The sequence below is a fragment of the Nicotiana sylvestris genome, chromosome 2, assembly GCF_000393655.2.
Source record: "Nicotiana sylvestris chromosome 2, ASM39365v2, whole genome shotgun sequence".
Lineage (NCBI taxonomy): Eukaryota > Viridiplantae > Streptophyta > Magnoliopsida > Solanales > Solanaceae > Nicotiana > Nicotiana sylvestris.
In genome coordinates, this window is record NC_091058.1 from 177,633,062 (window position 1) to 177,705,150 (window position 72,089).

A 72,089-nucleotide genomic window follows, 5' to 3' on the forward strand; every position below is an offset into this window, starting at 1 on the left:
CAACTCAAGCTATATAAATCAATTCCATATGAAACTGCTAAGTTTGTAAAGTCAACTCAAAAAGTCAATTCCGAGCCCACATCTCGGAATCCAACAAAAGTTACAAAATTCGGACACCCATTCAACTACGAGTCCAACCATACCAAATTTACTAAATTCCAACACAAATCGTCACTTATATCCCCAAATCTTACTCTTCAATGCCTAGCCCAAAACTCCGAAAATTCTACCTTAAAAACATATAAACTAGGTGGAAAAATCAATGGGTCATCAATATTATTAAACAAAAATGATCAAAAGTGGCTTACCTCAAGAATTATCGTGAAACCCCTCTCAGAAAACTTCCCCAACCGACCTTGCAAAGTCTAAAAATGATAAAAATCCCGAAAACCCTTCGAATATAATCTGCCCATGGCCTTTCGTACATGCGCTCCACTTAACCGTATCTGCGGTCTCGCTTTTGTGGATTCCTCATCGCTTCTGCGATCCACAGCCTCCAGCCCACTTCCACATCTGCGATCGCTCATGCGCAGATGCGCATCCGCATTTGCGGATATCCTTCTGCACATGCTCCCCAAGCTCCTTTTCCAGACTTCGCACCTGCGACCTTTCTCCATATCTGCGACCTCGCAGGTGTGGACAAACCCTCACCCTACGACTACTGCCCAACTTCGCCCAAACCGTACCTGCAACCATTTCTTCGCTTCTGCGGTTACGCACCTGCGACCAAAACTCCGCAAGTGCGATGACACCAGACATCAACAACCTAGAAATTTCTCCCAAGCCCAAAATTCAATCTGATTCCCGTCCGAATCATTCCTGAGGCCCCCGAGACCTCCACCAAATATATCAACAAGTACAAAAATACGATATGAAATTAGTCGAGGCCTCAAATCACATCAAACAACATCAAAAATATGAATCGCACCCCAATTCAAGCCTAATGAAAACTAATGAATTCCAACTTCTACAATTGATGCCGAACCTATCAAATCAACTCCGATTGACCTCAAAATTTGCACACAAGTCTTAAATGACACAACAGACCTATCCTAATTCCGAAACCAAAATTCGAGCCCGGTAACTATAGAATCAACTCTCAGTCAAACTTCTCAACTCTCCAAACTTCTAATTTTTCAACTTTCGCCATTTCAAGCCAAACTCACCTACAGACCTCCAAATCAATATCTGGACACATTCCTAAGTCCAAAATTATCGTACGAAGCTATCAGAACCATTAAAACTCCATTCCGGAATCGTTTACACATAAGTAAACATCCGGTCAACTCTTTCCAACTTAAGCTTCTAACCTTGGGACTAAGTATCCCAATTCTTTCCGAAATATTTCCGGAACCAAACCAACTACCCCGACAAGTAATGTAACAACAATTGAGCATAAAATAAGTAGTAATTGGGGGACAGAGCTACAACACTCAAAACAACCGGCCGAGTGGTTACATAATGGTATACAACAATGTGATGGCATACAATAATGAGAATAGTTAGATCACACTAGTGTATATCATCATGGTATATAATATGTGAATTGAAGTATTCAATTCACATATTGTATCTATATATATATATATATATATATATATATATATATATATATGATGTTAGTATAAACTAATATATATAAAAAAATATTTACCGACAATTATTTTGAGGCTAATATATTGTGTAGATTTTTAAATATTTTTTTCTATATAGTTATGTGATGTAATATTTCTTAAAATGGGTATTTTTAGCAAATGTTTTTTACTGTTTTGACACACAATATAAAAAAGCAAAAATAAAAAATAAAAGGGCCAAATATACCTTTCTATTATCGAAAATTGTTTAAACTTAGCATTACACATTCGTTCAGAATTGGCCTTAATTTGGACGAAAGGAAATGTGATAACTCTGGATTAAATAGATCCACCCCTATTTTAAATTACTCGAATCCTTTAAAACTCACCCATAACCAGACCCAGCTTCCTCTCACCCTTAAAATAAGGAGAATTTTACAAAAATGTCCAAAATAAATTTAAACTTACCAACCTCTTGCCATTAATTATAGACTTATCAAAACTAGCCAAACACATATAAAAATTAATAATCCAGATAAATACGAATTTTTTCTCTCCAAGAATCACACACAAAGATCTCCTTCTATATTTTTAAGTGTGATCAGCAACATTAGATGCAAGACGGAAAGGAAATTTCATGGATGAGGTAGCAAACAAAGTGATGAAACACAAAGATAAAAATGAGTATTATTGAAGTTCATTGAAAACATATAGAAGTTTCAATATACAAAAATTAAGAAAGATTGGAGGTGATTTCAACTAGTTTTGAGTCAAAATTCGTAATTGAAATTGAGTTTAAAAAGTCTTCTGCGACACATGTATCACGCGTGTATCTCACACACAAGTATATATGAATATACATGTGATACATATTTGATACACATATCATCTTTTTCATGTTCATCTTCTATTTCGAATTTTCAATTTCAACTACCTCAAAACTCTATCAAATCATCCCAAACTTAGACAAACTTCTTAAGACGTACCCAATCTATTCCGACAATACCCACTCAAAAAAGTGAAAATTTGATATTTTTTTGCTATAAATAGCTATTTGGCTAATATTGTTAGCAATTAACTAATATTGGTAATATTTTATGAAACTAATTTTTATACTAATTTGCTTATGGGCCGACATAATCGGTAGTTTCTCAAATAAGCCCTAAACGAATGAAACCCTCATTTCACCCTCACCCTTTTCAACATCTTCCTCCGGTCAAACATTGTCAACATATTCATCATATACAATATTCCTTCCATTCCAATGGGACACTGTAACATAGATAGATAGTCATAAAAATCAGAGTCGTAATTTTAGTTTATTTGGGTAGAAGTGGGTAATGGTAATGAAGAGAAATTCAGAATAATTGGAATACTACACAATTGTATGATATAAGAAGTTTTCTTCTTTCATTCGCAGTTACGCACCTGCAATAGATCCACTGTGAACATCTACATACTTGAATGCATTTAATTATGTTTTACAATAGGTTCAGTTTTGTTTGCTGGGTGTGCTTACAATTACTCTGAATTTTAGGTCGTGAGGGTCAAATGAGAGTTTCATTCTTTAATGGATTTATGTAATTTAAATTGGGTAGATTAAGAGTGAGTTTTAATGGATTTATGTAATTTAAATTGGGTTGATTCTATTTAATCTAGAGCTGTGACGTGACACTCAGTCTAAATTTGATATAAATGGTAAGTTTAAATAGTTTACGATACTAAAAGATATTCGGCGCTTTTCCGAAGGAAAAAGAAATGAAAACTAAAAACAAAAGTAAGTTAATGTCCCATATGATACTTTCAGGAAAAGCCCCTTCCCTTCCTAGCCTTGGCTCTCACTTTCAAATTCCCGACCTCTTTCTAGCGCCGAAATTACCAGCACGCAGAGCAAGGACACCATTAGCCGTTCGGCCACTGACCCAAATGGAAATCGGCGGATTAGACTCCGATGGCCGTGAATTTAGAAACGCGGACGAGATGTGGAGAGAAGAAGTAGGAGATGGTGACCACCAAAAGAAGTCTCAATGGTATAACAAAGGCATCAATTACTGGGAAGTAAGTTCCCTTTTTTTGCTTTATGTAATTTATACGCGTTCTGTTGTTGGTTTTTGTCTGTATAGAGATTTGTATGTTAGTAGAAAATATAAAGAACTAGCACATGACGGTGGTGCCTAATGGTCAATGAAGTAGAACCATGAAGTGTGAGGTTCATCCAAGTGGAGATAAAACACATTAGGTGATTTCTCCCGGTCTGCCTAAGTGTTTGTGAGTTACGCGACGTGCGTGCCTGTGGGAGTAGCAGGTACCTGATGAAATAGTTGAGTTACGCGCAAGGTGATCCGGACACCGACACTAGCATCATAAAAAAAATAACTATAGGGCATAGAACACAAAATATTGAATATTGGAACTAAATGGATATTGAGGATTTATGCGGCTAAACCTGACTAGCTTGGAATTGAGGCAAAAGTATTATTGTATGTAATTTCTATGTGTTTACTTGATTTATCTCTGTTGGTATGTGAAGGGTGTGGAAGCCACAGTGGATGGTGTGCTGGGCGGATATGGGCATGTGAATGAGGCTGATATAAAGGCAAGTGAGGAATTTCTCAACACCATTTTGCCAGAAAGGTTCCCTGATGCTGGAAGAGGCCGCCATCTTGTAGCTCTGGGTAGTCCATCCATTCGCTTTTATCCTTGGATCTTTTTCTGAAACAATGGAACATATTGGTAACTCAGTATTACATGTTAGCATACAAGATTAAATGTATTCCTTAAAAAAAGCTCCCCAAATTATTTGGATTTTTAGTAAAATATTTTCTAGGAATATGGTTTTTAGTGTTTATGCAACACATGATATGTGGGTTTAGCGCAAGTCATGCGTTCGAACTCAGATGCAGATAGAAGTATGATATTTAAGTGGAGAAGGGTAGAAGGCGACCCTATTATCCGCCGAGTTCCACCAGTGCGCTATTGTCCTATTCAATCTTACTCGTTTTAATCAGCATTTGGATGATGTCGTCAACATTTAATATCTAGAAATATTATCAAAACATTGCTCTCATACCCTTTATACACCTTCTACAATGACCACACATGAGGTACTTTTGTATCCAATATAACATTTAAAAATGATTCAAAAAATTATTTCATAAGGGATAAAAAATTTCATAGATTTTTTTTTCCATGGAAGACATTTTCCTCCACCCTAAACGCCACCCAAGACTAGAACTTTATACCATTGCTATCTTTACACTATTTGCTACAGGGCTAAGGTGAAGCTGCCTCTGTGAGTTAAAATGTTTTGACAAATTTCTTACTCCATTTGTTTCATTTTATATGTAGTTGTTTACTTTTCAGACCGTTTAAAAAAGAATAACACCTTTCTATATTTGAAAACTCTTTAGCTTTCAATATCTCATTTTACCCTTAGTGACATGTTCTTATAGTAAATTGCCATGGTATGTTTATGACTACAAGTTCTAAGGGTACTTTTGATATGTGCCAATTTTTTTTTTTTAAACTCCGAGTCCAAGTAAACATTGCAATATAATAATGAAATGGAGGAGTATTAGACAAATTTATTTACTAGAGGCAACTCTTAAACTAACGGGTTACTTGGGTGGATGACCCCTTTTAAGTCTTCAATTGAGTAAATACTTTTCAAATAGGTGATGATGTTATGAAGGATAGGGCAGCCCACTTTGTTGAAATTGCCATGGTGGTTGATGAGTTGGATATTACAGGTGGCACAAGGAAAAGCTCGAAGCTGCGTACAACTAATAGAATGTTAAGGGATTATTTGTGGGACCTTCCCTGGGAATTCTGTTAGAGGTCAGAGTGTGCGTGAGAGTTTTAAATTGTGTGTGATGGGACCATTATGGATTATGCTATTGTGAACCTCCTTCCTCCCTTATCTGCTTCTTCTCTATCTTTCTTCTTCTCTGCCTATTCTCCTCTTCTTCCTCCTCCTCTCTACTCTGACTGTTCTTCTGGTTCTATTTCTAAGTTTAACTTCGTTTATTGTATTTTCATTCCCTAAGATTACTGTAATTGTTCAGTGAATTTGATCAATAGAAGTCGTATTGTTGTTGGGTTGATTGTGAATTAGTAGCAACTGCTAACATTGGTACTTTCTTTGATTTAGCCTCACAATGTGACACTCGTTTACAGAAGTTAGATGACTCCATGAAGGAGGTTAGGGAAACTCAGCTCGAATTCAAGCACGAGATTCGTGAAGTTACTGCTTTGATGGCCAATCTTGATGCTAAGGTCGATGGCCATCAATGGAAAGTTCAGGAGATCATCACTCATATCACTGCCTTGGGTAATCAGATCACTTCTTTCTTTGCTGAATCTAGTCGTTCTCATCCTATTCAGGTTGATGTGATTCCGCTGTGGCGGCGGTCGACCACCCAACTCTGCGCTATAAACCGGCATCAGTGGAATTTGGTCGTTTTTCGGGGATAATCCAGAGGCTTAGGTCTTTCAAGCTAATCGCTATTTCGATTTCTACAGTATTGAAGCTGACCATCGACTCACCATTGCTTCATTTTATTTGGACGGTGAGGCTATTGCGTGGTATTGCTGGCGTTTTCGTAATAAGTAGTTAAGTGACTGGTCGGTTTTCTTTGAGAAATTAATCTCTCGCTTCAAAAAGCGGTACCTATAGGAACTGGAAGGACATTTGGCCAAACTCCAACAAGTGATGACGATGGCCGCTTATCGGGCGAGTTTGAGGCAATCGTTACTGAAGTTGTAGCCCTTCCAAATGCTATGATTGTGCATAGGTTCACGTTGGGCCTTAAACCTGAGATGAAGGATGATGTGCTAATTGCAAAGCCCAAAATATTAGATGAGTCGGTCCACTTTGCCCAATTGTATGAACATAAGCTGCAACGTGACCATGGGCCTTCTCGATCCAGTTGGCCCAAATCACAACCCCTTTTGCCTACTCCTATATCCGCATTATCCACTTCATCTTCCCCCTTTTCAACCGTCTCTAGTCCTGCTTTAGCCATGCCTAAATTTCTTATCAAACGACTCTCTACATTAGAGCTTCGTGAACGCTGCGAGAAGGGCTTGTGTTTTTCCCGTGACAAAAAGTTTACCCTGGCCACAAATGCAAACCTTTTTCTCATCTTTTATTGATATCCAATGAGCATTTGGAGACATCAGGCGTTTTCACCCCAACTATTTTTGATGAGGCTCTGGCCGAGCATCTTCAAGCCTTAGAAATGGAAGTTCACTCCACCATTTCCTTTCATACCCTTGTTGGTGCTTATTCCGCGACCACGGTACGCTTCTGGGGCCATATTCAAGGATCTCCTGTACAGGTTCTCTTGGATGGGGCTAGTACCCATAATTTTGTGCAGACTCGAGTTGCTAAATTTCTTCAATTACCAGTGGAGTCAACAAAGAGTTTTTCAGTTGTAGTCGGCAACGGACAACGCCTTCGCTCTGAGGGTATTGTTCGATCTATTCCTCTGACCATTCAAGGCCTTGAGCTCCTCCTCGATTTCTATGTTTTGCCTATGCACAGAGTTGATTTGGTCTTGTGTGTATCATCGTTGGCTACTATAGGCCCCGTTCTGACGACTATGCGCAGCACATATTCAAATTTCACCATGATGGTCCATGCATCCACTTGGACAGGGAAGCCTCCCCTGTCCTTCAACCAGTACAACTTCAAAGTCTTCGCTGTTTGTATAACTCTGATTCCGTGGCATCTTATGCTCACCTTGCTTTGGTGTCTCATGACCCAGATAGTCTGCTTGCTTATCCATGAGATCCTAAGGAGCTTCTCGATGGATTTTCTGACATTTTTTAAAATCTATGTTCACGCCCACAGGATCACTCTATCCATTTGTTTCCAAACTCGGGGCCTATTACTGTCAAACCTTACAGGTACCCGTATTTTCAGAAGCGTGAAATAGAGCGCTTAGTGGATGAGATGTTGAAGGATGGTATAATCCATCCTAGTACCAGTCCGTATTCTTCACCTGTCTTGTTGTTTCGCAAAAATGATGGCACTTGGGCATTTTTGTGTGGATTATCGGGCTGTCAATGCTATTACAGTCCGAGATCGTTTTCCCATTTCCTACTATAGATAAATTATTTGATGAACTTCATGGCTTGCAGTTCTTCTCTAAGTTGGCAGGTTACTACCAAATCCGTATCAAGGCTACCGATGCGGAAAAGATAGCCTTCCGCACACATGATGATCACTATGAATTTTTGGTAATGCCTTGTGGTCTGTCGAATGCCCCTTCAACCTTACAGGCCTTAAGGAATAAAGTATTCTGGCCTTATCTTCGCAAGTTCGTTTTGGTGTTTTTGATGATATCCTGGTATATAGTCCGTCATGGGAGCGTCATTTGGAGCATCTTTCTTTGGTGTTGCAGTTGCTTTGTCACCACAAGTTGGTGGCTAAACTATCCAAGTATATCTTTGGCCAGTCTCATGTCGACTACTTGGGGCATGTTTTATCTCCACAAGGATTCTCTGTGGATCCAGACAAGGTACTTGTAATTCAGCGATGGCTGCCCCCTCGGAATGTAAAGGAACTCCGGAGCTTCCTTGGATTAACTGGCTACTATAAGTGTTTTATTTGCCACTATGCTCAAGTGTCTAGCCCCCTGACATATTTGTTGCGAAAGGACTTCTTTGCTTGGACCTCTGATGTCCAAGCTGCCTTTGATAAATTGAAGGAACTATTGAGTTCTACACCTGTTCTTGTGTTACGTGATTTTTCCCTACCATTCCAGGTTGAAACAGACGCTTTGGATACTGGTATTGGGGCTGTTTTAACACACGCCGGCAACCCCATTACTTTCTATAGCCAAAAACTGTGTCCTCGTATGCAAAAGGCCTCAACTTACCACCGTGAGATGTATGCTATCACTCAAGCAGTCAGCAAATTATGTCATGATTTGTTAGGACATCGTTTTACCATTTTGACGGATCAGCAGTCTCTCGAGAACTTAACTGAGCATGTCATTCAAACTCCGGAGCAACAGAACTGTCTGTGTAAACCTGTGGGGTATGATTTCACTATTCTCTACTGTCCAGGCCGTCAAAATTTAGCAGCAGATGTTCTGTCTCGCACCCGGCTTCCTTTTTAGCTTTATCCACTAGGACCTTTGATTTCATCACTACACTACAAGAGGCTAATCTGTCCCATGCGGTATTATTAGATTGGCAAGCAGCACTGCAGCAAGCTTTAGCTACTGTTGCAGAGTTTTCCTTTCGTGACGGTTTACTGTTCCACAAGAATAGACTGGTGATCCCATATGATTCTGCACTTGGTCCGAGAGTTCCATTCATCATTATTGGGTGGTTATGCTGGGGAGGCAAGAACATTTCATAGGTTGTCTTCTAATTTCTTTTGGAAAGGAATGAGAAAAGATGTCAAGACTTGCGTTGCCTCTTGCCAAATTTGTCACCCGATGAAGGACTCGTCTCAATTACCTGCGGGCTTGTTGCAGCCCCTTCCAATCCCAGCTATGGTATTCGAAGAAGTAGCCATGAACTTCATTACTTTCCTTCTTCGAAAGGCAAGGCGACCATCATGACGGTAATTGACCGCTTGACCAAATATGGACACTTTGTGGCTTACCTTCTAGTTTTTCAGCACAACCAGTGGCTACTGCTTAGAGTGATTATCTCTGATCGTGATCCAAGGTTCCTACATTCCTTTTGGAAAGAGATTCACAGACTTCAGGGTACCACTCTTGCTACCAGTATGCTTGTCACCCTCAAACCGACGGCCAGTCAGAAGCTTTGAATACATGCATCAAAATGTACCCTTGTTGCTTTGTTGCGGATACACCCCATGATTGGGTTTCCATGTTACCATGGGCAGAATTTTGGTACAACACCTCCTATCAATCAGCTGGTATGACTCCTTTCCAAGCTCTATATGGTAGAGAACCTCCTGGTATGGTTCAATATGTCTTGGGTGGCAGCTCAGATGATTTGGTGGAGAAATATATGACCCGCAGAGATGAGGTCTTGGGCATTTTGAAACTTAACTCAGGAGGCACAAACGAGGATGAAAGAGGTAGTAGATTGCAAGAGGCGAGATGATCACTTTTCCGAGTGTAATTGGGTATTTGTTAAGTTGAAACCTTATAGACAATACTCAGCTCGTCAACAACTTCATCACAAATTGGGTCATCGATTCTTTGGCCCCTTCCAAGTACTAAAGCGAGTTGGTCAGGTCGCTTATAAATTGGACCTCCCTGCCAGTGCACGCATTCACCCTGTTTTCCACATATCCATGCTTAAGCGATGTATTGGCAAGCCGGAGAACCAGATTGCTTCTCTTCAATTGCTTGATACCTCAACGAACCTTGAGGACAAGGTTCCTTTTGCCGAAGGGGTAATGTTATGAAGGATAGGGCAGCCCAGTCTATTGAAATTGCCACGGTGGTTGATGAGTTGGATATTTCAGGTGGCACAAAGAAAAGCTTGAGGCTGCGTACAACTAACAGAATGTTAAGGGATTATTCATGGGACTCTCCTTGAGAATTCTATTAGAGGTCAGGGTGTGCCTAAGAGTTTTAAAGTTTGTGTGATGGGACCATTATGGATTTTGCTGATTGTGAACCTCCTTCCTCCCTTATCTGCTTCTTCTCTGTCTTTCTTCTTCTCTGCCTATTCTCTTCTTCTTCTTCCTCTCTACTCTGACTGTTCTTCTGGTTCTACTTTCTAAGTTGTAACTCCGTTTATTGTACTTTCACTCCCTAAGATTACTGTAATTATTCAGTGAATTTGATCAATCGAAGTTGTATTGTTGTTAGGTTGATTATGAGCTAGTAGCAGCTGCTAACAGATGACCCTTTTATTACATTAAAGAATTAAAAGAATATCAATTTTTCTTCTGTTGCTGTTTCAATTAAATTGAGCTGTCATTGTTAATCAACCTCCTTCTTTAGTCGATTATCCCCTAGTGTCTATATTCAACCCTCTTTATTGGTGGTTTAGTTTATCAACCTCCTTCTTGGTTGATTATCAACCTATTGTCGATAATCGACCCTCCTTTTGGTATCACCTTCGTGGTTAATCATTAACCTATAGTCAATAAAACGACCTCCTTAGTGGTCGATCATCAAACTATTGTTGATAATCAACCTTCTTGGTTGTCTATCAACTCGTTGTTGCTACTCAACCCCCTTCTGTTGCCACCTCCTTGGTGAAAAAAATGGCTAAGTAGCAGGGACATCAACCTATGGTCGATAATCGACCTCCTTCTTGGTCGATTAAGGGCATTCCCTTAATTTTAAACTTCCGCGAAGAGAAAGAAAAAAGAAACTGAATGTCTTTTAATTAATTCAAGACTTACAGAGGGCGCATACACCACATCTTCTCTAACTTGTGCAGCCTGTCTACACCTTAATACACAGTTTCCGAAGAACTTGAGCATTACTATTTTCCTGAATGACTTACCAAAAAGCAATGACCTCCTAAATGCTGATTTTAAGTGCAGTGTATCATTTTTGACTTGTGATTGAACTTTAATACCTATTGGAACTCTTTGTTTGCTTCAAGTTGCAGAATTGACAGCAATTGTGTGTACCATATTGTCTAGTTTCTTGGTTTATAACGCGTGGACAGTTTTCTCCAATTGGTGCAGATTGTGGATCTGGCATTGGAAGGGTTACCAAGAATCTTCTTATACGATATTTCAATGAGGTATGTACTTTCAATCTGAATAAAGTATATCTGATTTATCATCAAATAAGATATTCATACAATTTGATCTTTTTGACAAGACGTTGTGTTTAATCCCTCTAAAATGGCTATCTAGGCTAAAAACAGCAGACAACCAGATTGGACTTTGCCTTGAATGATAGATTTCACGGTACTTATATTCCTAAGAAGATAGTAAAGAATCCTTGATTAAGCAGAAAACTAGAAGTGGGGGAGGAGGACTCCATGATTCCCCTCAAGAGGTCCTAACGATTATCCTTGAGGCGAGTTTCTATAATGATTACTGCATTTGATATCTATGGAAATTTGGGGGTTGGGGGGGGGGGGAGATCATGTTTCACCGGTCAGTCACTACTAAATGAGTAAATGGATTGAATCAGTTGGATGATATGAAAAAATTGCCTTTCGTTCAGCTTAAAGTTGTAAAACATGAACCAAGACAAATTATATTTCAAATAATCTTTTTTCCTTTCTCGGTATGTCTTTGCATCTAACTTTTTGTGAATGCAAATGTTTGGACTTAGAATTCAGTTGTGCATATTATATAGGCATTGTCCCATTACCTAATATCTACATGACATTTGCCATTGTAAAGATGAGAGAAAATATGTTAGTGACTTGGTTAAGTAACAATATGTTAGCAAATAATTTTGAGTCATCTAAGCTGGGTAGCTATGGAGTCGAATTCACCACTGTGATTCTGAGGGCGTGATTCTCAACTATAGATTCATTGGAATTCTTCACAGGCTGTCCTAGTTTTGAGAGTGTTACAACTAGTGTTACCTTTCCCAAACAAAGAAGAAGAACGTGTTATGATTATTGGCATAGAAATAAATATAGATATTTGGTTAAATAATCTAGCTAGAATAGGCCTGTATGTAAAGAAAGCAATGTACTGGCAGCTGGAGGAAACTTGTGAATAAGCTAAATATATTCGATAAAGGAAAGGACATACTAATTTGTTTGGAACTGAGGCGTAGTTGTTGTTGTAGTAAAGGAAAGGAAGTGACAAGAGGTAAGGATAGATTTGATGTTGGTTGTTAGGTTGAGATGATGTATCTATGTACGAGAAGTAAAGATAGATTTGATGTTGTGTTGATAGGTTGAGATGATGTGTCTATGCACAAAAGTATGTCTATTTGTAGCTATTATGTTTTGGGTCTCAGCCTCTTTCTTTGTTGTCCTCCGGATTCTTGTGAAAGTTTAGCGCATCATGAATAATGTGCTAGTGGCTATTGGCTTGATCAACTGTTCATTCTATGTCTATGGGCGATGTTGCCTAATTGTCTGTGTCGTATGTTCAGTCAGCAATAATCTATCCTATTTTTGTGGAGAGCAGTTATTGATTGTTGATTCGATCATTGATTAAAAGTAGTTTTATTAGTAATTTCAATTCTTCCCATGCCCGGAGGTGGGTGTTCTATTTTGATCCATAATTGTACAACCACGTACAATCCAAATTGTTGAGTCTTCACCTAACCTGTACTCCATGAAAGCTCATTTGTCAACCATTCGGCTAGGCAGCTAAGGTCAACCTCTTGATCATCCAACTTTGCGATGGCAAGGCTGGCTGCACATTTTTATTTTTTGGAATTTTGGCATTAACACTTTGTCCCCGTAACCGCTTGAGAATTTAAAAAATTGGAAGAGTTCTGCCGTGTTTAACACCTAAATTTGGATATCATTGGCAATTACCAAAGGTTATGACTGGTCTTTTCGGAGTCTGCTCTTCCTAGGAATATTTGCTCCAGCGATTACCTTTTGAAACTCTCTATAAACTTTTGCAATTGTTAAGACACATTCTCACCCCTTTATGTAGTCTTTGCTTCATTGTTTTCCCCTTCTAACTAACCTTTGATCGCCCTCATCAATGCCTTAATTATCTTCCCTTTCTATCTAACTTTCAAATCATCCACGTCAATGGCTACCAGATAATCTCCTTTCTAAACCTTTCAAGAACCTGTAGCCTCCAACGCTTTAGTTTCTTTTCCGCAAACAGAAAAGCTTATATGTTGGGTCCCCTCATAGTAGATGATTTTGAGAAGGGATCTTCAGACAGACCATCTCTATGTCCTGCTTGCCCTATAACATCTCAATGGTTCACCATAAATCACTTCCATATACATCTCAATGATTCTGTACTTTTGCAAGAATTCTAGTGACCGTGGGGATTGGCTTATTCATGGTGAGAAGGCCAAGGCAATGATTGAAAGAAACAAGAAATTTACGACATGGTACAGTTCTCCCGTTATGACATCCTTATGGATATGAAACCAATCTTGTGTTTTCTTTTGGATTTTTGACTTTATTTCAACCAGCAACATACTGCTTGTTTTGGAATGATGGGACCTACTGTAGAGAATGTTATAGCCATTATTTGGCTCTTAGCACATGGAGATGAGGCTCTAGCTTTATGCAATTAAGTCTGAGGATATTAGTTTCGAACAACAACAACAACTAAGCCTTAGTCCCAGACAAGTTGGGGTCGGCTATATGTTATATTACTGCATATAAATTATCTCAGGCCAATAATATACAATATAAAATAATAATTAGAATAAAAACTAAAAAGTACTAGAACCTTGATATAAGAAATAGTAAAAAGTACTAAGTTCTTTATATTTTCTACCGATGTGTAAATCTCTGAAAGACTACACAACTCTCCTATAAAAGCATAATACGTAAAGTAAAAGTGCTAACATGATCTAAGTCTAAAACATATTCTCAATTAGTAGGTCTCTCTTATATATTTTTCTTCCACTTTGCTGTATCTTTCGCTATTTTTGCATGCATCTCAAAAGATTGTAAGTCTTTCGAGACAACTTTCTTCCAAGTGATTTTAGGTTAACCTTGTCCTTTTATAACACCTTTACTCACCATGGTGTCACATCTACGCATTGGTGCATCTGGCGGTCAACGCAAGACATGACCAAACCATCTCAAGTGACTTCGTCTCATTTCGATCATTTCTAATCTTGTCAAATCTTGTATGACTGCACATCATCTTGACATTCGCATCTCTTCAATACTCATCTTGTGGATATGCAACACCTTAGTGGCCCAACATTCACTCACATAAACATTGCTGATCTTATAATTATTCTATAGAACTTACCTCTGACTTTCACAGGCATCCTTTTATTACATAATATCCCAGTAGCACTTCTCCATTTTAGCAATTCGATTTTGATTATGTGTAACATCTTCATCTATCATTACATTACAAGGATATTAGTTGCCAAATTTCTAAACCGGCCTTTTCTCATTACTTGTTCTCGAATAACAAGCAAGACATTTTGGACATGCTGAGTGGCGATGAGCATTAGAACTTCCTCTTCCACAGGCTCTGAAGTACTATGTTTGTATGAATTCCATGGCTGTCATACTTGACTACAAGACTCTTTTACCCCTTGCCCTTTTGCTTCTTTCCTTGCGTCGTTCTAAAACAATTAGTAGACTCTTTGATTGCTCTAGCTCTGGATTACACATGTATTTTTTTCAAGTTCGATTCTTTAACCTTGCATGAGGAGTGAGATGAAACCTACCCACTTATAGGATCGAGGTATCTAATTGCGAATCATTGGCACAGTAAGCTGCCTCGTTGCTTCTTGATGGGAGAAAAAAGAGTCTAGGTGATTTCTTTTTTCGGAAAGGAAATACGATCATGTTTAGTAGAGGACATGCGCAATTGCTTCCCAAGAGAAAGGCTCGCAAAAATTGTTATCAGTATACGAGCACATTGATGATTAGGGATCCCCTTTTTGGGTGTGAAATTGACGTCTCGACAAAATATATTTTTCATCAAACATGTATTCGTCAATGTTAATACCAATTTGGCCCAATTCAAAGCGTGTTGAGAAGCTATTCTTGCAGAGTAACTTAATAGGCTAATAGCCTGTTTGGCCAAGCTTCTTTTGAGGAAAAAGGACTTTTTTGGGGTTAAAAGTGCTTTTTTTTCTTTCTAAAATTAAGGTGTTTTTTTTTTGGCAATCCGCTAGGCAAGCGCCTAGGGCTAGTTTTTTATTAATAAAAGAAAAACAAAAATACAACAATTAGGAAAAGTATAAATAAGGGGGACAATAGCACCGGTATTGTTACCCATATGCCTTGGCTATATAATCACTCCTCTGCGCCTCACATTGCCTTATGATGGCAGCCTCATGTAGAGGATTCATGGTGTAGCTGCCAGCAAAGTCTCACGAGGGCATATAATCTCATAGCCGTGTGGATATTTTTCCAAAGGCATAGGACCAAGGCAACACTAACCGTGCTAAACCTTACCTTACCAATCCTATTGAGGCAAAGAGAAAGCCTCATCTTCTAGCAAGCATGTAAAAAATAGGAACTTGAAAGTACCAAGTACTCTATGATCGCCATAGAGTTTATAACACACTCTATGACGCTATTACAAGTGATGATGCTTTGAAAATGATAAACTAAGACAATGTAGAAATTAGAATCTTGCCCCTCATTTATCAAACTTGTGAGTTCTTGCACTACATGGTTCATGTCTGTTTGTCACTGAAAATTTCAGCTTCAGTCCGGTCATTTTTGAGCATGATGAGTATGCACTTTTGTGTGGTTTTGGATTGCCCAAAGCATCCAGCAACTTTCTGTCCTCCAACGAAATAGTAGGTATATCAGTTACCATTACTACAGCTCCAGTCATGTTTGCATTAGACTGTTGCTGCCCAGTCGTGTTTGCATTGGACTGCTTCTGCCCAGTCGTGTTTGCATTGGACTGCTGCTGCCCAGGATTAGTATTAACATCAGCTGCAGTTGTTGTATGCTGCTGCTGCTGCCCAGATTGCATTGCTGCTGCCTCACCCATCGACCTACCTTTGTTGTTATTTGTCCCTCTATGTTGTTGCTTAGTGTTGGGAATGAAATCAGGAGCTTTGAATTTGATGGCCATTTCCTTTACATTTGCTCTTACAATTTCGTTGTTATTTCCAGTGATATCATGAGTTGCTCAGAATCTCGTCCATACTCACCATAAGACTCCATAGATTGTGTAGGAACTTCAAAAACTGATTTGTTCAAAGTCACTAGTGGTTGTTTAACCATGTTGGGTTGCATTCCCATAGGTGCCTGGGTCTCTTTAATAGTCTGTTCCACTTGTGGACTGGAGAAGTGCAAGGTTGGAGTAGTTGCACTATGTGCTTGGCCTGTATTCAATGAGGCATTTAGGCGGCAATCGAAATTGTTGACTAAAGTATCACTTCCTTGATGATTTTTTCCACGGGTAGAGCATGGAACAAGTTGCTTGTTCATCACATCTTCATTTAGGCTTATTGCATCAGTTCCACCACCCTCATCAGTTGCAAGAATCTCAAAAACGTTTGAGCTGGGCACAGTGTCAGTGTCCTTTCATAGAACACTTGTATTTTCCTGCCTTGGTGCTAAATTTGTAGCAGTTGTACCTGCTGCAGCTGATTTCTCCACTGGTTCATGACCTTCAACTGGTACATATTCCTCTCTCCTGCTTTCAATTTGAGACTGAGTGACATTCTCCATTTTTGCCATTGGATCCGTGTTAACAACATTGTCATTTACACTTTGATCTTCCTCCTCTATAGCCTCCTGATTAGCTTCAGCTTCTCCATTTGTTCCTTCTGGAATTTCTCCTTCGTCAGAGTCTTCCTCTGCTTGATCCTCCCAAAGTTTGCCACTAGTCAAAGCTAATCTATCCTTCTCAGTCACTAGTTCAGATATACTAAATGTATCTATCAATTGAGAAGGGATATCTTGACATGATTGATTAGTGGTAACAAGTTTGTCTCCAAAAGTCTTGTGTACCCAGTGTGCAGTGGATTCTTTATGTGACTGAGTTTGGGGCATAGTCTCTTTATCAAGTAGATTAAAAATAGAAGCATTTGGAACTACATTTGCAGCTGCATCTACATTCTCATTTAGCTCCAGATTAGCTATATTCTTTGGAACAGAGCTTTCACCCATCAAAATCAATTTATTTCCTTCGTTGCAATCACTGTGTTCCATTTCTAGCACTGCAAATCTGTTCAATGATTGAATTTGGTTTGCCTGAACTTCTTCTACCTCCACCAGTGCCAATTGACGTTCATTCTTGTTCTGCTGAACTGCTTCAGAAATTGTAATCATCTCATGCCCATTTTTTCTTTGATCAATGTTCTGACTTTTTACCAGCTTCACACGATTATCCTTCACCTCCTTCCATTGTGCTCCTTTTTGTCCTGTCGAACTTGTATGAGTTCCTTTATCAGAAACATTGTCCTTGTTCATGATCTGCGTCGTCACAGTGGCCCTTACATCATCATGCATTAGATTTTCTTTCTCAGTTTCTATTACTTTGTTGGCATCCCTTTTTGCATTCAAGAGTTGCCTACCATCACCCTGCAGCTGCTCCAGCGTACATATCATTTCGACCCAACTGTTCTGTGTGTTCATTTGAATCTGGATTTTGTCTCTTTATCCTTCGACATGAATTTTCATCATGTCCTTGATGCTTACAGCAAGTGCAGTATTTTGGGAGGGTATCATAAACAATTTTTTGATGGAAATCAGTAGATTTACCAGAGAGTTTGTCAATGACGACAATTTTAATTTTTGTTGGATGCTTGTCCAATAGATCCAAGAGAACCTTAACCCTTGCAGCGCTTGGCCTTGTTCGATCTTTTGTCTCCTTGTCTACATCTAGAGGTTTCCCAACTGCTGATGCGATAGATAATAATGATTTTCGAGCAAAATAGTTTGGTGGCAGATCTGGGAACGAGATCCAAACCACAGCCTTCGATGTTTCCTCTTTTGGATCGAATCCAATCGTCCATGGGAATGTTCTGAAGAAGAACTCATCCCCTCTTGAGTTAAAGTGCCCAGTAGATCTTGAAACAAACTGGACATAATCATCATATAGATCGAACCTTACCAATATGTGCCTATATTCCAGATGACCAATGTTACAATTGCCTTTGACATCGAACTGTTTTGAAAAGTTTCTTCTGAGCTCATGTAATTCTGGCTTTCCATAAGAGAATTTAACGATGACTGCTTGGTGTAAACCTTCTTCGATAACAAACTCTTTCACCTCTTCAGTGGTGAATTCAATCAATGGTTCTCCATGTTCAAATCTGACTGGCAGCAACACTTGGTTCTGGTTCTTGCGTGCTCCTTCATTTGCAACTAGAGAAGCATATGCCTGTTTCAGATTGATGTTGTTTGTATTATCATTTTGATGGTTTTGCTCTCCCACAGCCAAAGGCTGGGGAGAGGCGATGGGGATCATGAAAAAACTGATCAAAATTCCATGAAAGAGGAAGCAGATCTAGTTTATTTTCATAAATGTTTGGCTAATGTTTGGCCTCCACTACAGAGACTTGACATCTTTTGCCTCCAAAACTGAAAAATTAAGGTGTTTGGCCAAGCTTTTGAAAGGAAAAAAGTGCTTTTGAGGAGAAGCAGAAAAAAGTAGTTTCTCTCCAAAAACACTTTTTTGAAAAGCACTTCTGAGAAAAATACACTTAGAAGCAGTTTTTTAAAGCTTGGTCAAACACTAATTGCTACTCAGAAGTGCTTTTCAAATTAATTCGCCAAACACAAACTGCTTCTCACCAAAAATACTTTTGAGAAAAGCACTTCTCAAAATAAGCTGATTTTTGTAGCTTGGCCAAACGGGCTATAAATATTATGGCTGATGTAGACATAGTGGTAGTGTTCAGCTTTAAGAGAGTGAGTTCCTTCAAGATCTTGCATTTCCTACCATGTTGGTTAGGCAGTAAGTATAAGCTTTGCTAGTCAAAGCCATATTCCCTGTCTGCACTGGCTCAGCTCATATATGGACATATCAAATTGAAGAACATGAGTTTTAAAGAAGCAAATGCATTGGTTGCCACCCCTTTTAGACCCAAGGCTTCTTTTCTTCTGCCAAAATAAGATTCTTTGTCTTTCTCATGCATTCCGGTACTACCCATCTTGTTGACCCCATATATTTAGTGTCTCGCATCAAGAACATCCTGTCCATCATTTGTTATTGATGTTGACAATTTTGAAAATTTTAAGCATCCCTTTGGTGGAGTTTCGGCAGGATCATTATGTAGGCATACTAGACAGTCACACTGCTGCTGCTTGAATTATTACTTTTGCCCTCCTGCATTGGGGAATTTAAAACAACCTCTACCCGAAGTTGATTTGGCTGCAACGGCTAGGTGATTGGACCATCCGACTATTTGTTATTAAACAGAATCATTGCCATGTCACTCAAATTGTGTGTAAACTTATAATGGATTTGCACATTGCGTTTCTAATTGAGGGACTTATCAGAAACTGGGTTGCTCAAGGTGGGCATCCTTCTCCTCTTCTTGTACTTCTTTTGGAGATAAATTTGGTAAATGCAATAATTACTGTGGGATGCAGTGTGCATTTGCAATAATTCTTGATTGATGTTTTTAGTTTAAGCTCTTCACACTTGATTGCTTTGTCCTGGTCCCAAGGATGATTCTGTAATATTTAGTTTCCTAGCATGTATTCTTTTCTTGAATACAAAGGCGCTTTTCCACACCCACCCTATAGTCACATGGCATATATATGCAACATATATTCTGCCCACCATTTTGCACCATAATTTACTGCTGCCATCTCGTCTAAATGGCTGTGGTTTCTTCACAAACATGGTAAATGGCTTCATCTACTTAAGAAACTTTTATTCCTCAGATTTACCTGCAGTTAATATTCCTTCGACAAAAATTTGACATGTTCGTTTTTTCATCAGGTCGACCTACTAGAGCCTGTATCACATTTTTTGGAATCAGCCCGGGTAAATTTGGCTCCTGAAAATTTAATGGTGTCAGAGTTGCACAAAGCTGCCAATTTTTATTGTGTTCCACTCCAGGTACAAGCTTAAGTTGCTTCCTTTTCACTAAAAAATTATTCCCTTTTCGCTATTATCTGCTTATAGTACTTCATTTATGAAAGCATAATATTTTATATTTTATATTTGACTAACATTAATTATTGCATTAAAGTTAGGTAGATTTATATTAAGTCAATAACTTGGTGATGATAAAAGTGCAAAACATAGGAGTATAAATAAACCAAAATATTATTAAAATAATAACTTGGTGTAAAGGAAAGTTGTTGGAGGATCATGAATCCATTTTCGATGTTCTAGATTCCTTGTGAGATGACCAAGGATATTTAATGTTTATTTTTATTTCTGGGCACTTTCCTTGTAAATATGGGTGACTTCACCTTTTTAGTGAAGTCTTTTTATTAATATATAAATATGTTACCTTCTCAAAAAAAAAAAAAAAGTGCAAAACATAGGAGTATAAATAAACCAAAATATTATTAAAACAATACCGGTTCCACTAAAAAAATAAGGAATTTCTAAAAACAAGAGATGAATAAAATAAGTATCCGTTGTATACATATAATACATAAATAAAAGTGTCCCCTCTAACATATTAAGATTTTAGATGTGATGGTTACACAATTAAACATGGTGCTAGAGTCAGTAAAGGTCCTAGGTTCGAACTTACAGCTACCTGTCAACAAAAATATTTCTACGTGCATATCTCATTAAGAATAATCAGACCTCAACATGAGGCGGCATGTTGTAGGCATATACAATGAATTTCTCCTCTTTAACAATTTAATTAAAGAAGTGGTCACACAATTTAACAGTTTGGATTTATACAAAAAAAGTTGGCAAGTAAAAGAATCATTTACTGTTTGCTCGGTTCCTATTTAATTCGGTAGATTCTCGTGGATCTGCCTGCTGTGTTTTATATCATGATCTCCGAATAGAAACTATCCTTCTACTGTTCTCTTATGATTTTAGTGTGCAAAGATATCACCAAGCTGCAACCTCATCAGAATCAGGTGATAAAAGAAATTTTATCCCGTAATTGTTTCTTTATCTGGGAGAGAACGATATTTTGACGTTTTTGCTGGATTGTTGAATTTGAGATTTCAGTAATGGCATGGCTGGTGTTGTTTTCACTTATATGAGTACGTTTCAAACATTGAAGTATTGTCAACATTATCATTGGTCCAAACAACAAAATAAATATGGTAGTACAAGATTTAGTACATTGCTTTTAGGATTTCCAGTTTTCATCAGATAACAATATCAATAATGTCTTGGTGGCCTCATCTAGACAGGAAAGTTAGGGGCCATATAAAGGCAAGTTTAGGATTCAATTGTAGAGGGAACCTTTTAGGTTAAAGTCCATGGGGACAAAACCGTGTCGTTCCAAAGACCTACCAGAGCTAACAATACCTTTGCAGTTGGACCAAGGTCGTTACAATTGGTGTTAGAGCTAGTACCTCCCTTAGTATGATGGTTGGAAAAACCTCAGCGAGGAGCTGAGTCTCCAAGGGAGGGGGAGTCGGTGTAACAGCCCATGAACCATTGGCGGTTGAAATTGAAAGAAGGTTCAGGGTGAAGCTTGCCTTAGACAGATCTCATATCAGGATGGGAGGCGAAAGCTAGGGGCCATATGAGGGTGAGTTCATGATTCAACTGTTGAGGCGCATTTAGCCAGAGGGACAAAATAGTGAGGCCTCAAAGTTGGGCCTGAAGGGACAATACCTTGGCAGTTGGGCTTGAGCCTTTACACCCATCTTAATCCAAGTGTACTAGTGCGTTAATAACTATTTCGACATTCAGAATTTGTCTTTCTTCAGTGAATGCAATTGGGGAGGTTAAGACCATCACATCCCATAATTTGGTAAATCTGATAAAGAACACCTTAGCAACAGTGCAAACTCATATAGATGCTTCTTGCTACCGTCATAGGTTCAAAATTCTTAATGCTTGTAACTCATCCTTCCTTGATATGATTGTTTGAAGGAAGCATTGGCCCTCTTTTAAACTTTTCCAGTGGCTTGAAAAGAACGGACGGTCTCCATAGCATTTCGTTTGACCTAGCTTTGACACCTCTGGTAGATAGCTTAAAGTGAAACCATTAGGACCAATATCCACAACATAGACCTTATCTTGCTTAAAAGTTCAAGCAAAACACAGCCCTTATGGATCATGCAATCACTGACCCGTCACCCTAACCTCCGCGTTTGTGGGAAATAGGACATATATCTAATTTAAGTTTTTTTTTCATTCACCTCTTGAGTCATCAAAGTGGAAACATGTTGCTTTCTACATTTATTTTTTTCTTTTCCCTAGGTAGTGCATAGGCAGCAGGTGATTTACTTTAACAATGCAGCTGTTTGTTTCTCCATGTAATCTGTCTCGAAATCAGGTGAAAAGAAGGAAGAATTAGTGGTAGGAGGTCCTATGATCAGTCAGTATCTCTTGAGACATGGTCATTTCAAGTAATGAAGTCCTTATTGCGGTAGCTATCCCTTGGCATTTGATACTATGATTTCTGGAAGCAGAGAACAGAGAACAGAGACAACAGTATGCTATTCATATTAAAAAAAAGAAAAAGACAATAGTATGCTGTGTTGTAACTTCTGCTGAGAACAAAAATGATTCCCCATTTTGCAGTGTGAAGAAATAAAGAGATATTTTCCTTTTTAAACTGTTTCTTCTGTCTTGTTCTCCAAGGAACCATTTGCTGCTAGACAGAGATTTCAGGAAATTACGTTTTTAAAGAGATTCCTTTAGGCTTTTTCCATACATATCTCAAAATTCAGTTATTTCTAGTCATAGCGTGTCATCATGAGGCATTCAAAATTCATTGCTGATCCATTGAGCTTAAGAACGAATCTCACTAGCTCACCATATCAACCTCTGGTTATATCACTTTTTCTTAGCTTCGAATGATTTCATTCGAAACAGTATGTATATTGATTGAAACATTTTTCACGGGAAATAAATATGCAGCGCGCGCACACACACAAAATGTATATGCATATAAATTTGAAACTTAAACTGAAACATTAGCTTATTGCAATTCATAGTATCTGTCACATGCTTATAGTTTGGGTGTTTTAAAGGTAAGTCTAGTGTGTTTATCTGACTCGTGCTTGCACTTTGTTTCCACATATTTGAATTAGAAAGATTACCGTGGTTTTGGTTAGTGTCTTGATTCACTTTTAGGCTGTTGCTTACTCATTGTTTTCCCTTTTATTTTTTCTTCAAGGAATTTACTCCTGATGCTGAAAGATATGATGTTATTTGGGTTCAGTGGTGTATTGGGCATCTTGCAGATGATGACTTTATTTCATTCTTCAAGAGAGCACAGGTGAAGTGATCTTCTAAAATGAAGTTCTATTAGGGCTCGATTGTAATAAGTAGCTATTGCACTATTCATTATGTTCATGATCCAGTATGATGTGAATATTTTGCAAGCTACATTAGCTTATGAAACATGGGCAGTAGTGCCAAAAAGCAACAAGGTCTACACGGCGAAGCAAAAACCTGAAGCGAAACACAAGCTCCTTTTGAATTGAAAATAACAATTTAGAGAAAATTAAAAATATACAGAACATATTTAAATCTATTACTATAAAATGATCATATTACAATTAAAATAACTGATCTCAGCATCCATAAATAAATCTAACTCTTTAAAGTTGAAACTGAAAGAACATAGATCTTCTTGTTTTGATCATTTTGCGCGTATTTTTGAAGCATGCACTTCTATGAAGCGCATAGCTTCACCCATGAAGTGATTCGCACATCGCTTTAACTGACAAAGCAATTGCTTTTAATAACACTAAAACATCATAGTTTTATTCTTTATAAAAATCTATTTTCCTGATCAACAAAATCTTTTTAAAACTGTGATTGATTGAGCTTGCAACAACTTTTTATCCCAAGCCAACAGGCTGTGCCATGTAGTAGATTTAGTTTCTGCTGTAGCTTTGTTTCTGCAGGTTACTGCAACTTCCACTGTAGGCAAACAACAACCATTTATTCTACCATTTCTGAAGCTAAAAGCTAGGATTCATTTTATGCTAGAGTGTCAGGGAGAATGCTTCCAAGTACTTGTTTTTCCACCGCGTGGCATAGCAAGTGATCCGTGGTCAGACAGGACCTTAGTACTTTGTTTGCTGCTATTCTCTACAATATGAACTTTTGGATCACTTAGCTCTCCATCCTTATATCCAGTGAGATTGAGAGAATGTGACTGGCTTTTTTAGCTGCTAGGATTTTCACATCCACCACAATCTCGATATCCTCTTCATTCAACAATTTGTAACAACCTTCTCAACAATATATCCTACTTGATTGCAGTCCCTATCGCTATCAGTAGAATGCCAGCTTGTGAACAATCTATACTTACTTTCGTGGCATGACTTTTTTTTTTTTGAAAGGTAAAGCAGCACAAGTATTGTGCTGTGGTTACATCCCAGCAAAAAAGACAAGAAAGAAAGTAAAACCATTTCTGGCTATGTAGTGAATGTAGAAAGTCTAACAGGGTTTCAAATTCATTTACAATTTCAAATGTATAACAATAGGAAATCAAAAAAATATATTCTGATATAATTTTCAGGATATAGCTAACCTTCAAAGCATGTTCTGTTTCTTTCTTTCCATTGGCTCCACCATTCTATTTTGCTGTTTTAGACATGCCCTTCCTGCTCCAATATTTTAGCCAAACTGAGGCAGACTTGACATAGCCCATTGCAGCCCTGATATGTTTTAAAACATCTGCCAAACTTGTGCTGCCATTGTGCATGTTTTTTAGCCTTATAGTTAGAGATTTTGCATCTTCTTCTTTGTTGTCCTTACGCTTGGGATGTATACCCATAGTCGGGTCATGAAACATATTCTTGTACATTTTATAAGCTTTTTTTGTTCTACTTGTTTAGAAAAACAGGTAAATTCTAAAGAGATTTAGTTGTTTACCTGGGGTATTTAGTTGGAATATGAGACCTGAATCATTCTGTTATCAGATCTCTTTAAGTTATGCACCGGGATAGAGAACAAAGTACTTCTGCTCTCTGTGTTGCAAAGGCCATAGATCTCTCTTATGACTGGCATAATTGACCTGCATCAAGATCGAAATGAAAAAAACACTATTCTTTTGATATAACTTACACTTTTGATTAAGGAAAGCTCGTGCTCCTCCCTCTACCACTTTTTTAAGTAAACCCAAATCTATTTGTTATCTAATATGAAAGAGCTGCTTGATCATATCGGATACCTGATAACTCATTGCCCATAAGTTTGTCCACTATAATGGTCTCGGCGAACATCATCTTAAAGATGCTTATCTCAGGTACTAATACTTATTCCTTTATAACGCCCAAAATTTGTAATCCGAAAGAGTTCCCTTATCAAAAATAAGTGTAATGCTAAAGAGTTATACTTGTTATATTTTTTTTATCTTTATCTGTTTTCTGTTTTGGTTGCTTTTATCAAGGATTGTCACCTGTGTGTGGGGCATGGATTTTCTGAACTTTAGTTTTGTAATAGAATACCTGACATGTTTACTTGTTCTCAATTAAACCACTTCTGATTTTTTCTTTTCTCCGATAAAGCAGTTAAACAGTTTGTTTTATTCTATTTTTCATCTAGGCTGGCTTGAAACCTGGTGGACTTTTTGTTCTAAAAGAGAACATTGCAAAAACAGGTATCATCTCTTTGACTTCTCTGTTATGTGGAAATTAGTATCACCTACTTCCTTCTCGTGTTATGTTATTTCATCAAGTTGAGCACACTTTTCGGTTCTGTTGCACATTTTATAAAAGTAAACTTGAAAGGGAACTCTTATGTTTTTAAAATGATAAGTGTAAAACAGCGATAAGACTCTTGGGGTTTTAACCAACAAGTGAAGGAGACACTAGTTAAAAGTAAAGCACACAAGTAGAAAAACTCTCTAACATATAGAAATAGAGTAATTATATCATAACATTTGCCATTAGCATTACTAATCAAAAAATCCAAAATAGTGATAATATCAATCCCGACAACTACAATTAGCAATTTGATTTAAAATATTCCATGAAGATTAACTTCAATCCCAGTACTTACCCTTTCAAAAAAATAGATCACTTTAACCCCAATTTTAATTAATAGGCTATAAAAGATCAATCTGCAATATTGAGATCATATTTAACTGCTATAGTAACAATACTAAATATCATATGTGCCAAAATCTTCACCCACCTTGATAGCGGAACTCATATTGAGGAAATCCCAGTGAGCCCTAATGTGTTTCCATAAACAGAGACTGAGAAGGAAGGAGTTGGTTTGGTCATCCAAGGATTGAGAAGCCCGTACTTTGTGCTGATTACACCTCTCCTTACTGCGGTTTTTACTTCTTGGTTGAACCTCCGGATCCATTTGCTCAACAAGATGGTGTTGTGAGTCTTCAAATCTCAGAGTCCCAAACCTTCTAGTTTCTTGATTTTCATGTCAGTCTTCGAATTGACCAAATTTTAAGACTTCTCTTTATTCCCTTGCCATGGAAGTCTGCACGGATTTTCTCCAAACTCTTAGACGCCTGTACGAGCATGGGGAAAAGAGCTATGATGTATTTGGGTAAAGAATCCGACATACTGTTGATGAGAACCAATCCATCTCCCAATGAAAAGATATGGTTGAATCCAACATACTGTTGATGAGAACCAATCTACCTCCCAATGAAAGATATGGTCTTGTCCAATTTGACAACTTTTTGCATTTCTCCAAAATATCATCCCAGATAGCTGTACAGTTTGATTTCCCACCTAGTGAAGCCACAAATATTTCGTAGGGAGTGAACCAATGTTGCAGCTCATAATATCTGCCAGCAAATGCATATTGGTGACAGCATGCATATGACTCTTTAATAAGTTAAATGTGAAACCCTGAAACAGCCTCAAAATTCACAAGACTCAGTCTCAGATAAAGGACTTGATCTACCTCTGCGTCACATGAGATTAACGTGTTGTCTACTTAGAGAATATGGGAGATGTGCAGAGTACGTGTAGCGCTCTATACCCTACTGAAAATCCCGTAATCCAGCTATTTTGCATTGCTGAGACCATCATCTTATTGAAACCTTCCATTACAAGTATAAAGAGAAACCTAGAAAGGGTGATAGAGAATCACCTTGTCTCAGGGCCCTTTTTGTGGGCAATAATCTGTGAGAACCATGAGGAAAATTATTGATAATCACAGATAATCTGACTATGGAATGCACCAACAAATCCATTTGATACATTTATTGCCGAAACCCATGTCCTTTAGCAATTTAAGAAAAGAAGCATATTGTTTAAGATTCCATGTTTTAAAATACATCTTGTCTGCAGGTATATCAGTTACTTTACAAAAATAGAGAATTGGTCGTAAATGTATTGTAGTTTAAAACAGCAATTGCAGGGAAATTGATCCTACAGTCAAAGGACGTAAGGTGATTGTTCAGAAAATCCCTGCTTTCCATAATGTCTGGTCCATATTATTGTTTGGTTGGGCATCATACAGTTTCCATTTGTTTACTGTGCTGAGCTTTAGTTTTTGTTTCTTGATTTGATGAATTTCTAGTTAGAGCTGAGTAAGTTCTTGACTCCAGTTTTCTGATGTTTCTTTGATGTCTGGTCCATATTGTTGTTTGGTTGGGCATCATACAGTTTCCATTTGTTTACTGTGCTGAGCTTTACTTTTTGTTTCTTGATTTGATGAATTTCTTGTTAGAGATGAGTAAGTTCTTGACTCCAGTTTTCTGATGTTATGGAACGTATATATAATGATTGAGTTGTAATGATATGCAAATTAACTGAAGTTTGTAACCTATTTTAAGGATTTGTATTGGACAAAGAAGATAAGAGCATCACAAGATCAGATTCATATTTTAAGGAGCTGTTCAATCAATGTGGACTATACATCTACAAGATGAAGGTAAAGATGAAGCCTTTACTTCTAGTTCATGTGCCATAGGGGAAGTCTTCAGAGAAAAGGGAAAGTTTATGTGTTCGATTTTCCATGTCATTCCAATTTTTTATTACTTAGCTTGTACAGTGCTTAGGTTGTAACTTTTAGGAAAAGAATGTTTTCTTCTAATGGTTTCGGTGCATCATTTTGTTCCTTAATCATTTTGTCCCTCTTTCTATAAGACGGAGGTGACAAACATAGCATTACTTCCATCTCATGTGCCATATGAAAATCATGAATTTTCTTCCATGGTCACTAACTTTATTACTTGGTTTTAGTAGTGCATCACATTTTAACCTTATCACAAGATGATAAATTTCTTCAGATGGGAGCATAATTTTGTTTCGTCTCTGCTGGTTCCCATTAGCAGCAAACATTTTCATTTTCTCTGCGCTTTTAGCAAGTATTGCATTCCCCTTTAGCCCTTCTTCTTGTGAAGCTGCATCTTTTCCCATGACAGAAGCATGGCGATATTTTAGATTTACTTCTTATTTATGACCAACTTGGTGTCTTCTTTTCTCTCGAGTATCCTCAATAATAATATTAGCTAAATTGTAGTTGGAAGTGTGTACCGCTACTTGTAATATGTTGTCTCCCTGAAGGGTACAATTCATTTTTGCTCTAACAATAGACTTTTCTTTGTCAGGATCAAAAAGGATTTCCAGATGAATTATTTGCTGTGAAGATGTATGCATTGACTACTGAGATGCCAAGGCAAGGTAATAAACCTAGACCTAAACGGACAACTAATAGACCTGCTATCATCAGATGATGAATATCACATTGGTGTTGTGTGGTTTTACTAACTTTGGATGAAGTAATTCATAGGTTATTGTTTTTAGGTCACATGTATGCGAGTTCTGTCAATGTTATGTTATTGCTTTTGGATATAAGTTATATACATTGATAGTGAAGAGATTTGTTGTGTACTTTAGCTTATTGTAGGTTACTTCTTATGTTGAATTATTTATGCAACCGCTTTTGTATCAATGTATTCTGCTCTTCTTGTATGGTTAAAAGACCCAAAGAAAAAAGAAACTGGTTTGCTTATGCAATTCAAGTTGAAGGATGAAAAAATAATAAACCTGAAATTTGACCAAGGTACAGGCACTTAAAGCTAATAAAGTGTGTATACAAAAGAAAGAAAGTGTTAATTGCCATTTTGCCTTAAACATCTTGAAGACCTTATTTCGCAATTTATGATGTGATAACTGGCTGAAGCGTCTTGTACAATTAGATTATAAAATACTTCGAATATTTATTAATACAATTAATCGCAGAGAAGGATTTTATTATTATTAGAGGCCTCTTGTATACGGCAAAAATCAGAGGGTCTGACTTTGTGACCGCTAAGGCACCTCGTAAATACCGCTCCTAGAAGGCTCGAAGTTTAGCTCTGGGCTTGACCCCGAGGGATCCCAATGATCGATCTCGAGGCAATGCAAATCAGCATCTATGATGGACTAACGGGAAGTTCCCAAGACACATGACTAAAGCTGACCAAGTCTACTAGGCTAGTTCAAGCCCGTACCGTGACATTAAATGGCTATACCAGCCACATATCTTTGTAATAAATATAGTTGTACTATATTGGGATTCCCCCTGATATATAAAGGGAACCCTTGTCATTTTGTAGGAGAGATACATTATTCACAACATTCAATACAAGAAACATTCTCTGCTCTCTGACTTAAACATATTCTTTTGGCTTCACTACTTACATTTATTGCTTATATTTGTTGTGTTCTATTTGTTGTTCATCATTTATTGCTCATCATTGATCATAAAGAGCCTTCATTAAAGCTCTTAATACTATTAGCCCTTCATCGGCTGTCTATAGCTTAGTGTCGAGCTCGACCTCGAGGCCTCGATTCTCGGCCGCCTGGTTTGCCTAAACACACTATTTTCAAGTTCTTATCTTATTTTCTAGTCTCACGCTTAACATATACTGCCTTACAACTAGCATAAAAACAGATCACGTATTTTTAGAACCACAAAATCAAATTTAATTGTAATTACCATTTTCAAGGTAAATAGTTTGGCGCCCACCGTGGGGCTAAAAATAACAATGATTGTTTTCTTGCTGGTTTACCATATAACGCAAGTTATCTTTCACACTTTTTTCTTGTCCAAGAATCTTTAATTTCAGGTCAAAATGTCTAACTCAGTGAATGCATATGAAAACAACGGTCTTGAAGACCATGGAGAGAATGGTGTAGCCATTCCAGGTATTGGTGTACCATCGTGAACTCTGAGGACGCGCCAGAGCCAATCCCTGCGGATGTGGTCTCACACGATGCCCAACACGTCGATATAAGCTCCCACACAAACAGGAGCATACGACAAGGAGACCAACAAAAAGCCCTGAAAACCCTAGCTCGGGAGGAACAAGAGGTTAGCCTTCACGTTATTTTTGAAATGTTACAGGCACAACAGCTGGCGATTGCTCAACTGCAAAGCCATCAAAAAACTCCAAGCACAGCAGCACCGGAAATGACTCCTCGAGCCGAACAGGTACATGAAAAGTCTAGCAATAACGGGTCAGCAGTCGACTCTGCTATCATGAAGGTGCTCGAAGATCTCACAAAAAGGATTGAGTCGGGCGAAAAAATAATAAAAGCCAACGACAAAATGGTAGAGACCTACAACTCGAGGGTCGACCAGATCCGGGGCGCACCCCCGATCCTGATGGGTGTTGATTCAAAGAAGTTCGTACGAAAACCATTTCCATCAGATGCCGCTCCAAAGCCCATCCCAAAGAAGTTCAGAATGCCCTATCTCTCGAAGTTCAATGGGACCTCGGACCCCAAAGAGCACGTCACAGCTTACACTTGTGCGGTAAAGGGCAACAGCCTGAAGGACGCCGAGATCGAATCCGTCTTGCTAAATTTTTTTGGAGAAACACTCTCGAAATGGGCCATGATGTGGTATCACAACCTATCTCCGAATTCAATAGACTCATTTGCCATGTTGGCAGACTCTTTCATAAAGGCGCATGCCAGTTCCATCAAGATGGCTACTAGAAAATCCGACGTCTTCAAAATCAAACAAAGGGAAAACGAGATGCTACTGAAGTTTGTATCTCGCTTTCAAATAGCGCGAATGAACTGCCACCGGTCTCTAACGACTGGGCAGTGCAGGCCTTCACAGCAACTGAAGCAGAATTTGGTTGAATATCCTGTCGTGACCTGATCGGGTGTTCACAACCGATACCAATCAAAGATCAGGGTCGAGGACGACCAATTGGGAGCCCCCTCGGGCTCAGTATATCCGAGCAAACTCCTGGCAAAGGAGCCAAAGCCAAACAAAGAAAGGTATCAACCGTACACCGAAGATAGGAGAAACGCCCCAAGGCGTAACATACCCCAAAATGATCGAGGAACGGACCGAGGTCAGAATCCTCGAGGACTCGTAAGCAGAGTCGAATTCAATAGGTATGCAGGACCGACGGAGGCACCCGGCCTGTCGGAATACAACTTCAACGTTGATGTTTTAGACATTGTATCCGCCATCAGTAAAATCAAAGACACCAGGTGGACAAGACCAGTACTATCAGATCCGTCGCAGAGGAACCCCAACTTGGTGTGCAAATTTCACGGCACACACGGTCATAAGACCAAAGATTGCAGACAGCTCCGAGAAGAAGTGGCCCGGCCACTCAGCAAAGGGCACCTTTGAGAGTTCCTTAGCGACCGAGCCAAAAATCAGTTCCGGGAAAGAGAGGAAAACAGGAAAAATGAAGCAGATGAGGCGCAACATGTCATCCACATGATCATGGGAGGAATCGACGTCCCACAAGAACCCACTATCAGAAGAACAAAAATATCCACCACCAGGGAAAAGCGAACTCGAGGTTACATACCCGAGGACGCTTTCACATTCAGCGACGAGGACATCGGGACCCTGTCTCAGCCTCATAACGACGCACTGGTAATCTCTTTTCTTGTAAATACATTTCATATTAAACATGTACTTGTGGATCCAGGCAGCTCGGCCAACATTATTAGGTCAAGGGTCGTGGAGCAGCTCGGACTGCTCGACCAGATCGTGCCCGCTTCTGAAGTCCTCAACGGATTCAATATGGCGAGTGAGACAACCAAAGGGGAAATCACCCTCTCGGTCAACGTGGCCAGAACAACACAAAATGCCGAGTTTCATGTCATCGAAGGAGATATGAGGTACAACGCTTTGCTCGGGAGGCCGTGGATACACTACATGAGAGCAGTACCATCAACCCTTCATCAAATGATGAAGTTTCCAACAAAAGACAGAATAAAAACCCTGTACGGGGAACAACATGCAGCAAAGGAGATGTTCGCGGTGCACGATGTGGCACCAACATCAATGCCTTCAACATCGAAGGAGTCAAAGGATAAGCAATCACTAAAGTAGCGATCACGAGACACATCCTCGGCATCACCCAAATAAAACAAACAAAGGACCGTACTGCGTCCCCTAAGCAAACGTTGTAAACATATCGAGGCTCGAAGCGCCATCGCCACTAAGGTATAACCATCTCCCTTTATATTTACATCTTACACTAACCTTTGTGCATATGTCCGATCAAAACAGTCGAAGCGATGTCCAACTCGAAGACCTAAAGGTTTCAAAGCATACGTTGCACTCTTTTCCTTCGTTCGAGTTTTATCCCAAGAAGGGTTATACTGACAAGGTTTTAACGAGGCAACATCCATGTGCTACCTAAGGAGAATTTCACAAAGTGTTCAAGGCTTCTCTTCAATCAACCTCGAACACTGGGGGGCATACCCCCGAAAGATCACCTTCTCGAAGAAGCCAAGATGAGCCAAAAAGGGTCTCAATAGGAAAATGATCTATCGGGCCAAGCGGTCGAATGAACCGTGTCCGCATAGAATAATTGATCCCTTGATGGCAAAAACGTGTATACCTGTGCCAAGTAATCAAAGAATATTTCCTCCTCCATCAAAACGCTTTACGCTTCAAAGAAGTCTGATGCTTTCGCAAGAAATGGCTCCAAAGCCAAAAATTTCCCGAACACTCGGGGACTGGCGTTAGGAACTCGACCTCCGGGTCAGAAAACTTTGAACTCATAAGCCCTCAATGAGGCAACACCAAGTTTATAAAAAGTGGCTCTAGAACCGAAATGACTTTCGATGTCTCGGGGATTGTCGCCGATTGTCACCTCATCGATTTGAAAAGTCGAGGCTATAAGACCCCATGCGGGCAACCCCAAGCTCATAAGGCCTTCATAAGGCAATACCAAACCTATAAGACCTCAAGCAAGGCATGAATCACACTTGTACCAAGTGCCCAAATCTGTAAGACCTCAAACAAGTCATGAATCACACTTGTACCAAGTAACCAAATCTGTAAGACCTCAAGCAAGGCATGAATCATACTTGTACCAAGTAACCAAGTCTGTAAGACCTCAAGTAAGGCATGTTTATATTTATAAGACCTTACAGAAGGCATAATCACGATCTTAAAGTTAAGGCTACATATTCGAACTTGTAAGACCCCTAAAAAGGCATATCCTCGATATAGACGCTGAAACTACTTCACTCGGGGACTGAGGCTCCAGCCAAACACAATGACTCCGGTCACAAGGCTCCGGCCAAACTCACGCGACTCAGGGACACCCGACCATCGCTACAAAATCACAAGCCTCCAATTACTTCGAAAAAACTTCGAAAAGAACCGATTAATCAGGCTACCCTAGTTAAAGCAAAAGAGTTTCGATCATATCAGCTCCAAACAATGGGCTTCGAAACAACTCAACCGTCGAGCGAAACCTCTCGAGGCGCTCATTTATCGCTAGTTAACAGCTCACAATCGAGGTTCTTATCGAGCCGTCAAAGAGTCGGGCGAACACAAAAAGTCTTTAATGAGGGAAAATAAAGCCTACATATGAGGTCGTACCGACCCAATGCGTAAGATCCACTGTCGCCAACTTAAAATTAAAGGTCGTACCGACCCAATATGTAAGAGCCACTATCGCCAGCCTATATTAAGAGGTCGTACTGACCCAATGCGTAAGAGCCTAAGGGCCAGCTTAAGAACTTAAGGGTTAATGAGCTCGAGTCAAAATCTAACTCGGAGACCGAGCCCAAAAAAACTAACTAAAAATGCCTAAGGGCAAATGCGTAAGAGCCCAGACGCCAGCCTATACTAAGAGGTCGTACCGACCCAACGCATACGAGCCTACGAGCCATCCCAACAAGCCTCAGGGCCGAATACAAACCGAAAGGTTTCTTTATATATACGTATGTATGAAACAGTGCGAGGCTGCATTTGCAAAGTTCTCTAAGAACACTGTACAAAGAATCAAATAGAAATAAGCCAAGTCTATTTTTCCCTCGGGGACTACGGCCCCATCGGCCTCTTCTCCACTATCTTCGGCATCAGACAAGAGGAATTTGGCGTCATATTCATCTGCCCTGGCCTGCACTATCTCTTCTGAGAGATCGAAGCCCCGTGAATCTCTTTGAGGGTTTCCCTCCGAGATTTGCACCAGGCATATTCATTACTTTTGCTCTCTCGATCGGAAGCACCTCTCGACTTTGCTCAAACCTCAGCAGCGTCTTTTAAATAGACGACCACTTTCTTGTCGTCCTTAGCCCGAATTTCTTCAGCTTCAGTCCGGGGGTCCACGACCTCGACCTTCATCCCCAAAAGGTCAGACTCGAGCCTTGAAATCTTGCTTGTCTGAACCGAGCTGTTTTCACGGGCATTTCGGAGCTATACCTCGAGTGCAGAAACCTTGGCCAGAGCATTCTTCTTGGTCGCAACATGGACATCTATCTGAGCCCTTAGCTCATTACACTCATGCTTGGCTTGGCCGACCTCGCCCCAAAGGCGTTCTAGATCCTCTGTCTTGCTATGAAACTGAGGTATCAAAATATTAATCTCTAAGGATAGAAAACTGAGAATGCACTCCCTCAGAACAAAGGTTACCTGATTCTCAAGGTGGCTCTCGTAGTTCAGGCTTCGATTTGCCTCGTACTGAAGGTGCCTAAATTCTTTTCCCCTTTTATCACAAAGAAGCCTAAGGGATTTCTCCCTATCCAAGGCTTTCCTTAACTGGTCTTCACAGCGGAGAAGCTCGGACTTGATCTTGTCAAAGGCCTGTGAAAAAGAAGCTCGATCAGAAAACAAAAACGTAAAATCAGAAGATCAACGAAGTCAACCAAAACTCACCATAGAACAAAGCCATTGAGACTCCTCAAAGGTCAAGCGTGCGCCTGCTGGCCTGGTCTCACCGGCCCCAGTTGAACCAATCTCGGTGGGGGCACAGTCGCTCGAGACCCCGCTTGATTTAGGCAACCCCTGGTCTCGAACACCCCCCGAAGTACCTTCGACGGAGGGCGAGGATGGCAGTTGAACACATGTATCACTCGAAGTACCTTCGGCAGGAAATGAAGACGGCGGCAAGAGAGAAACCACTTTTCCAAGGCTAGAAGCCTCAGATGCCACAGGATCAGCAAATACGTCTTCTTTGAGCCTTCGAGCAGGGCTTGCCTTGCTATAAGCACTCTCATCCTCTGAGGATCCCTTCCGTTTGTTGTCGGTACTCGACCCCAAAGCCGATGATTCTTCCTCTTCCCCGAAGGGGCACGACCTCATCTCAGAAAAATCTCCAATGCCTGCGGTAACGGAGTTAGTACATATAAAAGAAAGTACCTTTCAAAGGAATCAAGCCACACACCACGTACCGTGATATTTTGCCTCCCATCTACCCTTGGCCAGATCATGCCACTTACGCTCATCATAAGTCGAACAAGCTGCCAGTTTCCTAGACCAATCCGCCAGGTCGGGAACCTCATATGGCATCCATGGGATTGCTACAAAAAGAAAGGGAAAGGAAAGCATCTTTACAGAATCTGTCTTCACCATGGGCAAAAATAATAAGAACACAAGTGTACCACTTACGTGTGAAATTCCATTTCTCAGGAAATTGAAGGAACTCTGCGGGGATAATATCGACAATACGCACTCGGACGAAACAACTCATCCACCCTTAGTCCCCCATCTTTTTCATTGCTAACAATAAAGGGCCGAGTGGATCGACGTCGCAGAGTAATCAGGCCTCGATGATGCAAGGGCCGGTATAGTCTAAGAAGATGATTGAGGGTGAACTCGAGCCCAACTTTATCTGCAAAATACCTTACCATCAGCACTATCCTCCAAAATGACGGGTGAACCTGTGCTAGGGTAACCCGACATCTCCTACAAAATTCGAGCACGACTCTATCGAGGGGGCCCAATGTAAAGGGGTACGTATACACGTTCAAACCCCTCGACATGAGCCATGATGCTCTCTTCCGGGGAAAGCACTTGCAATACCACTTTTTCTCCCCATCCGTAGTCTTTTCTAACTACCTCGAGGTGTTCCTCCTCTATTGAGGAAATAAACCTCGACGCATGTTCCGATGACCCTAAACATTGGGAGGTCACTCTAACGCAAAGTCCCTCCTCGTGACAAAGCACCTCGAGGGTAGCTCACCAGATACCGACAATGCACCACCGATCGAGCGCGAAGCAGAGGCGGAACTCTCCTCTCCTTGGTGAACGGGTTTTGACGTAGCAGCCATGGACGGTAAAGACTTGGGCGAAAGCTTTTGGAATGATAAGATAACTAGCACAGAAAAGAGCTCTATAAAAGGGATAGTTACTCAAAGTAGCGGAGTCCTCAGACAAGAGATAAGCAAATGCATATATATAGAGCAAACAACGACTGTTCACCTATCCTGAAGGCCAATTAATTTTGACCATGTCAGTGTCATTTTTTGCGGAAGTGTACCGGTGGTACCACCCCAGTCGCTTCACAACCGTGGAACATAAATGATACTGTCACACAGCACTCGGGGGCCATTGAGACCCCGAAGATTTCTGTTGTTACAAGCATCGATTCTAAAAGGCTATCGACCTAATATTGAGATGGTGCCCGATCTCAAAGGTCCCGACTACTCCAAATATGGTCTCCGAAGAGCCAACGTCAAAATTCAGCATACTAACTTTACATAAGCATTGGGAATAAATTCAAAGACTTGAAGCAGAAAAATTTTCTTATATAGCCAAACATATATTTACAAGGGGCGTCCTTGCAAGACCTTTTCCCCTGAGAAGTTCATACACAAAAACGAATGGAAGACGACGTGGGCCTATTCTTCGTCATCACTGCTCTTCGAGTCATCTCTGGAACCCTCATCCGAAGTAGCCGAGAATGCCAATTCTTCCTCCAAGTCTCGGGCTTCCTCAATTTTAGCTGAGAGATCGGCGTATTTAGCGCTTGCTTCCTCAAAAGCTTGCCTCCTTGCCTCTGCATGAGTGTAAGCGATGACCTTATCCAGCTTCTACTTGGCTTTCCCTAATATTTCTCGGGCTCATTCATTCGCAGTAGCGACATCTTTCTTGTATGAAGACGCATCCTCTTCGGCATCAGACTTGGCCGCAGATAGTGCAACAGCCTCCTTTTGGGCACTTTGAAGAAGATCACGGGTCGATGCCAGCTTCGACCGCAAAATGTCCCTCTCTGAGGCCACTGCCTCTGTGTCACGACCCTAAACCCAGATCCGGTCGTGATGGCACCTCTCGTGAAAACACGGCCAGCCGACACGCTCCCAATTCATTTTTAAGAAATTAAGATAATAAGTATTAAGTCTTAAACATGATAAAATCCCAAAATAAGTAGTGACAGTACAATTTGCGGAATTAAAACCAACATAACCCGACATCGGGGTGTCACCAGTCATGAGCATCTATCATGAAAACTACAAGTCTGAAAAGAGTCTACACATCTAATACATAACTAGAACAAAGGAAAATAAGATAGATGGAGAAGCACTGGGCTGCGAATCACCGGGCAGCTACCTAGTGAATCTCCAAAAATCTGTTGGACAGCTCTCAACCCTCGCTAGTAGGACCTGATGTGCCTGAATCTGCAAACGGGGTGCATGGAGTAAAGTGAGTACTCCAATTCAGTGAGTAATAATCATAAATAAAGACTGAAAAGTAAGAAATCACGTAAGGCACATCACAGGCTATAAAGAAAGTAGTAAAAAAACCCAGTAGAAAGTCATGAAATAGTGAAATTATGCAAAGTCACTTTAGTTCAGTTTAAACTTCTTAAAATCCCTTTTTTAACAGTTAAGCAAGTAAAAGACAGGCAACTAGAAAAGGTAAACACATAAAGAAACGCCCCTCGGGCACAGAACCAACAGAATCAGCTCCTTAGGCAACACATGGAATAATAACCAGCCCCTAGGGCTATATCTCACATCACAATGGGTACCCGCGCTCACTGGGGGTGTGCAGACTCCTGGTGGGGCCCCTTATGGCCCAAACGCAATATCAAGTCATCTCGTGGCATCATTACTAGGCTCTCGGCCTCATATCAACAAGCCACTTCATGGCGTACAAATCTTAGGCTCTCGGCCTCATAACCATAATCAGATATTTTCTTACAACATAGGCCCTCGGCCTTACTCGGTCAAAATTCTCACAAGCCACTCGGACAACAGTAAAACATGATGTTCAACCCAAAATATTATTTAAAATATTATTTTAAGTGTTAAAGTAGAGTAGACATGGCTGAGTTATGAAAACAGTAGAATATATCATGACTTAGTACAAGTATAAAGTCAAAATAGTGAGAAAATATCAGTACAAATCCCCTAAGGGTTCAAATAGTTGGCACGAGACCCAAATATGACATTCAGCCTAAAACATGATGATAACAAATAGTTTTCAGTCAAATACGCGGTAAAATAGTCATTCGGGACGGACTAAGTCACAATCCCCAACAGTGCATGACCTTACGCTCGTCATCTAGCGTGTGCGTCACCTCGATATAGCACAACGATGTGCAATCCGGGGTTTCATACCCTCAGGACAATATACAATCATTACTCACCTCTACCTGGTCCAAATCTCTAGCTCGCAATGCCTTTGCCCCTCGAATCGACCTCCGGATACTCCAAATCTAACCAAAATCAGTGCAAAATCATCAAAATATGCTAAGGGAACAAAGCCCACTCGAAAGAAATCAAATTACAACACAAATCCCGAAATTGGCCAAACTCGACCCCCGGGCCCACGTCTCGGATTCCGATAAAAATTACATCAATGGACTCGTTATCACTCCCCGAGTTCATTCATACCAAAAGCATCAAAATCCAACCACAAATGACCCCTCAAATCCCAAATTCTAGGTCTCCAATTTCGAACCCTAGTTCTTCAATATTAGGCTAAATTTCCATGATTAATTAGGTGGAATTCACATTAGAATCGAGTATTAAGTCCATGAATCTTACCTCCAAGTGTTTCCCCTTGAATCCCTCTTCAATCCTCTTCAAAAGCTCCAAAATCGCTCAAAAATGGTGGAAGTTAACCCCAAAATCGCGGACAAGATGACTATTTAAACATTCTACTCAGACCTCAATTCCTTCTTCACGAATGCGGTCAATGCCTCCCGTTCGTGAAGCACAAATTATCTTTGACCAAAAATCCTCTTATGCGAACGCGACCTGACCCTCGCGAACGCGATGGTTCCTCAGCCTAACCCTTCGCGAACGCGCTCCCTCTCTCGCGAATGCGATGAACAAAACACCCTGAAACCCAGTTGCCCAACTTCCTCTACGCGAACGCGCTCCCCTTCTCGCGAATGCGATGCATAACCTCCTAGCCCTTTACGAACGTGGAGCCTCCCTCGCGAACGCGGAGGCTAAATCCTCAGCCTTCTCAACTAACCCTTCGCGAAAGCGAGGGCCTACTCGCGAACGCGAAGGCCATTTCTCTGCAACACTAAACAACAATTTTCTGCAACTCTCAACATCTAGAAATGATCCGATTGACCACCCGAAACTCACTCGAGGCCCTCGGGACCTCAACCAAACATGTCAACATATCCCATAACATCATTCAAACTTGTTCCAATCTTCGGAACGCTCAAAGCAACATCAAAACACCAAATTCGCATCAGATTCAAGCCTAAGAATTCCAAAATCTTCTAAATTACGCTTTTGATCAAAAACCAAATCAAACCACATCCGAATGACCTGAAATTTTGCACACACATCCCAAATGATACAACAGAACTACTACAATTCTCGGAATTCCATTCTGACCCCTATATCAAAATCTCACCTATCAACCAGAAAACGCCAAAAATCCAGTTTCGCCAATTTAAGCCTAAATCTACTCCGGACCTCCAAAACACATTCAAATCACACTCCTAAGTCCCAAATAACCTCCCGAAGCTATCTGAACCATCGGAATTCACATCAGAGCCCTCTAACACATAAGTCAACATCCAGTTGACTTTTTCCAACTTAAGCTTCCTCAAAAGAGACAAAGTGTCTCAAACCTTACCAAATCCTTTCCGAACCCGAGCCAACAAACCCGATCACATATAGAACCGATAGACAAAGCAATAAGAAGCAGAAATGGGGAAAACAGAGTGGCAACTCATGAGACGATTGGCCGGGTCGTCACACTCATTTTGCCCCCTCAGCTCGAGGATCTCCGCATCCTTGGTTGCCGCCTCTTCCTGAAGTCGCCCCACAATGGCATCCTTTTGCCCTATCTACAAAGATAGAACAAAGTTTGTAAGTATCAAGCTACGAGAATAAAGAATGAACTCATGGATATCGTGTTACCTGCTCAGCAAGGCCAGCCCTCTCCTGGCACACTCCCTCCAAACTGGCCTGAAGCCTGCTCAACTCTTCCCCCTTTCGGGCAGAGGAGGTCCTCGACTCTTTTAACTCCGACGCAAGTTTCTCGACCTCCTTCCCACAGTATGAAAGCTCACATTGGAGCCTAGAGAAGGCATGTTCGTACATATTCTTAACCTGCAACAACACAAAAAAATCAGAAAGTCAAGTATAAAGATTTAAAGCATAAGTGATATGTCGAGAGTATCACCTGCTGCTGAAGCTTCTCCGCATCCTCGAGAGCACCGGGAGAGTCGAGATTAATATCATCGTCGATACCGGCGAGGAGGTCTTCGAGCACATCTCCCCCTCCATGAAAGGCCCCCGAACCAGCGATATCCTGATCCTGAGCATCCCTAATCTCCCCCGGCGATTATGGAGGGCCCAAATTAAGGTCACTCTGGGCATTAATTTCCTTAAGGGACTTATTTTGCCCGCGAGAAGCTTCGGGTTCGGGCCCTTCGGAGTCACCATCAGTGGGTTCATCAGCGCGGACTGTGCCATGTCTGACTTGAGACTCGAGGACTGTCCCCGAGCCCTCCTCGAGGGTCTCTTAAGCTCTGGTTTGGTCCAAATCGGCCACCCCCGATTTGGCGTCCTCTCGCCCGGTAGCTTACAGAGCATCTTCGCCTTGTCTTTCCCTTTGTACCAAAGGGCATGCACCATCATTATCACCTTCATCCTCGGAACGATGACTTGCTACATCAGTCGAAGTCGAGACCGTGGCGTCCTTCTTCCTCTTCTTACCCTTGCCGGGTTTTGAGGTGTCCTCTTTACTAGCAGTCGAAGTATGATGCATCAAACAATAGGATACTCACAATGGAACATAGTAATAATAACGGTAAAAAGCATACTGTGGCTCTTGGCCTGCCACCGCGTTCTGGCCAAATCGCGCCAAGAGCGCTCAACATAAGGAAATTTGGAGTCCAACTGTCTAATCCACCCCGATAGGTTCTAAACCACGCTAGGGTACCAAACAGTGGTTGCACAATCAAAAGAAGATCATTTTTCAAAAGGGGATGAAAAGGCAATAAAACATGCTCGAGGTGGGAGCACTTACGCTGCGTATTCCATTCCTCCGGGAATGGCATCATATTAGCCGGGATTATGTCCGAGGTCTTCACTCGGAGGAACCGGCTCATCCACCCCCAATTCTTGTCCTCATTAATGCTCGAGAAGAACGTCCACGTAGATCGAGGATAAAGCTTGATCAAACAGCGAAAGATATGGGGGCTATATAGTCTGATCAAGTGATTGAGAGTGAAGGACATACCCTCGACTTGGTTAGAAAAATATCGGAGCATATAGACTATCCTCCAGAATGAAGGATAAATTTGGCCAAGCTTCACCCGATACCCACAATAGAAGTCGAGGATCACCAGGTCTATCGAAGGAGAAGAAGGGTCCGAAGAATCTACGGGACCTAAAGTAAAGGGGTATGTATATACACTGAGAAAGCCAGCCTTATGGTCTACTATGCTTTCAGCAGGTCTGGGAATCTCAACTGACACTGCTGGGCCCCCATTGGCAGTCTTCCTTCACTCTATCTATATTGGTCACCACACTGATGTACCGAGATACATGCTCGCATCAGCCTGGTGTATTAGAAGGATTCTCGATGGAAAAATCGGATACAAAATTGAATTTAGTAGGGGTACATTGTTCGACAGTTGGGGTACTTTTGGTTTACCCCTGGATGGTCGAGACAAAGAAGCAGTTCCCTCTCTCTGAAGCACTGTTTTAGAGGTCCTAGCCATGGCAATAGAAAGGTTTCTGAGAAACAAGGAGGCAAACGCAGAAAGGAGAAAAATGTAGGAGATGGTGAACTTAGCTCTATGGGATTGAAGATGTTGTAGAAGTGTGAATAAAAAAGCAATTGAGGTATTTATAGAGGGTGTATGGGCAGGGTTTGGGAAGCGGAAGGGCCGAACCAGCTGCGGTTTGTGAGCTTCTCGATAGTCGTGTTAACAGCGACTCCTGCGCGACTTTTAAGTCATGGCATTTAATGCTCTGATGGACTGATGTCATGGTAGTAAGTATCGAGTAGGCGAGAATTCAAGACCGTTTCTTATCATTTTAACCTAAGAAATGCGGGGACTATCTGTATACGGCAAAAATCAGAGGGTCCGATTTTGTGACCGCTAAGGCACCTCGTAAATACCGCCCCCAGAAGGCTCGAAGTTCAGCTCGGGGCTCGACCCCGAGGGTTCCCAATGATCGATCTCGAGGCAATGCAAATCAGCAGCTATGATGGACTAACGGGAAGTTCCCAAGGCACATGACTAAAGCTGATCAAGTCTACTAGGCTAGTTCAAGCTCGTACCGTGATATTAAAGGGTTGTACCAACCACATATCTTTGTAATAAATGCACTTATACTATATTGGAATTTCCCCTGGTATATAAAAGGAACCCTTGTCATTTTGTAGGAGGAATACATTATTCACAACATTCAATACAAGAAACATTCTCTGCTCTCTGACTTAAACATATTCTCTTGGCTTCACTACTTACATTTATTGCTTATATTTGTTGTGTTCTATTTGTTGTTCTTCATTTATTGCTCATCATTGATCATAAAGATCCTTCATTAAAGCTCTCAATATTGTTAGCTCTTCATCGGCTGTCCATAGCTTAGTGTCGGGCTCGACCTCGAGGCCCCGATTCTCGGCCGCTCGGTTTGCCTAAATACACTATTTTCAAGTTCTTATCTTATTTTCTAGTCTCATGCTTAGCATCTACTGCCTTACCACTAGCATAAAAACATATCACATATTTTTAGAACCACAAAATCAAATTTAATTGTAATTACCATTTTCAAGGTATACACCTCTCTATAGCAACATCCTTATATAACAACACTTATCTATAAAAGCCAAATTTTTTCCGAAACCAAATCTCATGTTCTATTATAATACTCCCTCCGTTTCAATTTAGATGAAGTAGTTTGACTCGGTACGGAATTTAAGAAGAAGAAAAAAAGAAGACATTTGAAATTTGTGATCTCAAAAGCTTAAGGGGTAAAAGCTTTGTGGGGCCATGACATTTTTGTGGTTATAAAAGCTTCTCATTAAGGATAAAACTAGGGGGTGTTAGGGGTGTCAATGGTTCGGTTCGGCCGGTTATTTTATAAAATTTGTACCTTACCAATTCGTTCAGTTATTCTATTATGTATAACCAAAATTAGACTTTTCAAAACCGTCCCCATCATGTCGGTTATTCTTCGGTATCGGTACGGTTCGGTTAATTTTCGATATTTTTTTTTAAAATGTTATGCAAAAGTCACTAGTAGAAGTAGAATGCAATGGCATACGTATTTTTATCGGACTTAGCAAAACTTTCTAGATATTTTTATTGTTTAAAAGGTGATAAACTAAAAAAATATGAAAGATGGCTAGAGTATAGATCCATCAATTATTCTACAACAGCGTAAAAGAAAGAAAATATAAATCATACAAGTGAAAAGATATTAACAAAGTTGGATTCAATAATAATGTCTATAGAAGATTAAACATTCAAAAAGATCAATCTAAATCATACGAAAGGAAACATATTCAATACATTGTAGTTTGCTACACATAGTCGCTACAATACCTTGCGTCTTGCAATTGAATATGCTAGAAATAATTTAATTTTAATAGAAGTAGCATAATAGGTTTGGGAATTAGGATTTTGAGTTTAATTACTTGTTGGTTTGTAACTGTTTCATAATCCAAGGCCCAAAGAAAAGATTTAATACTTTGTTATTTTTAAACTTAATATATAAATATATCTTTCACATTGTAAATTTATTCGGTACAGTTCGGTATTTTTTCAGTTTATTTTCATAAAATAAAAAAACCTACCCTAATTATCGGTACAATTATAGATATATAGAAAAACCTATAGTTTTATTAAGAGAAACCTAAAAAACGGTTCAGTACGGTACGATTCGGAAGATTTAGTTGGTTTTTAAATATCCATTGATACCCCTAGGTAAAATGGATAAAATAAATAGTTTAAAGTTGAATTATTTCCAAATTTAGAAATGTGTCATTTATTTTGGAACAAACTAAAAAGGAAAGTATCTCATCTAATTTGAAATGGAGGGAGTATATATTTTCTATAACAGCAATTCGTTATAACATCCAAAAATATCTGAAACAAACGAGGTTGTTATAGAGAGGTTTGACTATATATATATATTAATGTTAGAAAATTTCTGCTAAACTACATATTATAAATGCTTCTATATACCGGATGACGACTAATTAAATATCAAACATTTTTTATATATAATAATTTCATTGAGAAACTTTTACCGATCAGCGCTATATTATAAACTTATTTACCTCTCTTAGAGAGATTATCACTTAATTAAATTTCATATACATGTTTACCATTCATATAAAAATGTAATGTATTAAATTCCAATCTTTTCCATTTTCTCTCCTTCTTCTTTCTCCCCCAAATTTAAACCTCTTCACGTGTACAGGGAATTCAAATATGCTGGAAGACATTCTATTGTTCAACCTTAATCTTCTACATGTAAAATATAAGTATCCCAATTTTATGTTCAACTATATCTCGAAGACTTTCTACAATTTGTAAAGCTACTACAAAATAAGAAAATGAACCCCAAATTCGTGCAATACTAATGACAATAGATCTGGTCCTTCAAAGCACTTTTGTCTAAAACGAATATACATAATCCAAAGTATTTAGGGGTGTCAAAATATATATATATATATGTTCGGTTCCGTCGGTTATTTTATAAAATTTATACCAATACCAATTTTTGATTATTCTATTATGTATAACCAAAATTACACTTTTCAAAACCATCCCAATCATATCGATTTCTCTTCGGTATCAATACGGTTCAGTTAATTTTCGGTATTGTTTTTAAATGTCATGTAAAAGTCACTAGTAGAAGTAGAATGCAATAATATACGTACTTGACTTAGCAAAACTCTCTAGAAAATTTTATTGTTTAAAGAGTGGTGAATTAAGAAAACATGAAAGATGACCAGCGTATATATATCAATCAATTATTCTACAACAATGTAAAAGAAATCAAGCAAAGACAATATATATATATATATATATATATATATATATATATATATATATATATATCACGAGTGCAAAGATATAAACCAAGCTGAGACTCAAGAATAAAATCTATAGAAGATTATTAAATATCAAAAGGATAAATCTAAATCATATGAAAGGAAACATATTCGATACATTGTAGTTTGCTACTCATAATCTCTAGAATACGTTGTGTCTTGCTAGTGAATATGCTGGAAGTAATTTAGTTTCAATATGAGTAGCGTAATAGGTTTGGAGGATTCTGAGTTTTAAATACTTGTTGGCTCGTAAACATTGTCATTATTCCAAGAAAAATGTAATACTTTATTATTTTTAAAATTTAATATATAAATATATTTTTCAATATAAATTTATTCGGTATGGTTCGGTATCTTTTGGTTTATTTTCATAAATTCAAAAAGCTACCCTAATTATCGGTACAGTTATAAATTTATAAAAAAAACTATGATTTTATTAAAAGAAACCTAAAAATCGACTTGATATAGTACGATTTGGTCAGTTTTTAAATATCCATCGACACACATACTAGTATTGTTTATTCACAGCATAAAACAAAGAATGTGTATATTCACAGCATAAAACAAAGTCATGTCACTAGTTTAAGAGCTTAAACTCCAACGTATTTTGAGCTTCTTCCTTTTCTAATGCAAGTCTTTTTTACTTAGATTTTATAAGGTGTTTACTGGATTAATTGGCCTTTTATTTTCTTTATCAAGCACATTACATATCTAATTACTTAAGATAACTTTTAAGCCATCAAATAAGGAGGGGAATTATTTTAGATTTGTCAACTACATGAAGGTTATGCACTGCAATATAGTCAAATGGCAAACCTGAGCAACCATTTTCACCTTCAAAATAGATTGTAATCTAAAAGGAAAGGGGCTGAGTACAAACCTGCTAAACTTGTTTTCCAAAGATCAGCAACAAAACTAATTCATAGACACAAATCAAGTCCATCAACTTCTAATGTTTCATGACACGACCTTCAACCAAATTTCATGCTTCAGTATGTCAGAACTATGCCAGCATGACGAGAAAAATAGAGCTAACAGGAATGTTCCACAAATTGTATCTAATCTATGCGTGTATATGTAATTGTTTTACACACCAAAGGACATATAATATAACTCAAAGAATCTCGACGAAATTACTTGTACAGTTCTTTGCTAACTAAAAGTTCTGTTAATTTCTCAGTCAGGCCGAATATTCTGGCAGGAGGCGACATTTAGTATGTCTCCCAGCCGGAATGTAAGATGACTTCTCTTTCTTAATCTGCAAAAACAGTTGGCAGATGGGTTTATAATTTAAAACTAGTCACATTTGCCCCTGTGGAAGCATGTGTTACAAACAGCTGCAAAGACAAGATGACTTCTATATTTAGTTTAGAATGACACCTATTTTTCTGAAGCAGTTGCAGCATCATCATCAGTATCCCGCCTCTTCTTCTTTCCATCCCCATGTCTTGATCTTCTTGGTGCTTCATCCTCACTTTCGCTTTCATCATTTTTGAAGCCGTTTCCAGCACCAAACTGGGCATCTTGTTCGGTTTTCCCTCTTTGGGGATAATTTACTCCATCTGGTCCACCAACTGAGCCCGCCATCTCCTGACCCTTACCTTGATCTGAACCGGAGCTGAATCTATCATTCCTGTCATGAACTGGAGCTCTCTGTTCTCTTTTAGGCCTATAAGGATTTTGAGAAGGCTGAGATGAGGGTGGAACAAATGATGGATGCATACCAACTGCTCGACCAGCTCTGGGTGGGCCTGTCGCTCCGGGACCCATCCCGCCCATGAAAGGGGGCCTTCCGGGACCCATCATCATCCCAAATCCACCAGCTGGAGGGCGGCCATGAAACATCATATCATTTGAAAATCGTGGGCCATATGGACCAAAAGGTCTGGGACCCATTCCAAAATGATCAGGCATTGGAAAACCATCAGGTGTCATAGCTCCATAAGAAAATCCATCACCCATCATGCCCGGAGGGAAGCCCCGCATCCCAGGAAGAGGCCTGGGCCCATGTCCTAAAGGCATTATTGGAGGCCACACAATTCCCCTCCCCCTTCCTCTGCCAAGAGCAGCTGGTCCGAAACCTTGATCAAAGCTTTCATCCTCGTCCTCACTTTCTTCATCTTCCTCTTCTTCATTGTCTTCAAATGGTACAATATCTGGATTATCATTCCCATTGTCAGGGTTCACTCCCTTCGCCTTTTCTTCCTGTCTCTTGGATTCTGCTGCAAGTGAGATTGCCTGAAATACAGTTAATATCCCATTAGAATAGAGTCTACCCGAATTCCAACTGCAATACGACATAGTTTCTAATGTTCCTATAGCCACCATGTGCTTTTTCATCGTGGATACTTCAAGCATTAGATGCTTAATGACAATCAGCACATTACAACCAAAGGGAATGATTGAAGCCAAATTTGAGTTTGAGGACTCTGAAACACTGGGTTGAACTTGAAGCATGATTGGATAAAATCGAGTCATTATCAAATCGAGCAAAATAAAAATAGACAACTGTGTGTAACATGTCCAAACCAAGCTATGTCATAATCTAAATGAAATTAACCCAGTCCCAATAGAGATTGGTGCTTTGTGGAAAATTAGGGGAGAACTGAAGAAACTAGAGAATCAGATCACAACAAAATCTTGGACAGCCCCATGTGAGGACAGTGGAGAGCCTTGGTAGTCAGACAATAGAACAAAGAGATTTCCAGTACTAGTTCGGTCCTAACCTTTTCCACTTAAATACTAGTCGATAGATAATGGCTCCGCTCTTCTACATCTATGCTTCCCCACTTAGATACCAGGCTTTTGTCTACGGCAAGGTTCGAACTTATGTCGTGCACCTAATCCACGCATCACATGTTGTGCTCTTGATGTGACATTTTGATTATTAACGGGCCAAAGCAGATCCTTTTCCACTAAAAGCAATGTGAAAATAAAAACTCCACCAAAGATAGCAAAGTTTGTTCAGAGAGCAACATGGGAAGAACACTTACCAAGGATGACTTGCAGAAAATAGGTAAGTTTTGAATTGTGTGACAACCACATTGAGAGTTTAAGCTATTAGAGAGGGAGCACGTTATTTATTCATATTAGGACTGCAATACGCGTGAGACTGACCTTTTTTTCTTGGCCCAAGTGTGTGGAAATTCTTTTTGGTACTTGGGCATTCATACTTCAACTACTTTTCCTAAAGTATGATATTATAGGTTAAACCTAGAGACGGAAAATGGCATAGATTCTTAATTGTCTTACAAAAGGAATTGACTGAGTTTCAGGAATAATTAGTCCATTTGAAGCCAACAACATTTTCTGTCATTTTTGCAACCAAACAAAAAGTAAATCAGACTTGCTACAATAAACTGCATTATAATTGTCAGGAACATCTGATTAAGATCAGGCAGCAAACCATATTCACAAACGGCACAAAGTATTCTCGCTTATCATCCAAATTAATAATGCTAAAAACTTCAAAACGTTTAAGCTAGCGACTGCCCAAGAAATTCTTGCAACCAAAACCAGAAATTCTTTTTGAAACCAAAAGCAGAAACTATACCATGCTTTCACGGAGATAGCCATGAAAGCAGTAACAAAGTGTTTCATTGTATATATCAGCAGTGGTTTTATGCATATTGTCAATATTCATAGCTAATGCAGTCTTTCCAAGAACATATTATCAATTTGGTCTTATACATATTATACCGAGACAAGTGACATGCTGAAGTGCCCCGAAAGCTCCAGGAACGGAAGCATTACCATCTAGAAAAAGAAAACTCGATTGAAGACAACATTCAAAAGAAGTAAAAGAAGTACCATAAGTTCGCTATCTGGTTCAAGATAAAGCAAAGAAGCCAACTGCTCACCAACAGAGGGTTCTAATTCTTGACAATCTCTGCTTATCTGCAACAACAGGAGCAAAATACAACATTGAAAAGGTGACTGAAAGTAACAACAGCATGCAGACCAATTCTAGCATCCAAATAAAACAAAACAGACCAACTAAAGAGCTTCTATTTCGGATATCATAAGCATCAATCACCAATTAAAATCTTAGTAAAAGGAAGATCATAAAATGGAAAAACCAAGGTTGTTTTTTGTTAAAAAGAAAGACTTATGGGGATAGAGGGGTGGGAAATTCAACTAGTCAATGGTTGGCCAGGCCTGTTGGTGATGTGTATTACACATCCATGAGGAAAGACTTTTGGAAAATTACAGCAATCTTCAATACAAACACAATTTCTTGCCGATTAGATATGTCAATCCCAGTCTAAATCAATCATTGGACATCAACATTCTTAGAGCAGTTACACTGGAAATTAAACTAGTTGAAATTGGTTAAAGAATCAACAGCTAAAGGCTTAGGCTTATACCTTCACTGGTAAGTTCTCATTGTATGGATTCCTCAAGTGGTGAGTTTTCTGGAAGGACAGTTCACACAGCTGCATTTTAAACCTTAGAGTTAGTCCAGATGTGCAAGCAATTATGCAAAAAGAGAGGTAAAAAGAGGAGATTTTCATCTTTTATCGTTAAGGTAAAAAGAAGAAATATACAAAAAAAAAAAAAAAAACCAGCCAGTCAGTTATATCAAGTATATGTTAGAAAAGTGATCATAGTCCTAAAGCTAAATAGAAAGGGCGCTAAACACAATAGGATTTCTCTAGTGTTACACTTTTGGTGAAGAGAGAATTGTACTTTCACCTGATTAGGTTTTAATACTCGCACTAACCTCCATATTGGAACCCAAAATTATAGAATCCTCACCTGCCGTCATAACTGGGCGTAAATTCAAATATACCCTTACTAGTATTACCAATTTAATTTCCCAGATAAATATAAAAAAATTAAAAACACAAAAATAATGCTCCATATCTTCTAGACACATGTCCACATATGATAATCCTTTTTAGACTGGCTGATAATTTTTATCACTGTTATGTTTCTCCCACTTCCAAGAGACAAGAAAAGCAATATTACTATCCCAAAAAGAAAAGGCAAGTTGATTTCATGCCACGATGCGTTTGCTCCCAGCCCCTAAATAGAAGTTAGTAAGGTATCATATAAGCAGATACACATTTAAGGCCAACCAAATGAAAAAGGTGCACAAGCAAACAACAGAGAAATCAAGATTAGAAGGGGGGGGGGGGGGAGAGAAAGGAAATCTGAATGACCTTTAACCATTTTACTGAAAAATTACGTCCATAATGGGCAGTTCCATGTTCATGCTTCCAATTTCCTCCTTTAGCAGCGCCACCAATTCTAGATGTCATCTTTGCACAACCCTAAGAAATAGCAAACAAATTTCACATTGTGAAAACTCGTGCGCCAAAGGAAGCTTTGTTTACAACCATCAACTAGCATTACACTCGCACATTCCTTTCACGACAAGTCAAAATCAAATTATACACTCTTTCAATAATTATATACTAGTAATACTTAACAAATTCCTCCGCTATTTGGTAATGGACAAACTTTATATCTGTAGCACATAAAGGATAGAGAATAGTTTACCTGAAAATGTCTAGTCCGATTAACTGAAAATATCAGAATAACATTTTCCACGGAGTCAAAAGCTTCATTTAGTTTAGCCTCATTGCTTCTTTGAGTTGCCCAAACTCCTTGTTGTACCGACAATTCAAGATTCTCACGGTTGCAGCTTTTAACTATAAAGTACCTAATTCCATGCAATGACACTGGATAAGTATGCTAGCAAAAACAGAGATATGGAATGCAACTGTCCCTTCTTTCTTCATTAGCCCAACAAGGAGAAAAATGGATAGAGAAGAGGGACAGTAGTACTATTCAAACAAAGATCAATGAATTAAGAAATGGAAGTCACTGCTATGCCAGGGTCAAAATCAGAAGTTCAAAAATTAAAGGAAATTCATCACCAGTAACAATTGAAGATATTGCAAGTAAAACAGCATCACAAAATGAATCACGACCTTGTGTCACTAAACAAGACAGAATACCAGTTCTGAACAGCAAACCTGTAGTGTTTAGTCCTGGACAGTTTTTCATCCATATAGCTTACTCATACTTTATATGACGTTGCAGGAAATATGTGACAGACCACTATGAGAGAATAATAAAGCTGCTTAACCAAAAAAAAAAAAAAAAAAAAAAAGAATAATGAAGTTGCATCCCACTGCTAACTCATACTTGTGAAACTAATCAATTAAACTATCAACAGGGCTCTTTCTTTTTCTTGCTATGGCTGTCTCATTACAACAAAAACAGGGGTGCTGGTAGCAAATATGTATCATACTATCATATCTAGTCAAATTGATTTAGATACTTCTGGTATTTGCTATACTCGTAGTAGCAAAGAAGTTGTACTTCCATGAAGAAAAAGTTTTTGGACTGCTCGATATGAACCGATGAAACAATCACAAGAAAAATCTTTAAGTTACAATGGGAAAATCTCCCCTTCAGCAGCAAAAAGAGAAGCTACAACATCATATGATTCTCTCTCCCTTCAAAAGCTCTCATGTTCAAAAGGGCCTACGTGAGTGTAATGCTCAATATTCCGTGCTCTTCACTTCTCTTCTTTCTTCAACATGTCAAACTGGAGAGAGCCTCCTTCGCTGTGCCCGGCATCGCCATTGCAGTCCGTCCCATCTCAAAATCTCACAACACGAGCAAGTAGCCACCTGACAATAACAGAGGAGGTAGTCCGCATCTTCACCAGAGCATTTGCACATATATGACCAGCTGACATTTGTAATCCGCCTTTTTCTCAAATTTCAGTTTTCAGGATTACTTCCTCTATTGCTAGCCAAGTAAAAAAACACACTTTTGGTGCCACAGGAATCCAAGCCGGTAAGTGTGAAAGATCTGATTCCAACCTCACCAAGATTTATGATAATATGATTGTACTGACAACAATTCATCTCTTCCCAACATCCACCTCCATGAGTCCTGAATAGTGCGTGATTTATTTTGCTTGTAAAGTCTTTCAACCAGGTCTTGGAATTTAACTACTTCCCAATCCAGAAGATTCCTTCTAACCATTCTGCCCCAAGGAACTCCCCCCTATTGTAACCTCAAAACCATCATACTGCCATCTCCCTCTGACTCGACTCTCGAGATATTATAGATGTTCAAGAATGTCCTTCTCAACGTCTCTTCCATGAACTTGTGAAGCTAATTCTATTTCATCCAAAACTTGAAGGTTTTGTTACCAATGAAATCTTTCCATCCTTTCATAATATCCCTCCAAAGTCCGCATCCGAACAGAAGTGTGATATTATAAGTCCTCTACTCTGCTTCACAATTCCATACTTTTCCTCTATTACCTCCCTCTTTAGCGCGTGCTCCTCAATACAAAATCTCTAGAACCATTTCCTTAATAGGGTTTTGATACTCTGACATCTTTCATCCCGAGACCCCCCCCCCTCTTTGGAGATGTTACATTCTATCCTCAAATCTAAAATATTAAAATCGTTCTTTTTCGGTAAGTCTAGAGACAATTCATTCATTACATCAAGGCGATGTTAGAAAATCAAGTATCCCGATACAACAACCTAATTAGATGTATTCTCACACCTGTATCCAAAATTGTATTGACATCCCATATCATAAAAGTAAACACCTTGACAAACCCAACAAGCACCTATGTCTAAGTAATGTAAAACTGCTCAACTAATATCAGTAGCTATGAAAACTTAGCAACATATGTGCACTTCATCGTCCAAAGGGTCACAATCCAAGTTACAATAACCAAATAATACAAGCTAAAACTCAACATCGAACTGGAAAGCCAGTGAAAGGATCACTTGAAAGTCAATATGCAACAATCAAAAATGAAAAGAAAAAAAAAAAAAAAGACAAAGTTCCAACATGCAGTTCTGCAGTCAATGCAGTAAAGTCTATCTTCAAGCTATAGCATATCCAGATTCACAAAATGGTCTTTAACAAGAGGTTCAACATCAACAAAAGATATCTCACTATACTTTCACCAAATGAAGATGATTCCGCCACAAGAGTATAACTTCCAAAAAACAAATTACCTTATTGCCTAACCTGAGAGGTCACCCACAACTTAGACTGAAAATAATAAATCATGTTTCTGTAAGATTGGCACGAAGTTATATTTCATGGAAAATATTTTTATAGAAAATGTTTCCTGTGTTTGGTTGGTAAGGAAAATATATTACAGAAAAAACATACATCAAAAGATTAAAAATAATTATAGCCAAATCTGAGAGTATTAGATGAAATTTTTTAGTATTAAAGAATAACGATAATTTCTAGGTGTTATGACAAGTAATATTAAGTTAAAATAATTGCAGGGAAATAACTTCCCTCATAAGTGTGAGAATCATTTTCCCTCTTTGATTGAAATGTTTTTCATTAAAAACATTTTTCTAGTAACTAAACACCAAAAAAAAGACTTCCTCGCACAGAACATTATCTTGAAAAATGAATTTCATCGTACCAAATGCATATCAGCTTATTATTTACTGGTATGTATTAACTCTAACTATATAATAGACCATTGAGTTCTTCCATTAACTTTGTATGATATAGTTTGTAGCATGGGTCTTTAGAGGTACTAAAGAGGGTAAAGCTATTTGGAGAATTTTTGTGTTCCTTTTGGTGCATTGGTCATTATATATAACTGCTATCTTTTAAGATCTCACCTGTCTACGATGGTGAAGCCACGTGAATTTTATTACTTTCCTTTTGGTTTAAATTGGTTTATTGTTATTTCATTCATGGAGGCACTAGAGAGCTAAGCTTTTGGTTCACATATAGCTTGTCCTCTCAACAATAACCAAAATGCCTCACTAAATTGTAGTCTAAGACTCCAATGTAAATACAAAAGGGAGTACAATATCTTGAAACCAATACACGAGATGATGCCCACAATATTCTCGAATCAGAAAAGACAAATCAAGTGAGCATATAAGCACCCTGAATGCAGGAGCTTGTCAGATTTCATTTCTATCCAGAATTTTATCCTCAAAAAGTTAATGTTTTTGTCCCATCTATGACCCAATCTTTACCAAATGACTAGTATGCAATTGTGGATGGAGCAGGACAACAAGTTGAAAGTTAATATCCCCTTGTTCTTCCAAAAAGAAAATTGACCAAAAGCACAATTCCATAATTGTATGGCACGTAGACAATTATCAAAGGAGATAAGATAATAAAAGAAGAATATAGGCAGGCCAAGACTCTGAAATCGAAACATCAGTAGCTTCTTAAAAACCATAGCCACCTGGGCAGTCTAAATATAAAAAAACACCCTAACTTTTGCAAGAGACTGCCCAGGCATAGTCCTGCAGTCACACTAAAATACCAGAAATCAAAATCCAAAATAGAGAAAAATAGGTATTAAAGTGGCTCACCAAGCTACTAACACTCATCCAAAGACATTACATAAATTTCAAAGATCTCAATAAGCCGCACTGGTACATGAATCTGCTTTAGAGAGGAAGAAGGGGAATGGAATCATGAAGGTAAACACAGATAGTCTCTCAAAAGCTTAACCATAGTACATACTTCAAAATTTGCAAACCAGGTTTAAGGCAATATTTAGCATTGTCAAGACCTTGATCATGGAAAGCAGTTGGAGATGCATATTATGCATTCTAGACTATACAGGTTAATCATCACATTTTCTGACAAGTAAATAACATTCTATTGCAACAAACAACACCGGGATAGTGCTGACTGCTAATCCATCAAGCAAAGAAATTTTATAAGATTGTATACCTCAAAAACACAAAAGCAATTCGACAAAAGCTATACATTTCCCAAGTTGCACCAGAAACATAGCTGCAATAGTTGAAACTAGAAACAGATTCTAGTTTGCATGTTGATGAAAAGAAGGCTCTTATATCAACAGGAATAACTCAATATGATAGGATCTATTTAGTAAGCCTGAGACATCATTTCCTTAAAGTCTAAGGAGAAAAGTAACCACCTCTGGTCGCTGAACCATGACTAGTACATAGAGCATGCTTGTCTGCAACATGGAGCCATAGGCTCCTTTGCCCCAGAGTTATGGAGAGGAAGAGGACCGCACTTAGAGCTCCCTAGGTCTAAGATGGTCTAATTGTTGTCTGACAGGCGCCACAGCAAAATCTTACTTTACAAAAGGAACGCCAAAAATGAGAAAACAATTCAAAGGACATCTTCTCAGAATCAAGATATAGTACCGCTTCACTTTCACAAGCAGGGAGGAAGTTACAATGGGTGCATCACCTCACCCACCCCTCCCTCGACGAAAAATTATTCAATGCATTTAGTCTTAACCTACTATTTGGTATTTAGATCACTCCGACAAAGTTAGACTTGCTAGAAGAGCAAAATGCAGCGACCGCAAAATGCAGCGACCACAACAGCTAATGAAATGCTAGCAAGAAAAAAATGAGCTCTTTTCTTTCAAAGAGAGTTGATTTAGCTTCATTAGTTTAAGCAATCATTAGGCCTAAACTTCTAGCAGCTATAGATACACAAACCATGGGGAAAACTAAGAAAAATGGAATGAAGAAAGCAAAGTAGCTACATATCTTCTAATCCAATTCTCCTGTCCTCTTTTGGAGGAGAGTGATCTCTAAATTTACGTATGCATCAGGGCACTCAAATTACCCGTAAAAGTATGTATCTTTTATTGCAGAACTCTGATGAACTAAGATCACAATAGTCAATATCACTTCCTCAGACACGCAAACTATGCCTAAGTAGAGCAGAAAATAAAACAAAGGGAAAACTAGTATACAAGTGGATATAGAAAACAACAATCACGAAACTAGTTGAACTAGTTACGAACCCAAGGCTCTGGATGAACTCATTACAGCTGACATAGGGGACTGTTAAATTATTGTAAATAATATACGTACATGAACTGATTACATAACCTAATTAAAGACCTTGAAACTCTACACACCTAGAGGTTCCTTGAGGCAGAACTACTGCAGTCCTATCTGCTTGATTTTGCTGGCCATTGGGATGAATTTGTGTTTGAGTTGTGCCACCCTGTTGTTGAGTCTGTAAAGCTTGTTGTTGATGAGGCTGGATCTGTTGTATAATGGGTGTCTCAGTTGCTGTAGATTTCACAGCACCCATTCCATTCTGTCCTTGTGAAGCTTGAGGTTTGTCAGCCTGTGTTGAATAATTAGCATTCCGGTTTTGGTAAAACCTGTTTGAGTAACCATAGTTGTTGGACGCCAGATGCTGAATTTTCTGAAGAACTTCTTCCACTGGTGGTGGAGGTCCGGGCAACTTTGCATGTCTATATCGACAATCAGGACCATTTGGACAAAACCCCAATTTGTACCTGTATTATAAAAACCATCATAACCAGCAATATATGTCATTACCTAACCATATGTCATTTCTCTTAGGTTCTCGCTACTGTCTTTTTTGCTTATTAATACACACACACACACACACACACACATATATATATATATATATATGTATGTATGTATTAAAAGCAAGCAAATTAACATGAGTCATTATCATAAACATCTAAAGCACCTGTGTCACGAGTTCAAACCCTGCTGCAGACAAAATCTGGTATTTAAGTGGAGAAGGATAGAGGGGAAAGTCCATTATCCACGGAGTTTCGAACCGTGTGTCATTGGCCCTCGAGGATTTCTCGGTTATTAAGATAAAAAAAACTTTAACCTCTACGACATGCAAGGCTGAGACTAAAGCCCTGGGGCCTCATAGAGGCTAAAGTTTGGACGGAGATTATAGCATTATTCTAGTAGGAAACCTCACAGCCAATTGCAACATATAGGAGTATTTATTTCCTTCAATTACCAGTTTACACTCAGTATAGATAGTTTCTGGTTGGTTGCGTTATTAAAGATAGATGAGCATAACCAGAAAATAAAAAACTCAGTTAAAAAAAGTCATACATGTTGCATTCCTTGATATCCTCAATGGTGTGCTTATAAACACAGTCCTGTTCACGGCACTCCCCATACAGTCTAAAAAACCGACAGATTGGCATTCGAGATTTATCATACTGATGAAGAAAGCCACAGGCTTCACCCTTCATACACAGTGACCGTAGCCAGTGGCGGCAAACAGTCTGCCTGAAACTCCGACGATTGCCAACAAACCCTACATCCCCGCCTACATGGGCTGAGACAGTAGGCGGCTGGTTAATGTTAGCATTTGGGGCGGCGGCGGCGGCAATGTTGTGATCGGAAGATTGTGTCATTACTGGTACGGAAGCAGTTGGGTGTGTCGGCCCAGTGTCTAAGCCGCCCTCGAAATCAAAGCTTAAACCCCCTTCTCCTTCGTCCATTAGTTACTCTGAAATTGAAATTGTATATTTGGATACTTTTGTATATGTGTGTGCGCCAGTGAGATAGAGAGAAAAAGAAATTACTGATTTTGATTGGAATTCGGGGTTTATGATCCTCCGGGTTTTTTCAAAATTTACCAGTTTTCTGCTGTCTGGTTGCGGGGTTAGGAGAAAACAAAGATCCGTGTATAAGGGGGTTTTCGTTCTCTCCGTTTTTGTGGCGAAAATTTATATCTTCTATATATACAAATCAATGTATTCTATATAGAATAGGAGAAGCAAATCAATGTGATGATGCCAAGTGTAACAACAAAAATTTAACAAGTATCAAATTTTAGGACAAAGCTATAACAAATTTGGAGATTCAATTTTTTTTTTTAAAATGATAAAAAATAAAGACACAAAAAAAGAATAGGAGAAGCAAATCAATGTGATGATGCCAAGTGTAACAACAAAAATTTAACAAGTATCAAATTTTAGAACAAAGCTACAACAAATTTGGAGATTCAAAAATTATTTTTTTTAAAAATGATAAAAAATAAAGACACAAAAAAATTAACTACCTAAAATAACTACTCAAACATGGGTGAGGGTTGGTTTAGGTTAGTTAATTTTTTTTTATTTTTTTAATAATTATTTTTGTTTTTCTTTTTTAAAAATAAAAAGTGTATTTATTCATTAAATTCATACAATATTATTGAGAACAAGAGAATCTTCTCTTATATTACAGAGAAGGAAAAAATATTAAACAAAGCAATATGGTAATAAATTTTTTATTAATAATGCAATAATACTAAATATTAAATAATACAATAAAGAAAAATATAGCAAAAAAGTTATTCGATGACTATATAAGTCCCTTTAATCTAATAAAGATTTAATTATTGGATATATCGTACTGACAAATAAGATAACAATTAAAATTTATTTAAACAATACAATCTAATACGTTCAAACAAGTTGGGGGAAAGACTACTAGTGAGGAAAGAAAAAGAGAGAAAGTATATAGCTTTCCCTCTTTACTAAGTGGAGATCGTAATACAATTTTTTGGGATTCAATTGCTTCAAAAGAATAACTCCTACTCTAGTTGGGAAATGTCAAATCTACTTTTGCAATTTGCATTACTCAAAATTGAGCAATTTTGTCCTAGTCAAACTTTCGGTCTAGTACTCCCTCTGTTCGATTTTACTTATCACGTTTTATTTTTCGAGAGTTAATTTGATTAATTTTTGAAGCTAATTAGATTAAATTTTCTTAATATTTTAAAATTAAAATTCAGATATTCAGAAACTATACGAAAAGTACTATAATTTGTAATTCGTCCCATATCAATATGGTACAAATATACATGTTAGAACGTTGGTCAAAATTCATGTAGTTTAACTCTCGAAAAGCGAAACATGACAAGTAAAAATAAACGGAAGGAGTATTAGATTAAAAGTTGAATTAGGAAATTATGAAGTTAAATCGAGATACTATTTAGCAAAGCAAATGCTTAAGGGGAAGCCCAATAATAGTTTAGATGTTCAATCTAGTTATCATTCATTACCTAAATTATTTGGGACTCGTTATGGAGATTGAGAGTAAAAAATAAACTCAAATATTTTCTAAAAAAAATGTATACTTACTTGTAAGCAATAATCTCGCTGAGAGAATATCAAGTATGGAGAATATATATATATGTGTGTGTGTGTGATAGGTGAAGGAGAGGATATTGAGCATATAATATTTGGATGGCCTTCTCAACTTATGTGAAAATTAAGTGCTATAAACTAGCTTAAATTGGAGAACATTAATAATTTTTAGTGTGATGGTATAAATTAGTTTCAAATGCTAGGAAGTATCCTGAATCGATAGAGTTACTAAATTTAAGTGCTAATATTATGTGACAAATTTAAAAATTGAGCAATACTTAGTATTTTAATCAAGATAAGTTTGAACCAACTGATATTAATTTTAAGTCATTATTTGATTATTATATTCATAAGAATATTTTAGCTATTTGCTCATATACATTTTTTCAAAATGGAACAACCCATCAAGAATGTATATTTATTATTTATTGATGTAGGTTTACAACTGAAAATAGAAGTGAAAGTATTAGCGTTTGGATTTTGGATAGCCTTGGAAAAATACTTCATGCTCATGGATCTTCAATCCAATTTGTGGGGAAAGCCATGACTGTTGAAGCGCTTCCTTTAAGAATGGCTCTTGAACGTGCAATCAAAAATGTTTATAAGAATGTAAAGATTCTATCGGAAGAAAAAAGTATTAATGATATGATCTAAACAAATAGTACATTATGGGTGATAAAAGTGACTTATGAAGGCATTTAGAAGCTTTCGGTTTCGCTTGATCATATAGACTTTATTTATATTCCTAGAAACCTAAACAAACTAGCACATCACTTAGTTAAGTTCTCTATTATGTGGCTGAATAAAGTATTTTGGAAGCACTTTTTTCCTAAGTTAGATTGTATAGGAAGCTACAGGCACCTTTGCCTAATTTGTTGATTCTCTGTAATAATATAATACATATTTATTAAAGAAAAAAAATTAATCTAGTATTATCCTGTCCTAGAAAAGTTTTAGAATCATGTTGAGAGTTGATAAGCTTAGCAAGTTGTGGTTACATTAGTTGGGTTAAGTCTGTAGTGAGTAAAGTTTATTAGTGAGTTAGTTAGCAAGTTGAGTGTATTATAGAAATAGAACCGTATAAGCTGTATCAATGCAAGCATGCATTCATTTTCACAGGATCAATTACTCTTTTTCTCTCCATCTGAGCTTTCTCTCCAAGCTATCGTCTCTTAGCTATAACTTCCATGGTTATGGAAGATAACATCGTATGCTTGCATCTTCGATCTAAGCTTGATTATTTTTCTTGTTACTTCAATTAGTCACGTGATGTTGAATTTTAGAGTGATGCAAATTGGAGCTAGGTTTAGTGAATTGCTCAATTTATATTATCTAACAATGGTGATTGCATATGATGTTAGTAATAGTTCCTCTACAAATGTCACTTTGACACCCGATACTACCAATTTTCCTTAATGGATCATAATCATCCTCTCTTCTTGCAACAAACACATTCCAGGTAGCTCTCTGATCTTCCTTCAGTTAATTGGTTTAGACAATTATGCTATATAGACTAGTTCTATGAAAATTAATCTACTAGGTAAGAGTAAGTTAGGATTTGTTGATGGTCGATATCCTAAATCTAAGTTTGAGCCCGAACTACATGATCAGTGAGAGAAGGTGAATGTTGTGGTTCTGTCTTGGATCATAATATTATGTGACCACACATGTTGAGTAATGTTGTGTATAATTTAATGCTCACAAAGTCTGAGAGGATTTGAAAAAAAGATTCGACAATGTGAATGGATCTAAGATACTTCACCTTCATAGAGAGATTCATACTGTGACTCAGCGCACTACGATTGTGGCTGATTATTTTTCCAAACTTAAACATCTCTAGGATTAGTTTAATGTACTCATGCCCTATCTTGGGTGTCCTTGCCCAGAATTCAAGAAATATGCAACTCACTTTGAATATCACAGACTTTTGCAGTTTCATATGGGCCTAAATGACTTTTGTTCTCAAGCAAGAAGTTAGATCATAATGATGTCTTGAGTTCCTAATATTAATAACACTTACTCTCTGCTCATAGACCTTGAGAGTCAAAGGAGCCTTGCAAACATTACACAGGTAGTTCAAGTTACAGAAATTGTTAAATGAATTCCGGTGTATAGTAATAGAGGTCCAGCAAATCCAGGGGAAATTTCAGGTCTTGGAAGAAATTAATCCAGTATGAGTATTCCTATTACAAAGAACATACAAAGGAGAACCGTTGCAGGTTAATTGGATATCCCCTAAACTTTAAGTCAAAGAAGAAGGCAGAGAAATATCGGCGCCTCTGATGGTGCCTCGCGTTGATGGGAGATTTTCTAAGATAATTTTGCTTCCCTCTTAGTGTTGGACTTGGGTACTTCGGCCTAGACACTACCCTACCCTATAAATACCACTAAACTCGCTTTAAACGGGGTCAAACATATTTTGGAGGCAACGAAGGCTACAAAACCCTTTTGGAGCACGAAATCATTGTGTTCTTCCTCTCTATCACTAGTATTTGTAGTTTTATTCGAAATATTATTGTAATTGTTCATACGAATATGAGTGTCTAAACTCCCTTTATTCTGGGGTTATGGGTACTTCTTGATTATTGAAGTCATATAGTTGTTTTGATCACTTGATTATATCATTCATTTATTCGTTTAGTCATGATCTTAATTATTTTATACCGTAGCTAATAGTAGAATACAACAACAACAACCCAGTATAATTCCACGTATGAGGTCTGGAGAGGGTAGTGTGTACGCAGACCTTACCTCTACCCCAAAGGCTATAGAGGTTGTTTCTGAAAGACCCTCGATACAAGGAGATGAAAAAGAGGAAATGGAACAATAACAACCACATATGTCAAAAAGACAGTGCCAGCAACCTAAGAATCAGAAAAATAAATGGAAAAAACAATATCAATAATCAGAATAATGGAAAGGTACTAGGCAATCGGAGCAGAAAATAATACAAACACAACAAGTACCACTAACAATCTAAAGCAAGACACTACAAACTAGCCTAGCACTCTCAACAGTGAAGAAAAACGCTCAACTACCTACTAACCTGCGACACTAATGCTCGCCCTCCAAGCCTTCCTATCTAAGGTCATGTCCTCCTAATCGCTCGTACCTCCTGGCCGGGGCGTCGATGCTTCTCCTCCATACGTGCCCGAACTATTTAAACATCGCTTCCCGCATTTTGTCATCTAGGTACGCCACCCTCACCTTAGCTAGAATATCCTCATTCCTAATCTTATCCAATCTAGTATGCCCGCACATCCACTTAAACATCCTTATTTCTACTACTTTCATCTTTTGGATATGAGAGTTCTTGACTGGCCAACATTCTGCCCCATACAACATAGTCGGTCTAACCACCGCTCTATATAACTTGCCTTTAAGTTCTGGTGGCACCTTTTTGTCACACAAGATGCTAGATGCTAACCTCTATTTCATCAATCCCCCCTATATGGTATGTGACATCCTAATAGTTGAATATTATCTACAAATCTGAAGTTGAACTCGAACGTCGAAGCTCTAAATTGAATATATGATTAAATAGAGTAAGTTCTTGAATTCAGGCATTGGAGAATAGATTCGTGATTAGGATAGACATATGATAATTGTCTTACTTGATTATTGTTGCAGGAGTTATTCATGTATTCTAATCGATTCTGATTCTACAAAGATATAGATATTAGGTCGGCTTGAATAGGCGAGCGAGGTGTCAAAAAGACCTTGTGAGAAACATAATCCCTGCTAATCAATAAACCAGATAGATCAAGTAGTTAATTCAATTGGAAAAACTCCACAAGATTAACATTAATCCCATAATCCACTATAAAAAAATAAAATTAGCTATGAACGCCATCGCTAATTTGTCTCTAAATCACTCGTAACTAATAGAATTTCTTGATAATCGATCGTTAATCCGTTGCTTTATAGAATTAGCGATGAATTTTTCTGTTTAGCTACAGAATTTGTTTGTTGCTAATTCCTTTTTTAGTGGTGACCTCGAAATATCCATGTCTTATTGATCTTGCTCTAAAGTTGTTTGTGCACTTTTTTTGTACTCTTGTTTTCTCTTTTAATTGTTAATTTTTGCAGTAGTTATAGTTAATCAAAAATTCCAACCACTTCTCGGAAAATCACTTGAACGAACAATTCATAAAAAGTTTAATTTAGTTAATAGTTAATCACAAGTATGTAGACATGTGATTTTTGACCCTCCCCGAGATTGTACACATTTTTAGCTTAAATATTTAGTTTAGGCCTAATATCGCTATTTCAATTAGTTTTGACTCTTTTACTTTATTTTGTCACAAAAATAAAAATTACAAAAATATTCTCTTTTATTTAGCTAATTGATATAAAACAGTTTCATTTTTAATTTTTAATTTTACTTTAATTAGAAATGATTTCATTATTTTGTAGTTGTTATTTTAGGAAATAATATTTTTTTTAGTCTAGTAGAGTTAAAGGGCCATTTTTATAGTCCATAATAACCCAAGCCCAATACCCCTAAAACCTTAGACTTAGACTTAAAAGCAACACTAAGAGACCTATAGTGGGGTCAGCCATTTTCGGGTAAAAAAAAGACCCTAGACATCATCTTGAAAAGGACAAAAAAGACCTAACCTAGAAGAGAGCTAGTAGCCTAACCCTAGAAGAAACAAAATCAGCTGCAGAACCCCATGGACCATCTTCTTCAATCTAATATCTTTGACACACAAGATCTGAGCACTTAACCCTTACCCCCTACACACAACTGCCACCACCAGTCCGTCACCGACTCCCACCCATCTCCCTCGCGCCGGAAAACACGCACAAACCAGCCGCCCACCCACCAGCTACTCGAACAACAGCAGCAAACTCCTCCACACAACACCCCTTCTTCTTTCTCAGATCTCTTTCAATAGAGGAATGACTGAGACTCCCCTACACGCCATCGAGAAACAACCAGACCCTATCCTTCTCCATATCCTAACAACAGCCAAACTCACCTGAATTAAAAAAAAATAAAAAAAAAAGGAAAAACAGAGAAAGGGTGAACGGGCAGAAACAGAGCGAGAAATTCCGATGACAACAGTCATCCGTTTCAGTTATCGCTGAAGAATCGAGATCTGTCGAGTTCTAACCGTAACTCCATTTTTCTCGAAAAAAGCGCCATTTTCTGTTGAGTCAAGGTTTTTGGTTTGCGATTCGGTATAGACTTGAGATGCTGTCGCTTGATTCAATTATTAAAGGGAGATTTCATGTGTTTGAAAATGGTTTTGGTACATACTTGAAGTCCATTTCTATCTTCAATAATTTACCTATTGATTCTGTCACATATGTGTTTGAATGGTAGATTCATTTGATTTCCATGATTATTTGTGATATCTTTTGATCTTTTGGTGAAATTTGCTTTAGTTTTGTGGCCGGAATCGTTAATTATGTGAAAGTGGCAATACGAATGTTTTCTTTTATTGTGCGCGTGATTTAAAGTAGGATAACTAGCATTGTTCTTATATTACTGATTCAACCAAAACGTGATTTAGCTTGTAATGAAATATGAGATTCCATCATGAAAACTTATTTTTGGATTGATTATTCGGTTGTTTTAAAAGTGTAAGGCTGTGGGTTTGGACTTAATATTAAGAGGAAAAAACATAATTGTCCAATATTTTAAAAGATTTTACAATATCATAGCAGTAGTGCTTGATTAACATTTTTAGCAGTTACATATTTACATTTATAATAAAACCCGTAACAGTTATTCTACCTGTGTTCCTAAATTTTAGGAAATTGCTATGTATTTAAAATACTTAACTGATTTCACGCTCCACTCATAAATAACTTTTCCTTATCTTTTATCTCTATTTGTAAGAATGATTTTGTCATACATGATGATTTAATGATGAATGTGATTCTAGATGTGATTTAATGATGATTTTGTCATAGACGACCATTTTATCTTGTTATATTATTCGTAGATAGTGCTTTAGGCGCGACTTAATCTATCATCGTGACTGTAGGTATGATTCCCGTGGCATGATCATGCTACGTAATTTCCAAATCCGGGGGTACATATATGTGACCCGGTCATAACAACTAATAATGTTAATAATTTAAACATGTTGTAAATCGCGGGCACGGATCCCGTGATACGATTTGCAATGTGTACCAAACAAACAAGTGTACGACAATCGTAACTTGTTCTAGAATAGTTCCATAAATAATTAAAAGCGGTCAAAGGATAAAAATGCACAATAGGTTTAAAATATATAATTAATCAGACAATTAGGCCAAAAAAATAATAGTTGAGCGACCGTGCTAAAACCACGGAACCCGGGAATGCCTAACACCTTCTCCCGGAATAACCGAATTCCTTACCCGGATTTTTGTCTTCGCAGACCATAAAAAATAGTCAATCTTTCTCGATTCGAGATTTTAAATCGGTGACTTGGGACACCATAAATTATCCCAAGTGGCGACTCTGAATTTGAATAAATAATCTCATTTCGGTTATTGTCACTTTAATTGAAAAAACTCTCATATACTGCTTTCGGTGGTAGAAAAAGGAGGTGTGACAGCTCTGGCAACTCCGCTGGGAAAGAACCCAGAATCTCTGGTTCAGGGTTCAAGAATTCGAGCTTAGAATAATTGTTATATTTGGCTTTTATTTATTATCTGATTTTTATTACATGCTTGGGCCTAATGCGCTAAATGCCGCTTTTTACCGCTTTGATATTATTTGACTTGTATATAAACTGCTGCGAAACCCTTCTCTTCTAATCTTTTGGGAAGTGCACGCTGGCGTGACTTCTTTTCTGTTAGTGTCATATACCAATTTAGAACGAGGTTCGGACAAGTTGCAAAGCCGGATGATCTTTTGGTTACCGGTATGTTGCCCCCCCCCCGGCTCGAGTTGTCTGCTCGGCTAAGCCAGGTCTAGAACAATATACCCAGGTTTTAAATCTAGAATTACACAGCCTCATGCCGGATCCCTAGTATGAACGCTTGTTTGCATCACGTGCATCTGACTTTGGGGACTCAAGACAAGGGTTGGGTCCGTCTGGGACAGGTGTGCCCAAAAATAAAGACCATCCTGATGCATTCTATGTGCTACATGTTGCAATCTTCAAGGGTAAAAGGGGTTATTTGGCGGACCAATGAGGGTTGAGGATAAATGAAAAAAAGGGTGAAGTGTAAAAAATAAAGCTAGTAGGTTCCAGTTATGTTTCTCTTTCACATTTTTTTAAGAAAAAGACAAAAAAAAAATGAAAATGAAAAAATCCAAAAAGATTTTGCACTTTCCCCATCATCTTTTTTCAAAAAAAAAAAAGAGAAAAAAATCCAAAAAAATCCAAAAAGATTTTACATGTTTCATCATTTTTCAAGAAAAAGACAAAATATATATTTTCTCTAAATTAGTTATTTTTTTTTATTCTCGCCGGTATCCAATCTTCCCAAACTACGCATACCTAATTCTCGTCTTTTGGGGTGTGATACTGAGGTAACCCACATAGGATCCGGTCTTCCTAGTAAGTCTTAGGTTCTTGGCTTCGTGGGTCGTAGCTAAATCTTGTATCTCTAGCCACTTTTGGTCACATCGGTCGTTTTGCAAAATAGGGCTATTTTCGCAAAGTGGTTTGTTTAATTGTGTCTGGAGAGTCTCCAATCCACAATTAGGTGTCTCTTTACTTTAAGGTCCATCCTTATCAAATTTTCATGTCTACCGCTTTTGGCCACATAGGCCATTTTGCACAATAGGGCTATTTTCGCAAAAGTGGTTCAGTTAACCCATGTCTTAGAGTCCTTGGTCCACAACAAGGTGTCCTCTCTATTTAAGGTCCATTCTACTAAATTTGCAATGCTGCCGTTTTCTGGCCACATAGGCCATTTCTACAAAATCAGTCATTTCTGCAAAGTAATTTTTCCATGTCTTAGAGGTCACCTTTGTTGAGTTTGCACTTCTAGCCGCCTTTTGGCCATGTAGGCTATTTTGCACAATCATGTCTTGTATGTGTCCAATAGGGAGTGTTATTGTCTCATATAATGTTCTAAATCCTTAACTCTATTTGGTTTTAGTTTTTTTTTTATACAAGTGTGGATCTACTTACCGGAGTTTGAGCATGACAGACACCCCAGGACCATCTGGTCAGGACAGTTGCATCCAGGAGTTGCTTAAGAAGTTTTTTTTATGTTTTGAGTCTATTTCTTTTTATGTTGTCTTTACTTTATAGTCATGTCCAGTAGTAATGATTCTTTTAGTTGGTGGCAGAGTTTGTCGTAGTATAGTTGAGTTGAGTCTCTCATTATCATATTTCCTTTTTTGTATTTGAAAATAAAAAAAAATTGTAAATGAATAATCCAAAAAGATTTTTTTTAGTTTAATTTATCCATTACTTTTCAAGAACTACGCTTGGTCTAATTCATGAGGGACATGATACGTAGACAACCTACATAGGGTTCGATCGAATATTATTTTTTAAAATTAAAAGAAAAAAGGGAAAGAAAAAAAAGAAAAAAAATGATGAAATTATGGGATGTAGGAAATGAGAGGAAAGGAAAGTGATAATTAGAAAAAAAAAAGGAAGCACAATGAGCAAGCAAGTGCTAGAAAAGAAAGAAAAGAGAAGATTGAAATGAACAAAATTGGAATGATGCCAAGTGACTTTGTGACCTTCGAAGTCATTCTAGAACCGTTAATTGTTGTTAGGTGCATTGCACGAAATGTAATATTTTTAGCTGTTAAACTCCCTAATGCTAACAGGATGACCCCATTTTGTTCCTTTTGTTATCTTCACTGAGTAGAAGGGTGGTTGGTTTGTGGTTCTTAAGTAACTCATCCATACAACACAATGTCAAAGTGCAAGGTAGCCATGACTAGCAAAGATTTGGACATGGGTGTTATTGATCCGTCTAAGGAGATTGTTGGGTTAGAATCTGAGTTGAAAGAAGAGGTCTTAAGGTTGAAGGGACAGATGACCGAAATATACCAAGCATGGATTAGTGGGCGTCCTCCACCATTATTTCCCACTAACTACCCTGAAAACCTTGTCACCATTCCACCACTATCACAAATCTAGATTCCCACTGTTGCTGATATCTCCCCACAACCTTTTCACACTCCACTCGCCAAAACCACCTCATATCCCGCTCCTTTGGTCACTCATGTTTTTGTAGCTCATCCACCAGCTACCTTTCCTCGATCCTCTAGCGAGATTGTGTTCAAAGTCCCCGATGCCCAACACTATGCTCCATAACCAACTTTCATGGTCTCAGATCCATACTCTCATGCTCCTCATTTTGAGCCTCTCGGTGAAACTGAAAAGCCTGCTAAGACAGTGGAGCAAGATGAGATATCCAGGAAGGTGAAAATCTTAGAGCAGTCTTTAAGAAACATGCAAGGGATAGAGAGCCAGGTGAGCGTACCGTATAAAGACTTGTGCTTGTTTCCTGACATCCAACTATCTGATGGGTCTAAGATGCCAAAGTTGGATTTGTATGATGGGCGTGGAGATCCAGGAGCCCATCTAAGGGTTATTGCAGTGAAATGAGAAGTGTTTGTGGGAAAGATGAATTATTGATGGCACATTTCAGTAAGAGTTTGAGTGGGGAAGCCTTGGAGTGGTATACTCATCAAAATGTCAGTAAATGACGTGCATGGGGTGACATGGCTCAAGATTTTGTTCGACACTATCAGTACAATATAGACATTATCCTAGACCACTCTTCCCTATCTCAGATGGAAAAGAAACCCGAATGAAGTTTTAGGGCGTTTTGGCTCAGATGGAACGAACAAGTTGCTCGGGTCAGTTCTCCGATTGATAGAAAAGATGTTGTTAAGTCCTGCCAACAATATGATCCCGTGGGCATTCCTGCTAAATGCTTTCAGTCTCAATACCGACCCCACGAATATCCTCGTACTCCAGATAATCCTTCCCAATGCTACTTTTCTCCTCAGAATCCCCAAGGTCATACCTTACCTTCCTAGTACTCTATCCACAATGCACCGCCATATGCTCCACACCCACGAGATCCGCAATGGCCTGCACCACCTCCACAAATATCTTACCCGCCTCCTCAAGCATGTCAACCACCTACCCGTAAGAGGTTCCAACCGAGGACGAAGTACAAAATGAAAAGGTAGCAGCAAAGAGAAAAGTCTTTCACTCATATTGGAGAGTCATATGCTAGTTTGTTCCAAAGGTTGAGGCAATGGGACATGTTGAAGCCGATTTAGATAAAAAGGCTGAACCACATTCCAAAGAATTTTGATTTTTCTCAAAGGTGCGCATATTGCTCTAATGCCCCGGGGCACAATATAGAAAAGTTTTTGCATTTGAAAAGAGCAATCCAAAAGCTTGTTGATGTAGGTGACATAACCGTGCAAAATCCAGATGAGGCGGATACTAGCCAAAGTCCATTGCATGTTCATAATGAGACGGATATGGTAGGCATGATTTGTGTTGAAAATGAATATGAGAACTCTTCTGAGCTTCTTGGAGGGCCACTTGTCGCAAAGTTTTCAGCTCTATCAATCTCAGTTCCAAAAGTTGATCTTAAGAACGAGTTGAAAAAAAGGACCCAAAAGCTATTTGCTGAGGTCAATGTGATTGAAATTGGTAATGGTATTGGTAATATTGATGTGGGACTCAGTGGCTAAGATGCTGAGCTTGGTAATTGGAAAGACGCTCCCTTCTTGGTTACTCGGGGAGAAGTCTTGGTGATTTATTTATTGTCATTTCTGTTGTCTGGGTTATTTCAGGGTTGTAATCCAGATATTGTCTTGTGACTCAAACCCTTTTATCCTTTTATTTCGCCTAGTTCGTTTAGTCATAGTAACTCGTTTAGTGTTGTCTAGGTTTGTTCCAGGGTTGTAAACCCAGTTTATTTTGCTTGTTTTGTTGTTCAAACCCTTTCACCGTCTGTCTAATGCAATTTTCTATTTTATGTTATTTCTAGTCATTTTTTTATTTAGTTCTATTCTCCTTTTATAGTTCTTTTCATGCTGGCTCTAGTGACATGGCACGCACGCATAATTCTAGGCTTGGTATTAAAAGTTAGTTTAATCATGAAGCAATGAAACAATTTTGAAGGTGATAGGGACATTTGAGGAAAATAAGTATAGATTTGAACATTTTGAGATCATTTGAAGCCCGAACTATGTGAAATTGGGGCAGATAATTTGAGAAGTTAATAGGATGACAAGAATTCGTTAAAGGAGAGTGCATCCCAAACAATTTGAAGCGAACAGTTTTGAGTTCAAGTGCACCTCAAGTAATAAGATAAAGCCAAGGGAGTTTGCTCTGAACTGACGGAAGGTATCTATTGTGAAGAAGAAATTACCCAACGAGAGTGTTGTACTTGACAAGGCGCTAAAGAAGTGTGGAAGGCAGATCAGTGATATCAATGCCGAAGTTGCAAAGAAATGTTGTGCATGATCTTCTTTTTCTTTCTCAAGTTGAGCGTGTTGTACTTGGCATTTTCAGGGATTGGGAGGCCCTTTTTCAGCTACCCAAACACTTTATATTCTTCGGTACCCCTTTTGAGCCTATGCTAACTTTTTTGACCTCCCCTCTTTTGGAATCAAGTGATAGTAAAAAAAAATCATGTCCCCATAGGTTTGTTTTAGAAAGTTCATTCCAAAAGGAAAATTCAAAAAATAAAATAAAAATAGAATAGAGATAAAGGAAAAAAAAAGGAAAAAAAAGAGAGAAAAAAGAAGGAAAAAGAAAAAGAAAAAGAAAAATAGTAACAAAAAGTAGTATTGTGAACTACGTTCGACCTGATTCTTGTCACCACAAGATACATAGGCAGCCTTATGGTTCGGTCGCACCAAATAAAATATTTCATAATCCCACGAAGTCGAGAGTGGGGCAGTCTTTCTTAGAAATTCCATCTCAAAAAGAAAAAGAAAAAAAGAATCAAATTCCCTTGTTGTAGAAATTGGGGAAAAGTTGTTAGAATGGATTCCAAAAGTTGTAAATAAATTAACCCCGTTGTCTTTGTTATTTTGAGCCTTTATGATATCCTTTCTTTCTAACCCTGTCCAAAAGCCACATTACAGTCCAAAAAGACCTCCCAGATAATCTTTGAGAGTGCCGATCTAGACATGCCAGGAGCATATGATGTTTTTACTATGGTCAAAGCCTTGTCATCAACAGAATTAGAGGAAATAAAAACAAAAAGAAAACAAAATGAGAGAGTCTTATCAGTGAAAACCTTCACAGGCACCATAAGGCGATGGTAAGTTGAGAGAAAGAACAAAATGAGAGAGGCTTGATGGTGAAAACCCATCGAACACTACAAGTCGAATAAAGAT

General features: G+C 38.5%; 3 protein-coding genes across 6 annotated transcripts; 1 reads left to right on the top strand and 2 right to left on the bottom strand.

Moving 5' to 3' along the window:
- Positions 1-2,760: 2,760 nt before the first annotated feature.
- LOC104236734 (alpha N-terminal protein methyltransferase 1) lies at positions 2,761-29,787 on the top strand. 4 transcript variants are annotated; one of them, XM_009790725.2, is made up of 9 exons: positions 2,761-3,632; positions 4,105-4,249; positions 11,215-11,273; positions 20,035-20,154; positions 23,372-23,473; positions 25,756-25,810; positions 27,962-28,059; positions 28,739-28,811; positions 29,373-29,787. In XM_009790725.2, exons 1-9 carry the CDS (start codon positions 3,333-3,335, stop codon positions 29,468-29,470), a joined length of 1,050 nt encoding a protein of 349 aa, XP_009789027.1. In that variant the 5' UTR covers positions 2,761-3,332; the 3' UTR covers positions 29,471-29,787. The 4 variants fall into 4 exon arrangements, with proteins under 4 accessions (XP_009789027.1, XP_009789028.1, XP_070024453.1 ...); XM_009790726.2 differs by having other exon boundaries at positions 29,395-29,787; XM_070168352.1 differs by having other exon boundaries at positions 29,378-29,409.
- Positions 29,788-37,232: 7,445 nt separating this feature from the next.
- Positions 37,233-41,580, bottom strand: LOC138886007 (uncharacterized). Its single transcript, XM_070167028.1, has 5 exons — positions 41,399-41,580; positions 40,993-41,137; positions 40,728-40,919; positions 40,546-40,654; positions 37,233-37,390 (listed from the first exon to the last, which is right to left on the bottom strand). The coding sequence occupies exons 1-5, from the start codon at positions 41,578-41,580 to the stop codon at positions 37,233-37,235; spliced, it is 786 nt and encodes a 261-aa protein (XP_070023129.1).
- A 5,248-nt stretch (positions 41,581-46,828) lies between these two features.
- On the bottom strand, positions 46,829-58,361 carry LOC104236733 (30-kDa cleavage and polyadenylation specificity factor 30-like). Its single transcript, XM_009790723.2, has 8 exons — positions 57,765-58,361; positions 56,786-57,175; positions 51,397-51,559; positions 51,057-51,167; positions 50,259-50,327; positions 49,702-49,788; positions 47,272-48,129; positions 46,829-47,149 (listed from the first exon to the last, which is right to left on the bottom strand). The coding sequence occupies exons 1-7, from the start codon at positions 58,157-58,159 to the stop codon at positions 47,272-47,274; spliced, it is 2,073 nt and encodes a 690-aa protein (XP_009789025.1). The 5' UTR covers positions 58,160-58,361; the 3' UTR covers positions 46,829-47,149.
- Between the last annotated feature and the right edge of the window lie 13,728 nt (positions 58,362-72,089).

Bases quoted from the DNA above. Each gene is read 5' to 3' on its own strand.
- LOC104236733 (XM_009790723.2), bottom strand. From the start codon at position 58,159: ATGGACGAAGGAGAAGGGGGTTTAAGCTTTGATTTCGAGGGCGGCTTA. The intron at 57,176-57,764 runs GTATGACTTTTT...TTTATAATACAG, and splicing joins GATATCAAGGAATGCAACAT to GTACAAATTGGGGTTTTGTC. The intron at 49,789-50,258 runs GTATAAGCCTAA...CTGTTGTTGCAG, and splicing joins ATGAGAACTTACCAGTGAAG to ATAAGCAGAGATTGTCAAGA.
- LOC104236734 (XM_009790725.2), top strand. From the start codon at position 3,333: ATGAAAACTAAAAACAAAAGTAAGTTAATGTCCCATATGATACTTTCA. The intron at 23,474-25,755 runs GTGAAGTGATCT...TTTTTCATCTAG, and splicing joins CATTCTTCAAGAGAGCACAG to GCTGGCTTGAAACCTGGTGG. The intron at 28,060-28,738 runs GTAAAGATGAAG...TTTCTTTGTCAG, and splicing joins TATACATCTACAAGATGAAG to GATCAAAAAGGATTTCCAGA.
- LOC138886007 (XM_070167028.1), bottom strand. From the start codon at position 41,580: ATGCATCATACTTCGACTGCTAGTAAAGAGGACACCTCAAAACCCGGC. The intron at 41,138-41,398 runs GTAAGCTACCGG...GGGGGAGATTAG, and splicing joins AGACAAGGCGAAGATGCTCT to GGATGCTCAGGATCAGGATA. The intron at 40,655-40,727 runs GTAACACGATAT...CTATCTTTGTAG, and splicing joins GGGCTGGCCTTGCTGAGCAG to ATAGGGCAAAAGGATGCCAT.